At 29.1% G+C, this 72,089-nt stretch overlaps 5 protein-coding genes across 6 annotated transcripts in view; 2 read left to right on the top strand and 3 right to left on the bottom strand.

The window, feature by feature from the left end:
* LOC114176963 (probable 1-deoxy-D-xylulose-5-phosphate synthase 2, chloroplastic) overlaps positions 1-2,257 on the top strand; it is a 3,757-nt gene extending 1,500 nt beyond the window's left edge. The window contains exons 5-10 of the mRNA XM_028062165.1: positions 1-179; positions 310-580; positions 707-1,014; positions 1,153-1,434; positions 1,530-1,814; positions 1,903-2,257. The exon at positions 1-179 is cut by the window's left edge and continues 93 nt beyond it. Coding sequence (XP_027917966.1) covers positions 1-179; positions 310-580; positions 707-1,014; positions 1,153-1,434; positions 1,530-1,814; positions 1,903-2,061 — 1,484 coding nt within the window. The 3' untranslated portion in view covers positions 2,062-2,257. The remainder of the gene's footprint in view (positions 180-309; positions 581-706; positions 1,015-1,152; positions 1,435-1,529; positions 1,815-1,902) is intronic.
* Positions 2,258-25,926: 23,669 nt separating this feature from the next.
* On the top strand, positions 25,927-27,676 carry LOC114178807 (zinc finger protein CONSTANS-LIKE 5). Its single transcript, XM_028064907.1, has 2 exons — positions 25,927-26,799; positions 26,890-27,676. Exons 1-2 carry the CDS (start codon positions 26,062-26,064, stop codon positions 27,265-27,267), a joined length of 1,116 nt encoding a protein of 371 aa, XP_027920708.1. The 5' UTR covers positions 25,927-26,061; the 3' UTR covers positions 27,268-27,676.
* A 12,056-nt stretch (positions 27,677-39,732) lies between these two features.
* Positions 39,733-42,973, bottom strand: LOC114176975 (probable receptor-like serine/threonine-protein kinase At5g57670). 2 transcript variants are annotated; one of them, XM_028062178.1, is made up of 10 exons: positions 42,668-42,973; positions 42,326-42,444; positions 42,069-42,187; positions 41,843-41,970; positions 41,357-41,752; positions 40,928-41,182; positions 40,672-40,829; positions 40,343-40,558; positions 40,091-40,240; positions 39,733-39,995 (listed from the first exon to the last, which is right to left on the bottom strand). In XM_028062178.1, the coding sequence occupies exons 1-10, from the start codon at positions 42,798-42,800 to the stop codon at positions 39,849-39,851; spliced, it is 1,821 nt and encodes a 606-aa protein (XP_027917979.1). In that variant the 5' UTR covers positions 42,801-42,973; the 3' UTR covers positions 39,733-39,848. The 2 variants fall into 2 exon arrangements, with proteins under 2 accessions (XP_027917979.1, XP_027917980.1); XM_028062179.1 differs by having other exon boundaries at positions 41,357-41,749.
* Positions 42,974-47,593: 4,620 nt separating this feature from the next.
* Positions 47,594-49,062, bottom strand: LOC114175550 (PTI1-like tyrosine-protein kinase At3g15890). Its single transcript, XM_028060303.1, has 4 exons — positions 49,016-49,062; positions 48,720-48,870; positions 48,384-48,646; positions 47,594-48,299 (listed from the first exon to the last, which is right to left on the bottom strand). The coding sequence occupies exons 1-4, from the start codon at positions 49,060-49,062 to the stop codon at positions 47,621-47,623; spliced, it is 1,140 nt and encodes a 379-aa protein (XP_027916104.1). The 3' UTR covers positions 47,594-47,620.
* An 11,078-nt stretch (positions 49,063-60,140) lies between these two features.
* LOC114175908 (protein GLUTAMINE DUMPER 2) lies at positions 60,141-60,958 on the bottom strand. The gene has a single exon (XM_028060753.1). The coding sequence runs from the start codon at positions 60,870-60,872 to the stop codon at positions 60,378-60,380; it is 495 nt and encodes a 164-aa protein (XP_027916554.1). The 5' UTR covers positions 60,873-60,958; the 3' UTR covers positions 60,141-60,377.
* Between the last annotated feature and the right edge of the window lie 11,131 nt (positions 60,959-72,089).

Below are 72,089 nucleotides of genomic sequence, written 5' to 3'. Positions count from 1 at the left end.
CAATGAACAATGCTGGCTTTCTTGATACCAATCTTATTATAATCTTAAATGAAAACGAACAAGTTTCCCTTCCCACTGCCACCGTTGATGGCCCAGCTCCACCAGTTGGAGCTCTTAGTAAGGCTCTCGCGAGGCTACACACCAGTTCTAAGTTCCATCAACTACGTGAAGTCGCAAAGGTATTGAACTATCAAGCATGTTTTAACCACGGACGATAATAATTATGTTAAAAAATTATTGTAAGCAAGATAAAAATCAGGCATAAAATTATACTTGTACTGGGACTGATATTTAGTGAGAATTGAACAGAGCACGAAGCAAATTGAAAGCGAAGCACGTGAATTTGCATCTCAATTGGATACCTACGTTAGAGGGATGGTAGGTGGAGCTAGTGCTTGTTTATTTGAAGAGCTTGGGCTCTTCTACATTGGTCCAGTAGATGGGCATGACATGGAAGACCTTGTACACATCCTTAAAAGTGTGAAGGGCATGCCAACACTTGGACCTGTTCTCATTCATGTAATCACCGAGAAAGGGAAAGGTTATCATCCAGCTGAAGTTGCTGCTGACAAGATGCACGGTAATTAAGTGACTAAATATCTATATTCTATACTTTCGTAATTATGAACTAAATGTACTTCATTGCGTCCTCTATAGCTTTTACACGGTGTAATGGCGTGATGTGTTTTATTATTTATTTGTGTAGGTGTTGTGAAATTTGATCCTAAGTCAGGGAAGCAGTTGAAATCCAAAACTAGCACCCTGTCTTACACACAGTATTTTGCTGAGTCTTTAATAGCAGAAGCTGAAGTTGATGAGAAAATTGTTGCCATCCATGCTGCAATGGGAGGGGGTACCGGCCTTAACCTGTTTCAAAAGCGCTTTCCAGAGAGATGTTTCGATGTTGGGATCGCAGAACAACACGCTGTAACCTTTGCTGCTGGCCTAGCCGCTGAGGGCTGTAAACCCTTCTGCGCAATTTACTCTTCCTTCCTGCAAAGAGGTTATGATCAGGTCAGGACTCATGAAACTTTGTACAACTGATCCGAGCTATCTTTTTTTCTTTCTTTAAATTGTTTGCATGGTTGAAATTATTAGTGGAATCAACCCTTTGACAGTTTGGCCTTGTGGTGTTCGATGTGGTCCATGCAGGTAGCACATGATGTGGACCTACAAAAGCTTCCTGTTAGATTTGCGTTGGACAGAGCTGGGTTAGTTGGTGCTGATGGTCCAACTCATTGTGGAGCATTTGACACAACATTCATGGCTTGTTTGCCAAACATGGTGGTCATGGCTCCGTCAGACGAGACTGAACTCATGCACATGATAGCCACTGCTGCGGCCATAGATGATAGACCCAGTTGCTTTAGGTACCCAAGAGGGAATGGTGTAGGTTCCATTCTTCCCCCAAACAATAAGGGCACACCACTGGAGGTGCTTATTTCAACTAGTTCTTTTAAATCTCATAAATTTTCTTGTTTTTTCTCCCTAGATTGCTTGGTTTTTTCTAATTGAGAAATGAAATGTAGGTGGGTAAAGGAAGGGTGTTAAAGGAGGGAAGTAGAGTGGCTCTTGTTGGTTATGGAACAATGGTACAGAGTTGCATGGAAGCGGCTAAGGTTCTTGAAGCTCATGGCATCTCAACAACTGTGGTTGATGCACGATTTTGTAAGCCTCTGGATGGAGATTTGATGAGGCAACTGGGTAGAGAGCATGAGATTCTTATCACAGTGGAAGAGGGATCTGTGGGAGGATTTGGTTCTCATGTTTCTCATTTTCTGGGATTAAATGGTCTTCTTGATGGTAATCTCAAGGTGAGGCTTTTTTTCTGTCCTTCTTTTGTATGTAAATTAGATTGTGTATGGTGTATTAATTAAGCAATGGGTTTTTGATATGATACAGTGGCGAGCGATGACGTTGCCTGATATGTATATAAACCATGGATCTCAGAAAGATCAAATTGCAATGGCAGGGCTGAGTTCAAACCACATTGCAGCAACTGCTTTGTCATTAACCAATGTGAATTGGGATAGTCGTTTGCTTCTCAGCCTACAGATATGAATCTTAACACAAGTTGTGGGCTGAGTCCCCTAAATACATGTACATTAGTAGCTATCGTATTGCCAACAGTATCACAATAAAGTGATAATAATGGTTGGTGTAAACAAACAAGAGATACAGGATATATTTTGTACAATTGTGAAAGTATCAAAGTAATTATGAGATGATTTCTAATTGAGATTTCTAAATTTTAAAAGTTTAACGCGTACATAAAATTAATTTCAATTTTCAGATATAATAATTTAATAGGTAAAATTTAATATATGTACATAATTTCATACTTAGATAAATAAAATGGTATATATATATATATATATATATATATATATATATATATATATATATATATATATATATATATATATATATATATATATAATCTAACCGTGTTAGTTAGATCCTTACCATGCAATAGTAATTTAATACTATCTAGTTTTAAAAGTCTTGTCTCAATTTTAGAGTTACTAACTCCAGCTGCACTTACTGTTGTCACGGATAATCCTAGATCATCGCATAAAAAAGAAAACAAACAACACACCAATAATAAATAACAGGGTAAGTTAATGCATTTAAAGAAAAGTAATGAAAAGTTAATTCACAAATGAAGAATGTATATAAATTTGTAGGGGCGTCATTTATGAAATCAACCATTCTTTTATATATTTTCATATATTTACTTGTCAATTACTCATTCAGTGGACATTATCTTTAGTCTAACATAAAAATTCACAAAGTTCACATTCAGTAAACATATACTATCCAACGTTAAACCACACTACTTTATTCAAACATCTTAAAAAAATTAACCTCAAACAATTCACATTCATCAAATCATATACTAGGTGTTAGTACACGTGACTCAACCTAATGAGTGAAACAACTATTAGCCCAATACTACTCAAACAACAAAAATAATTTTAGATTATGTTCTCGAAAGACTAGTGCATTGAATGGACTTGTGAAACTTTGCACGCACCTCTGAAGGAGTCCAGATTCTCTACTGATTTTTTTGATGCTGTCCTCTGCTGAGCATTCAAAATACACTGTACTGATATTTTAAATATCTTTTTAATATATTTTAAAACGTCAAAATGAGTGGTAATCAGTATATTATGAAGGCACAGTAGAGGAACAACACAAAAAAACCAGCAGAGAATCCAAATTGCCTTTGAAGCTTGCTACCAAATCCTCCAATTAATGTTGCATCACTCATGACCAATGTTCCTAAACCAAGTCATGACAGAGTTAACTCCACTAACTTCTTAAGTATGATCATTTTTCGTATCATATTACCTATCCTGTGTAACCTCCTTCGACTCACACCACCTAGATATTACACCTTATGTGAGTGTGATACTAGTTAAGTTAGGATAGTCTCACCCTAAATATCCCCTTTCAATACACTTTGACATATTAAACAATAATATTTTTCCTTAATAATAGTCACTGAACACCAAACCTTTCATTCTAAGCTAAACAAAACATAATCAATTTAAACAAACAAAAATTAAAGTTTTTTTTTTTACCAGAATATCATACTCAACTTATCAACTATATTCCTTACAAGAATATCAATCTCTCAAATTTACTCATTTCGACCATTTCAACATCACCTTTCTATAACAATTGATCATAACTAAACACAATAACCCATAATAGCTCAACATTTGAGTTTGTATTATCTCAATATCTCTCATTCTATAACAAACAAATAAAAAAATTCATACATTTATTCCTTTTACTAACAATAATTTTCTTCAAGATATATAGCCCCAGATTTTTGTTAAAATTGCAGTCCACCAACATTATAACCACTATATACAGTAACACAAATTCAGTAATCATCAAATAAATTCCTAATCATTATTAATATATAATTTATTATTAATAAAATACACACCCATCTCTAAACATAACACATATCACCAAAAACTTCACAATTTTACTCAATCAAACTTCACCAAATTATTTATAATTTTGTAGTTATCAATTATAATTCTAAAATAATTTTAAATTTTCATCTTCAATTAACTCAATGCAGATTCTTAAAACAGGCTACTCCCTACACACTACACAACTTTTCCTTTTTGAATCTCTCTATTTCAAACAACGATTAGAACGTGATTCTAAAATTGCAAATAGATAGAATATCATCTTGAAGACAAAAAACATAATCTAAGTGAAATAATACTATATAAAAAAAGGGAAAACATATTGTTTAAAAAAAAAAGTGTAAATTGAACTTACTTTATTTCAAAATTCAACTAACTGGTTCAATCTAATCCTTAACCCTTTAACTGTTCAGTGATGCTATCAACTTTTGAAATGGATGAACATAAAGAGAAAATTGAGGGCAGTAAATTGAGGAAGGAGAATTTGATTGAGAATATGACTTCAAAGGAAAAAAAAAAAAGGAGGTGCAACTCCTTTTGTTCACTTTCTCTTCGTCTCTCTTTTAAAAATTATAAAGCTATTTTTTTTATCATATTTTTTTTTCATTGTATTTTCTCTCTTATTTATTAGCCATGTTAGATATATTATAACTATTATTTTTAAACCGTATGTTGATCCAATTTAAAACTATTTGAATTAAAAGTTGAACTGATACATAAAAATCCACCAACTTCAGGTGTAGCTTAATCTATTTTATTAACAAAATAACTAATCATATATTAGGGTACCATGCATTTCTTTACACCAATTTTACTATGTGATTTTTCCCCACTCTGATTCTTTTTTATATTTTGCCAGTAGTTGTTAATCTGCACTAGGCATATGGCAACGGATAAGTGTGGGTAGTAATTGTCCATTACCCCTCATTGGAGATGGCAATGGCAACAGATATATTCATTTAAAAAAAATGATTAATATTCCTTAAATTTCATTTCATATCTCGTTGTTCTTTATAATTTTTTAAGTATAATTAATATGCAGATGCAAGATATATGAGATAGATCTCACAAGTCCACCTTGTAATTGGCTAATAAAATAACTTATAATTAATAGGTATATATAAGCCTTCAAAACTATTATTTACACTAATCTTTTTGCTCATTGCATTTTAATTTTTTTAACAACAACTCTCAATTATTTTCAGTTTATTATCATTAAAAGAAAAAAAAATAAAAAACTAATTTGTGCGAAAGGTATTTTCTTAAATAAATAAATAAATAAAACACTGGTAAGCGGAGTGAAGGGGAAAAAATGAGGTGAAATAGCAGCCCGTGACTTTAATATCGAATCTACGATCAAGGGCCAAAAAATTGAAAACCTGGATTTCTCTTAAAGTACTCTGGGATTTCTTTCACTGGGCCTGCCATCAGTTGTGCCATAACATAAAGGTTATTGTTTTCTGTTACCCCACCATTAATAACTACACCATCACAACATTAGAAAAAAAAAAAAACCTCAAACATTCTCCATTACTGCATCACTCCAACACTGCCGTTGTCACTGTTGCACCACTGCTTGAGAGAAAGAAAAAGAAAGGGATAACGTTGTAGAAGAAGAAAAAAAGGAGACAATGCAGAGAAAAAAAAAACTCATTCCAAAAAGTTTTTTAGACCATATTTCTTATGCTCTGTAAAGCTTTTTCCAGAATATATTTCATGTATGGATATTCCAGAGCACTCATTCTGAAAGGCATTGTCTTTCGGAAAATTTATTTCAGAAATCTCATTCTTAAAAACCTTATTCTGGAATATATTTCATGTTGTCCAAAAATTTTGTTTCAGAAATCTCATTTTGATAATTTTGTTTCGGAAATTTCAGAAAGCTTGTTTCTGAAAGTTTTTAAAATATGTAATTTGAAAATTATTTTATGAAGAGTTAAATGATCATTTTGAAAATTGGAAAGGGTGTGTAAAGAGGTTGTGGAGGTGCAGCAAGTAAAATCCTAAAATAAAACTAAAAGAGGCACAATGAGTGAAAGATTTAGATGGTTAAAACTCAACTACTAATACTAAGTGACCAACTCCAGTCGATAATCAAATTTAATATTAAAAATAATTACTAATTATGTGTGTGTTTTGAAAAGTTATACTTATTTTTCTTAACAGTGTAATATTAACAACACCTGGAAATATACAAAACCCTACCTTTTTTACTATATATTGTCTAAATTTAACTATATATAAATATAATATATGTAATATCTTTAAACCGTGTTATGTGTTACAAATAAACCTTTCTATGGTTAGAGTTAGATTTATTTCCATGGGGTTTATGCAGTCCCAAGAGAGCCTTTATCAGGGACGATATCAAGTATTTTAGTTATTTGGATAGATTCTTCCTTACTGCAAATTAATACAAATATATATATATATATATATATATATATATATATATATTGATATAATGTTTGAAATATAAATATCCAAAATTGATTATTGTCTTAATCGGTTTTTAATGGCACCGACATGTCTAACTCTTGATCTTTCACTGAAGTTTATGATGATATGATTTGATTTGCTATGGGTGTGTGGTCCTAGTTAACTTGTTATTTATTTATTTTTAAAAATTTAATTAAGTTTTAAATTTAAACATTTTTAACTGAGTTTCTACAAATTTTATATTGAATATTTCAATTTTGCATATTTTGAATTGGGTATTTATCGTTTGAAGTTACTATTATGCGGAATAATGTGACTATATTTATTTATATAGTTACTTGTGATGTGTTTTATATGAAAAATTAAAAAAATAACAGTTAAAATTGAAACTTTTGAACCTTAATATATTTATAAAAAATGACATTGTTTCATTTTAAAAATTAAATATAAAATTAAAAAACAAATCAACCATGTAGGAGAAGATACCAAACATTAGTCCTTGCTAAAAATAATTAAGATGGTATATCTTTAATTTTTTTTTTTCAATTGTTCAAGTTCGTCATATTTTTGTTTGATATTTAAAATCAAATGGCTACGAAACTCTCATTCACACTAAAGACTTCATTATAAAGTATATTGATAATGATTATGGACATTCATTAATAAATTTTTTAATATGAATTTAATTGGAGATACTCAAAATTATATGAAATTAAGACGACACATAAGTAATAAGACGACACATAAGTAATGACGGTATAAAATAACAAGCAAACTTATTATAAATTTATTTTTTATTCACTTTAATTGATGGCAAAATCAACGAAACTTATCTTTTAAAGAAATCTAGTTAAAAATACTCAAACTTATTATGAACTTAAAATTTTACTTAACCTTTTCTTAATTTTAAGAGATTCTTTATAGGCTGCCACAGGACTTTTGTAAAATGTTATTTGGAATAGAACATGCTCCGTTACTCACTAGAAATATTTTTTATTCAATAAAATGATAAAAAATTGTTTTCCAAAATTTATGTAAATTTATTTTTCATGTGTTTTGAATTTAAAAGTTTGATAGTTAATAATTAAAAAATATTCCATAAAAAATTTCTTTAGATTAGAAGGTAAATAAAGTCTATGGACCAAATTAAGAAAGTCTTTTAAATAATTTGCATTTGTTTCCAACTCACTTTTCAATATAGGTGCACCATATGTTTTGTTAACGTACGATAACAAATTACACTTTTAGATATATTTAGATTTTAATACTTGATTGTTAAGTTTTGGGGAATTATACTTTTTAATATTAAAAGCACTACTTTTCGATTTACCTTTTTAATTTTTTAAATAGATTTAATTTGCATAAACTTTGAAGTTTTAGAAGATTTCTATTATCACTTTCTTATACGTTAGAAGCATTTATTATCACCAATGCATCTTAATTTATTTGCGGTATAAAAATTGCCAAACACATATAAATAATGGAGTATTGTGTGAAAAAAGAAAGCAACATAAGGTTTCACAATGAAACAAAAATATCGACAAAGACGTGGATATAGGTTTATTAGGATGTTATTTAATAAACTATAACCTCGTATTTGATAAAGGATTTCAACGATTCGAAAAATTGAAACACCTACTAATTATTGATTTTTTTTATTTCTTAAATAATTTGTTTGAGTAAATTAATTAAAATATTTTAATTTTTAATTTTTTTATTTAGATAAAATAATTTAATTTTTATTTTATGATGAATTCAGTTCTATTTTTAACTATAATTAATTTATCTTAACCTTCAATTCGATACGACTTGTCTTAATTTTATATTCAAGTCGACTTTTGGTCCAACCTGTCTTGACCTGATCTGATTCGACCTTTGGCCTAGTTTAACCTTCAGCCAAGGGTGGTCCAACTTGACTTTTGGTTCAGTCTGGCTCAACCTTCGACCTGACTCGACTCAATCTTTGACCCGACTTGACCTTTGACCTGGTTTAGCTCGGTTTGACTTTCAACTTAGCTCAGTCTTTAATCCAATCCGACCTAATTTGACCTTTGATCTGATCCAACTCGACCTTCGACCAATTCAACCTTCAAACCAAGTCAACTCAGTTCGACCTTTGATCCGATTCCGTTCAACCTTTGGTCCGAACCAACTTATTAATTACGCATATACTTATTATTTCACATATAAATTATGACAATCATACCATAAAAAAAATGATGTCTAAACTCAATAGAGGAAGAAAATTTAATCAAAATAAATAAAAATACATGTTGATTTGTTGGAAGACTCTCTTACAAAAGCGGGTAGTGTTGAGAAAAATCTTTTGGGAATCTTGAAAACACATTGATGGTCAAATCTTGAAACGTTATTCAGAGATTGGTCATTAATTATTGGAAGTAATGCCGAAAGGGTAATGTGTTTGCCCTTTGGGGCAGGGAAGAGCAAAGCTTGAGGGAATGATGAAGAAAGGTAAAATAGAACATAAATTTACACACAAACATAATAGATTAGTAGAGTCAGAAGAAGACGAAGGTAGCCTTTTATTTAGAAGTATGGGAAGACAATAATTAATGTTATGTTATGTTGGTGGCTTTACCCAAGTTTCTTCTGTCTCTGTCGTAGTGTACGCCATGCCACCGCCCAAGAAAGTGACCTAAAAAAAAAAAAGCTTTGGTGTGCCACCATTATTGCTCTCTCTACTTTCTTTCTTTATAATCCTTAACTTAGAAGTGAGTACAGTAGATTAAGATAGCATAGCATCGCACAACCGACTTTCCATTTAACTAGTTTATCTATTTCTGGACCATTCTTTTTCATCACCTATTTTCTATTACTCTTCCTTAAAATAAGAGTTGACTCCCACTATTTCTAGCAAGTGTTTTGCTTTATCTTTCAAATATTATTAAGTTTTTTTTTTTCTTTAAGGAAAATGTTTTCATTACATCCTTGCACCATTTTTAAAAGTATTTTTATTATTAAAAAAGTAATTTTTATATTTATGAAGAGAGATATTAAAAGATAAAATAATGTAACGTTTTTTCAAAATGAAGATATATTAAACGATTTAAACAAGCTATTCGAAAGTTAGAGACTAACATTTTTTTTTTTAAGTTTAGTTAAGTTTTTTCAAATTTTAGAAGTAGAAGATTACGTAATATTTTAAGCGTTATAAATGTTGTTGACTAATCATAGTTTAATTTTTATCTTTGCAATATTTACTTTATTTATATTACATATAGTCAAAATAAAATTTTATATATTTTTATTTTATAATATTGAATATGCCTCTTCTTCTTTTAAAACACTTACAGTTTGTTCATTAGGTCAAATTCTTTACCCACCACATGGAGGCCATTTTCCCCGCCCCAAACCGATTGTCTTTCTAAATTGAGAAAATATTCATCGTTTGTGGCCCGATTTAAAACGGAAACATATATAATCAAAGAGAGTAAAAGATAAGGCCTAAATACTTTTTTGGTCCTCAATTTCGTAGTGTTTGTTGCGGATGATCCTCATTTTGACAAAATGTTTAAAATGGTCATCATTTTCACAATTCGTGTTTTATTTGATCTTTTACTGGTGGCACGGTTTGTATTAGAGTGTGTTATGTGTACTGTACATACAAACCGTGCCACCTGTACAATGCTCTGTTAATGATTTAAACGGCGTTACAGAAAAGAACCAAATAAAACACAAATTGCGAAAATGGGGGCCATTTTAAACATTTGGTAAAGATGTCAAGACCATTTTAAACATTCTGTTAAAATGAGGATCATCAGCAACAAACACTACGAAAATGAGGACTAAAAAGATATTTAAACTAAAAGATAATATATATATATATATATATATATATATATATATATATATATATATATATATATATATATATATATATATATATATATATATATATATATATATATATATATATATATATATATATATATATATATATATATATATATATATATATATATCTTTTTAATTTAGGAGTGAAACTCGTTTGTGCATTTTAACTTTTTACATAGAGCTTTTAAATTAGAGATATTATTTTTATTCCATAGATTTGTTGTTTGAAGACTAAAATCAAATTCAAAAAATTATTTTAATCTTTTAGTGTTTAGGAATAAAAAGTACAATTTTAAAATTTGAGAGATTAATACAATTTTAAAATTTAAGAGATTAAAGTAAACATATAATTAAATATATATATATATATATATATATATATATATATGATAATATATTATTGAGAAATTAAGTATGACTTTCATTCTCCTCATATTTTAACTAATTGATGCTTTCATACCATTTAGTTAAGAAACTCTCTCAAACATCTTAAATTAATTTTCCAAATATTGTGATAACTAAAAGTTATGACTCCGAATCGATCATCCCCTTTTGAATTTGATTAATATTTGCATTAATAACCCAGTTCGGCAAAGGGTGTTTTGTGCCCATACGTTCCATTTATAGCTCTGACCTGAGCAGACAAGCCCCATCATTCGTTGAAAAAAATATTTTTTAGTTAATATTTATTACCTAAACACTTTAAATGTTTTATTTAATTTTCAAATTATCAATATAGTAAGTAAATAATTTTTTTTTTTGCACGAGACATGTTAATAGTATTATAGCGTAAATACAAAATTAAAACTTACGAAAGAGCATAATAAACTCATTTTACTTTAGTATAAATATATAATAAAACTTCGTATTATAATGTAAAATATAAACACACAAAATTTAATCTGGTAAGTCAATTTTTACATCTCTCTAAAGAGCAGTATAAAATAAAAAACGACACAAATAGCATAAGAAACTCATTGGTGAATATAGAAGGAAGATTAACATTAAATAGTCATTATGATTAGGTTCGTTTTTCTCCTTGACATTGTGTATTAATTAAGATTCATTTGTTCTGATCTTTATTGGTCACACCGTGTCCTTCTCTCCACTCGTGTTTCTCCTCGCTCAATGTTTCGGTCATTATTTTCTCTTCTCACAACAATTCTCTGGATTAATAGCTCTGTTATGCTCGTAGTGTTTTCCTATTCTGTTAATGACTCTAACAATTTATTTTCCAACTATACAAAAACTAATAATTATATAATATAATATTAAGTTATAATTGAAAATTGAAAGGACAGGTCAAAGTCAATTAAGTTTGTAGAAAATTAGATTTTAATTTTTATAAAATGATTAATGGTAAAATAAAATTTATTTATTTTATTAATGTTAATTTTGAATTATATTAAAATTAAGAATTTAATCCATAACAATATATAAAAAGGATTTCCTCTTTTTGTTCACATTTCATAATACCAATTCTACCCTTTACAATATAATTATTTATTAATTTTTTTAAAATTAATGGTTATTTTTACCTATTTTATATAAAACTGTTTATTTATTTTTTATTTATCAACAATTAATTTATCTATTCATTTCACTTTATTTTTAATAAATATAAATTTATTTTATATATTAACTTAATAACATTACAATATTATCATCTATTAATATATTATCATTCATATTAAAATTGTGTGTACACATGCGTGATAGTGCTGTGTGTATGCTAGTAATAATAATACTGACAATAATATAATATAATATAATATAATATAATATTTAATCAAATATTTTACTTTTGTTATATTTATGAAAATATCAATTTTTGTAATGATATTTATTATTATTATTATTATTATTATTAATTTGATTTATATTTAGGTTCATACAATAATAAAATTAAATTCATTAATTAATTATAATACAAAATATATTTTAAGTTATATTACACAAAATGATTAATTTCTCAAAATTTTGTATTTAAACAATGTTATCCTTATATTTTAACAATTTCATACCAAAGTTAATAAGTTTAGTGGTGAATTAAATATTTTACATTTATTAACTTTATGTAAACATATTTTCTTTTATAATAACTACATTTCATTCAATTTGTTTTCAAGTTTTTTAAATTATATATATATATATATATATATATATATATATATAAATTAATATTAAAAACATATTTCATCATATAAAATATTTTTTAAACTTTCAGTTAATTAATTAATTTTTTAATTAGATAAATTAAAATAATTATTACATTTACATGTTATATTACTCTATTATAACTAATAATTGATACTTGATTTGTGAGTCTTAAGGATTTAAATTACAATACCATTGTATATTTACATATTTTTTAAAAACATAATATAAAAAATGAATCCTTTTTACAAAAAAAAAAATTGTAAAAATGAATCCTTTGGATGTATAAAATAAAAATCAGCCAAGCATAAAACTAAAGAGTAATATCTAGACTCGGCCTTCCGAAAGAAAGGCTAGTGTATTGAATGGACTCATGTGACTTTGCATATGTCATATTGTACTTATCTCTTCCTTCTTTACAACTTTTTATCATGAATAACTTTACTAGTTCCATAAGTATGATTCTCTTTCATATCATATCATCTATCAAGTGAAGCCTCATTTGACTCTCACCACCTAGTTATCTTCCTATGTGTGAGTTAGATACTAATAGAGATAGAATAATCTCACATAACAAATCTCTTTCAATACACTTGGACTCACCTTATACTAGCATTTTCCTTTAAAAATAACTAATTTGACAACCCAAACACACTAAATCTTCACAATTACTCATACAATATCAACCATAATTCAACATAATCATAAACATAATTGATGGCATACAAAGAAACTATTTAGTAAAATGTAAAATAAAAATAATTTCAGAGCATTATAACAATCACATAAATTTACTACTTTCTTTAATATATATATATATATATATATATATATATATATATATATATATATATATATATATATATATATATATATATATATATATATATATATAAACAGCATGTCACCATAATTCAATGCATTCTACCATCTCTACTTTTTACACACCATAAAGATTATCAGTTTAATCATATATCTAATTAATTCATTAATTTTATAAGAATCACTATACCACATAAAATACATTTAATCTTTCAAATACCAACAATATTGTCACTATAACATCATCAAGGTTACACTCATTCATCACTTCTCTTATAGGTTAGTTCTTCTTTAACTCATTCATCTTTTTGCTTGCAAGGGGAAAAAAGGTTGCTCTCAGAGAATTGGTAGAATTTTCAAACTTACCATTAGGAGAGATTGATTGAGGATTTTGATATAGTTCTTCACATAAATAAATAGATTACTCCGGTGTTGAATCTTCAAAAGAGATGAAAGTTGATTAAAAATTTTAGAAGAGAAAAGAAGTTTTTTTCTTTTTTAGAACTATGTTTACAGATAAGTAAATGATTTTCTGATGAAGGAATTTTTGGATTGTCACACTAACATATAACAAAATTCTATTATATGTTATAATATATAGAGTCATTCTCATCTTATATAATAATAAAAAATAGAGTTAAATATGTTTTTGTTCTCTCAAGTTTCAGGGAATTTCGGAATTAGTTCCTCTTTGAAACTGTATACCAATTTAGTCATTCATCTTTAGAAATGCATGGATTTAGTCATTCTCATCCAATTTTGTTAAGTTTATTTGACATTTTGAACGTATTTTATGATAAAATTTGAGTTAACATTGAAGCAAAAATGTGTCAAACTGCGTAAACAATTCAAATATTATCATGAAATACGCTTGAAATGTCAGATAAACTTAACAAAATTTGATTATAATGACTAAATTCGCACATTTTTAAAGACGAAGGACTAAATTGGTCAAAATTTTTAAAGAGGGACTAATTCAAAATTTCACTGAAACTTGAGGAAAAAAACATATTTAATCCTAATATATATATATATATATATATATAGTAATAATATATAATATAACAATTATTATAATTATTTATAATTGTAATTATAATACTTAAAATTATAATATATAAATTATTACTTAACACAATTTATCTCAATTTTATTTCTATCGATATAATTTTATTTTAGCATAATTTTATCAATTTTAAATAATTCACATTTTATTTTAACATAATTTACACTAATTACATTTTTATTTTAATTATTCTTATGAGCAAGAATAAAATGCTAATCATCTTATTTTATTTTTTAATTTATCAAACATATCACATAAACTCGCTAATTTTGATAATTTTTTATCTTTAATTCTTTTATTTATCATAAGTTTTTTCTATTTAAACGATCCCATCTCTTTCTCAAATTCAGTCAAATGGATCTTCTGAAATAAACACACCCTTATCTGTAACTGTTTCTCTTAGCCAACTACAACCCAGGGATAGGGATAGATCAGGTAGGGTAAACCTTGTCCTCTTATATTTTCAGCTTAAAAGAGTTTCAAAAATGGTCCATTTAGGTAACTTCTTTTTCTTTTACCGATAACTTCAAGAGCAAAAGAATGTTTTTGTATAGTATAGAAAATATTGGCACCTTATCCCATTATCCTTTCTATCATTGCTTAAGGCTAACACTGTTTATTCTTTCATTTTCCCCTCTCCAAACAAAAATATAAAGCGTCCCCACCAGATGATAATTTCTAACATCCTCGCATTGTTTGACTTTGCTCATAATGTCTTTGATGCAATGATTCTGACTCCCACTATACCATATTCGCTTTCTACCTCTTCCAAATTATATCTTATACCTTCCACTCTATAAAACACGCATATATATATATATATATATATATATACACACACACACACGTTTATCTCTTAATTTTGCGGTATGCAGATTTGTTTTTTAAAATGATAAAAAGACAGTTTCAAATAAAACATAAACTAATAACCAAATGTCATAAAAATAAGAATTGCTTTTTTTTGGTGCCCAGCAGTATGACACAACAAAAGAGACAAAGATATGTTTATTAAGATTTTTATTTGTGAATGCTGGGTGGATTACCTATTCAGGTAGTCTACATGGAGCACTATTTAGAAACTTTAGAGTAATATAAAGTATATGATATTATTTTATATTTTTTCATATAAAATATTTTCTCTCGTTGTCTATGGCCATGCTCACCATCTTCGGTGACATCCACATGCATTGTGTGCCCACATAGCACCACACCAGATTTAGACACCATTAAATAATATGAACAACCACCCTCCAATGCTACAATTTTACTATTTATCACTAGACTAAAAATTATATTTGATTGTGACCGATCTCAAAAGATAATTGATACCACATGCAACAATTATTCACTTATCAATTGTTAGAATCAAACATTTACTACCAGGGCAAAAATTATATGTTGAAAAAAACACATCATCAATTAAGAACATTACTGTCTTTATCCCCCAGAATTACCCTATTAATAGAGAAATAAGATTAACCTAGAGAACACATGAATATAACGTAGAAACTGCAAATACGAAGAAAAACCACGACCACAAAGAATAATTACTATGTGCAAATTTGTATAACACAGAGAGAACACTCTCAACCCTTTAACCCCAAGTACACCAACACCCTTCAGAGCAAGAATTTAGTTGCACCTTACAACACTCTATTACAAGAGAATATAAGAAAAGTCAAACACTAGTTCAAAGTGTCTTTGACTTGGGGCAAGGAACATCATGAATTTAGAGTTCTATAGTCACTAACACACACCTCCTTGGTTATCCTATGCGACTTGGAACTTTTCAAGACATATTATTTTCATCAACACAACATATAATTCATTGGATTTGAATTATTTTAGCATGTCAAATGAATATAAAAAGGCTTTCGTCACATTGTTGTTTGAACAATATCCCTACATATGAATGACATGAATGAGTTTGAGATTATAATGTTATGTTGATGTACAGTTTTAAGTAGTTAAATATGAGTTATATTATTAAAAACTAATAATGTGAAAATCTCGTGACTGCAGCTTGTTATGATTTTGCTATAAGACTCAATATTATTATAGTATTAATTAAACTATAAATGCATCAAAAACGCTTGTATAAAGATTACATCAAAATAAAATATAACTTAAATTCATATAAAAAGTATATAAATATGAATATTTATAAAAGATAATTTAAAACATTTTTTTTATTATTTCCCAAACGTTTATTTTCACCTATTGTACATATATCTATTTGTGTATACAGTACTCTCACATCACATCATATCAATACATATAGGTTTAATTAATCGGATGACACTCACTTTAATAATAAGGGTGTGTTAATTTAGTAATCGATCTTAAAAAAATGTCAATTATGTCCCAACTTTTGGAAAGTACCTATTAGGTCCCTTTTAGAAAAAAAATTATTAACGCCATTAATAGCACGTCATATGTTAACCTCTATTTTTTTTTGTAATTTTTTTTTGTTGCCATGTGTCAAGTCTTTTGTGTGTGACATTCCATTTAAATAGCATAATTCTACTAAACAAAAAGTCGCATAGTTATAGTATTTTAGAGCATGAGACAAACAATATATACAGAATCCACTAATCATAGTCACCCATAAATATACTTAGAAATGAAGACAAAGGCACACAACGATGCCATGAATTAAAACAAAAAAAAATTAGAGTTTGACAGTTGTCCAAAAGGCTTGCTCATAGAGCACTGAAATTCAAAGGCAACGGTGTCCCTAAAGATGCTTCATAGAGCAAGATCCAACCCGTGCATACTACACTGCAGCATTTCCATCATCACTACGATCACCAGGGGCTCCCATATCTGTTCACACCAAGAACTTGGTGATCATTACAAAAAGGAATGTCAAATAGAGAACATGCAACAAACAAAAATGGTAAACTAGAGTAAAAAAATAATTTTCAACATGGCAATGAGCAAGCAATATTAAACATTTTTCAAAACAGGCAACATTGTAGGCATTTAAACATGTGATGATAAACAATGCAAGACTCTATGACTCAATTATCCGGATACATATAAAGAGATCAGATTCACTGGATGCTTGCACTTGTGGTGGCCTCTACTGCTCTACAGAACCATTGCCAATGGGTTTCACCATACCACGCACAAGGTTAGCCTTCAATCATCTAGGGCCATTATCCTGTCAAAGACTAAGACCTCCTGCTACTCTCACCACTTAAATCAATCTGCTTTACGTGAGATTAATTGGTTCTTTAGAGTTTCAAGATGCAACCTTACTTGAATCCTTATCTAATTATATACATTACAACACCACCATGAAATCTCACCAAGAGATTCATGGAATTACGTCTATCTCATACCACATTCATGTTTCTCACACCAGAACCACAATTTTATCTCAAGCATTATAATTTCATGTCAATGCTCAACCAACCAATCAATTTGTGATTCATTCCATATCTAGTACAGCAAAGTCTCAGCCTTATTTAATCTCATAAACCATACATGACATCATACTTCATGCCCTTAAGGTAAATCACTCAATCATGCAATCAAACAACCAAAACATAAAAGAGAACAATGCTAGAGCATGTTCCTGCACCAGTCTCGCTCAAGCTATGAGCCCTCGCTAAAGCGAAACGGGCCCTTCGCTCAAGCTAAAGGCTCTCGCCTAGGTGAGATTGCAACATAAAGCACTGCAAGATTTCGCGAGTTCTCGCTTAGGTGAGATCTCCTCACCTGAGCGAGATTGCTCTCGCTCAAAGCGGGAGCTCGTCGCTTGAGCGAGGGTTCGAGCAAAACCAGGGACGAGCTTCTACTATCCTCGTTTAGGCGAGAGCTTCTAGTTTGGCCGACTAACCACTCGCCTAGGCGAGCTTAGCGGATCTCACATGCTCTCACGCATGCAAAACCAGAAATTTATCTAAAAAGAACACACAATTCATATTCACACAATCAAAGACATCAACACAACCTTTTAAGCACGATTCAGAACCAGAAATACCAACATGCAAGACTTTTCTTAAAAACTGCAAAACTCTAGCTTCCATTACCTGAACAGATGCTAGCAAAACAAAACAGGGACCCAACAGATGAGCACCACAGCTCCAAGACGAACTAAAGAGCTGTAAAGCATGAACATAAGGACGAGAGTAAATTTCTAGGGGAAAACCCAAGACAGAACCAAAGCAACAAAGTTTTGAAAGAGTAAAGGAAAAAGCTCAACTAACTAGGAGAAGGATGTGGCTCAAGCCCTAATAGAGCTTCTATTTTCAAAAAGGGTGAAAGGTGAGTGAATGTTGCAAAGTGAGAAGACAAAAAGCTTAGTGGAAAAGTTATAGAGTTTTTCTGAAATAGCTAAAAGATAATGGGTTGACTTGGGCCCCTTACTTACTAAAGTTGGGCCCATCAGTTTAAGACAAAAAAGGGAGCTTACATAGTGTGACACATGACAATGTCAGTGTCATGTGGCAAGATAATTGTCTTGATTTTAATTTAGTCCTCATGTATGTCTCTCTAATTTAATATAGTCATCACTTTTGTGTCTTTGATTCAATTTTTTCCAATATTTTTTAATAATTGAAATATATTTTTATAATATTTTTTATAAGATTAAAACTAATTAAAATAAATATTTTTATAAAATTAAGAGCGAATATCTAAAACATAACAAAAATTGAGTATATGATCAAACAAGCTGAGATTATTACTTTTCTAAAATTAATGATACAAACATAAAGAAAAAGAACAAAAATCTTTAAATCAAATACAAAATTACTTTGTTTCAAAATCTAACCGGATGGAAATGTTCCTTAAATCCTGAACTACGAAAAAATGTGATCAAATTTTGTAAAAGATAAATTATATAAGAAGCAAATTAGAGAGAAAAAAGTAAAATGTTTGAGAGAAACAAAAAATGGAAAACCAGAAAAAGGAAACAATGGCATTACATTTGAAACAATAATGACGTTGAATAGAGATGTAACAATATCTTAAAATAGTTAATTAAAGTGATTTAGAAAAGCACGAGGTAAACATGATATTAGGGGTATTTGGTAAAATAAATTTTCACATTTAACAATCACAACTTTTTAATTAGTATCATATAATTTATGGAAATCATAATTACTATAATGGTTTTACTTGAGTATAAATGGTTGGGAATCGTTGTTTTTTTTATAAAAAATTAAAGATATATTAAGATATATAATATTGTTGTTTTGAAAAATTATTATTTTAAATAAATTGTTTTATTATGTACAATCCATAAAAATATTATTTAAAGTTTTAAATACGTTTTAGTCATCATATAAAAAAATAGTTGTTTTAAATTAAATTGCATTAATTTTAAATAAATATAATTTATAAGATTAAGTTTTTAACTTGAGAACGTGATTTTTCTAAATAAAATTACATAACTTAAATATCATTTTAGTGAGACTACGTAAGCTTAAATGGCTATCATAAATTAATATGTGCTATTTTAAACAATCCAAAAATTCAAAAGAAATTTGAGTAATTATTAACTATAATATGTCTTTGTAGCAAGGTATTTCAAAATAAATTTACATTTATAGTTTTTTTATTAAAAAAATAACTCATGATTACTTTAAAATATAAACAAGTAACAAAATACAGTTTTTTCTTAAACTACAATTTAATGTCCCTATAATATTTTTATCTTAATTAGGAATGGCAAAAATAATCGCATCCGCAGGTATTTACAGATAAAATCTGCGACAGATAATTAATATTCGTGGGTAATTATTACCAGCGGATAGTGGATAATACTCGCTTATAAATGGATCGGGTACAGATATCATACTACTCGTATCTGCACGTATCCATTACCCACAAAAAAAATTAAAATTAAAATTATATTTTGTTAAGTTAAATTTAATTAAAATTAAAAATAAATTTTATTAGGTTAAATTTAATTGAAAATTAAAATTTTATTTATATTATGTTATAATTTTATTTAAAAAATCTATAAAATATACATCTTTTTTAAATATTTGTGGGTATGTAGGTATCCACAGAGACCCACAAGTTTTAAAAGTGAGTATCGTGTGGATTTTTTTTTGCAGGTAGACATTATCCGTGTCCGACCCGACTTGTTATCATCCCTAATCCTAATCATTCATTTCTCCATCACAACTAGTGTCACTTTAACCATCAACTCTTATATATGTTCACGTATATATAAACAATATATATACAAAATATACAATCATCGCAAAAGAAAGGAAAACAAGGGAACAAACAAAATACAAGGGTAAGCTAATTTTTACAAGAATAAATATCAATATAAATATATTATATCTTTTTAAAAATGTTGTATAATTAATTATTTGAAATATACAAAATATCAAATAAGATACTAAAGATCAAACTTAGAACTACCATAATACATTTAAACTCTTGCTTCAGGAAGACTAGTGTATTGAATAGACTCTGCACTTGTCATATTGTCCCTCTTCTCCTCTTTCTCAACAATAATAACTCAAGTGGAACAACCATATAAGTCATCAAGTACTGACAGGGTTAACTTCGTTAACTCACTGAGTATGATCCTCTTTTATATCATATTACTGCTATGTGAAACCTCCTTTGACTCTCGCCACCTAGTTATCATCCTGAGTCAGATACTAATAGAGTTAGGATTGTCTCACATCACAAGTGCCTTCAATACACTTGGACTCATCTTAGATTAGCATTTCCCATCGGAAATAACTAATTTGACAACCCAACACTAAAACCCTTTACACATTATACATGCATTATCAAACATATGGTAATACATTCATAATCACACAGAAAGCACACAAGAAAAACCATTTAGAAAGATATAACCCATTCCTTCACACAAGATAAATGTCATAAGTAAAATCACCTTACTGCATCAAAGTCATTCAAGCAAACAGACCCACAAGAACAATTGAATCATACAATTCATAAAAGTCATAGTCATTTCCCAAAATTTCTACTATAACAACTTTTCCAACATTAGTTTTTCAAATTTCATAACACCAATAGTAGCAACCATAAATTAATTTATCTCATCCAGCAATGTCACTCACACTTAATAATTACAAATCACAAACCAAATTCTATTCTTCTTACAATAGTCTTAACTTTCTCTACACAAAAGAAAATCATCACTATTGCGAACATCATTCATTATAACTTTGTTTCTCTTGGAAAATTGTTTAAGCTTTATCAACATTCACACACTAAAATCAAACCATATTTTATACTTCAACAATAAAGCATTAATTTTGCAAAGAAAATAGTTTCCCTTACCATAAAGTCTTGACCTAGCATTGTTCTTTTCTCCCTAAATAGCTTCACATATCAAAGCACTCTATCTACACAGCAAAAGACCCAAATGACGATCAAAACACAACATTAGGATCTCAACCAAAGAAGAAAATTTCATTAAAGACGAATGGAAGTAACATGCAAAGCAAAAAGGAACTTGAGAAACCATATTGTTACATGTAAAGAATGGACAAAATTTTGAACTCACCGTTAAAAGAAATTGAATGGGGTTTGGTAGAACTCTTTGTATGGATTACTCTAAGGATAGTAAATCTTCAAAAAAATTAAAATTGAATTAGAATTTTATTGTAGAAAAAGAAGAATTTTTGAGAGAAAATAAGGCTAGAGAGAAGAAAGGGGCTTTCTAAGAGAGAATAAGATACAAATTTATAAAAAGGTATAATTACTGATTTGGTACCCCAATTTTTATGTTAAGTTCAATTTGGTCCCATACTTTTGGTTTGTTCAATTTAGTACTCAAATTATCTAAAAAGATTCAATTTGGTCCTCTCCGATAAGTTGGAGTTAGCACCGTGTACAAGACATGTGTCAAGCCCTGATATTTTTAATTTTTTAAAAAATTTTAATTTTTTTTCAAAAAAATTTAAAAATTGTCACGTGTCAGTTTACCATTGTGCCACGTGGTAGCTTACAATCATGACACGTGGCAGTGATAATAGTTATTTTCAATTTAGTCATCTATTTAAATTTTTTGTCAATTTAGTATCCCAATTTTTTAAAATGATCCAATTTCATCCTCTCTAATTTGAGACCAAATTAGTAACTAAGTTTAATTATAACTTATATATACATGTTAAAATAATTGTTTTGAATTTATACATCAAATCACTACATCTCAATATTTAAATTGTTTTATTTTTACAAGTGTAAAAAATTTCATGTGTAAAAAGTTACAAAAATAAAAAATGTAAAAAATAAAATAATTTAAGTATTTAGGTGAAATGATTTTATGTATATATTAGAAAACGTTATTGTAACATGTATATATAAATTGTAATTAAGCTTATTTATAATTTGGTCTCAAATTGGAGAGGACAAAATTGAATCATTTTAAAAAATTGGGTACTAAATTGAACCAAAAATTTAAATAGAGGACTAAATTGAAAATAACTATTACCACTGTCACGTGTCATGATTGTAAGCTGCCACGTGACACGATGGTAAATTAACACGTGGCAGTTTTTAAATTTTTTGAAAAAAAATTAGAAAATTGAAAAAAAATTAAAAGTTTCACGGCTTGATACATGTTCTGTACGGACACGGACCAAATTGAATCTTTTTAGATAATTAGGGTACTAAATGGAACAAACGAAAAGTATGAGGATCAAATTGAACTTAACCAAAAAATTGGGGTATCAAATCAGTTATTATACCTTTATAAAACAAAGGATTAATCAACAGGCATAATTAAATATTTTTAAAAAACATAAAGTTTTAACTATATGGTTGGATAAGAATTAAATTTAAAAATGTTGTTAGTAATCACTAATTTATAAGAAAACAATATTTTAATAAGATAATAACTAAACTATTATATATAAATTAAATTAAAAGGTTATAAAAACTATACAAGTTCATTCTTATGTAATTTTTTGTGTAAATAATTTAATATTACTATATCATTCTAAGCAGTCTTTAGGAAAAAATATATATACAAAAAATATGGAAATAATGTTGGAGATTCTCCTATTAATAAGATTAATTCACCATATATTATGGAAATAAAAAGACCCAAATGATGATTAAGACACAACATTAGGATCTAAACTAAAAGAAATTTCATTAAGGACGAATGGAAGTAACTTGCGCAGCAAAAAGAAACTTGCATGTAGAAGAAAACATATTGTTATATATAAAGAATGGACAAAATTTTGAACTCACCGTTAAAAGAAATTGAATGGGTTTTGGTAGAACTCTTCGTATGGATTACTCTAACGGTAGTGACTATTCAAATGGATTAGAATTGAATCAGAATTTTATGGTAGGAAAAGAAGATTTTTTGAGAGAAAATAGGACTAGAGAGAAGAAGTGGCTTTCTGAAAGTGAATGAGATACAAATTTATAAAACAAAGGATTAATCAACCAGCATAATTAAATATTTTAAAAAATATCAAGTTTTAACTATATGGCTGGATAAGAATTAAATTTAAAATTGTTAGTAATTACTAATTTATAAGAAAAAAACATTTTAATAAGACAATAACTAAACTATTATATATAAATTAAATTAAAAGGTTATAAAAACTATACAAGTTCATTATTATGTAAATTTTTTTTTGTGTGTAAATAATTTAATATTACTATATCATTCTAAGTACTCTTTAGGAAAATATATATACAAAAATCATGGAAATAATGTTGGAGATTCTCCTATTAATAAGATTAATTTACCATATTTATATATAATTTTATTTTTTTTATCGTCATTTATTTTATAGATCATTCAAACTTTTCTTCCAAATTTTAACTGTAAATGTTAACATTTTTTCTCTGCTAAGCGAAATACTTAAATTTGTTAGGTAAACTTTATCTTCACTTATTTTTATCCCATGTAATAAGTTATTCATATAGCACAAGATGTGGAGTATGATTGACTAAAGGGATTGTGTTGGAAAAAATAGTTGTAGGACAAGAAATATATGTCCTCACTTTAGGTTAGAAGAAGTTGAACTAGAATAACTAAATGCGTGTTAACTTTCTTATTGATGATCATTTCAAGAAAATCTATATGATATTTGAAGATCAATTAGAGGGAGCAAGAAGTTATGTCATCGTTCCACGATATTAGCATATTATCACAAGGACATGCTGGCATGATAAAAAACATGCTTATGTTGGTATGATGTTGTCTTTATATGAACATCTTGATCGACTTGTAGGGTACATAACCCTCCAGATTTAAACTCTAAGGACACATAGACTTTAATAATGTCACACAATTCATTATTACTTAATAATATCAACATTTGAGCAAGTGATTAGTCTTTTTTTTTCTTTATATTTTATTTTCACTTTCTAAATTAATATTTTAAAGGCATCGGTTAACAACTCCACCAATACACATAATTTATATCCGATGTTTGCGAACAATTTCAGTTAAAATAAGTGCTTAATTATGTAGAACATTCGATTCCTATTTCTATATAAAAGTAAAGGCCGCATCTTACGTTAATGTTTGACTACTACATTTGTTTCTCTATTCTTTACGGTTTAGAAAGCAAGTTCCATAATTCACATAAGATGAATACATCTATTATGGGCTATTGTCTGTTTCCAAAGCTCAAAGTATTTTATTTCTATAATAGAGTCTAAAAGTGTCAGCTCAAAATTCTGTCAATAATCGTATGAAGGTATAAGACACAAATTAAAATCTACTTAAAGTAATTAGCATCTGCTTAAATATCTGTAGGAGATGACCGGAAGTTTACAACTCGACGAAATATTTTTCATTTGGTATAATGTGAGCCACCAATTAATTTCTATTAGTAGTTAATTAGCATCAGTTTAGAAGAAAATTGATATATAACATCCTAAACAAAATACCAATTAAGTCAACAATACCTTAAAATTGTTCCATTTTCTTTTCTCTCTCATATATCCTGTTTTACCCACGTGGGTTTGCTGTTGGCTATTCGTGCCAACTTTAACATGTCTCCCCTTCCCAATTGTGTCTCCTGATATTTCGATTGTTGGATATGAGGCTCTCATTAACTATAGAAGGAGAAACATAATATATGTTTAAAGATTTTACTTTCCATACATTTATCATGAAATAAATATGAATATTTTATATCATTAAAATAATTATGATGAAATAAAAAATAAATTATATTTTGATGATGTAAAATAATTTCACACAATTATTTAATCATTACCATACATGGCAAATCTTTATTATCTCAAAAACTATATTGTTAACATTTTCTGTTAATCGATGATGTAAAAGTAGTCAAAATTATGCAATAGAAAATAGTTTTATCTTTTTTCCGTTTTCTCGAGAGATAACAGGGGTTGCTTGAAAAAGAAAATGATCCTCTTGACTCCTCTGCGTTGTTTTAGTAAGTAATAAAAATGTTAAAAAAGCATAGTGATTGCATCTAATGTCCGTGACGGGCCCACGTCGGCACAGACACAACACGATGACAACTACTACTCCGCAATACATATCTATTCTAATATTGTTGGTCTGAGCGAACCATTTATGTGGCCAAGAGAGAACCACGTGTCCCGCATTGATTCGTCATCACCTAGATTTCCTCTCTGCGACCAGTGACTAATATAGATAATAGAAAAACCGCACCCAAAGAAATCAACTTACTCACTCGTCTCCGCGTGTAGGTGGCTCTAACTCTATTCCATTCCACTCCTCTTTGGGAACAAGAGAGAGTAGTACCGTTAGATTAGCCGCGTTTTTCAAAAGTACTTTTTTCTGTTCAGACCATGGGAATTGAAAGAGGAGGCTTGAAGGGGTTCAGGAGCGGCTGGACCGTGCCGCCAAAGCCATGTGACTCCTGCAAACTGGCTTCGGCGGCGCTTTTCTGCCGCCCCGATTCCGCTTTTCTCTGCATCGCTTGCGACTCCAAGATTCACTGCGCCAACAAGCTGGCGTCGCGCCACGAGCGCGTCTGGATGTGCGAGGTCTGCGAGCAGGCCCCCGCGGCTGTCACGTGCAAGGCTGACGCCGCCGCTCTCTGTATCACGTGCGACTCAGACATCCACTCTGCCAACCCCCTCGCGCGCCGCCACGACCGCGTCCCCGTTGAGCCTTTCTTCGACTCCGCCGACTCCATCGTCAAGGCCTCCGCCGCTGCCTCCTTCGGCTTCATCGTCCCCTCCGACGACGCCACCGCTGCCTCCGATGCCTTCGCCCCCGACGACACTGACGCAGCCGCCTGGCTCATCCCTAACCCCAATTTCGGGTCGAAACTCATGGACGCCCCTGACATCAAGTCCAAGGAGATCTTCTACTCAGAAATGGACCCCTTCCTCGACTTCGATTACTCAAACTCCTTCCACAACAGCGCCGGAAACGACAGCGTCGTTCCGGTTCAAACCAAACCTTCCCTCGCTCCTTCCCTCATCAATAACCACCACCAATCAGAAAGCTGCTTCGACATCGATTTTTGCCGCACCAAGCTCTCCTCCTTTAACTACCCATCCCAGTCTCTCAGCCAAAGCGTGAGTACTACCACCTAGTAACAAATTTTAAATCATATATAAATTTTTGGTCTTCCAGTGAGTTGACTTGAGAATTAAATTATGTAACAGGTTTCGTCGTCATCGCTTGATGTTGGAGTGGTGCCGGACGGGAACACCGTGTCGGAGATGTCGTACTCGTTCGGGCGGAACAGTTCGGAATCGAGTGGGATTGGTTTGTCCGGAGTAAGTGGAGGGCAAGGGGCGACGCAGTTGTGTGGGATGGACCGTGAAGCGAGGGTGCTGCGATACAGAGAGAAGAGGAAGAACCGAAAGTTCGAGAAAACCATTCGATACGCTTCGCGGAAGGCTTATGCGGAAACCCGGCCCAGGATAAAAGGGCGGTTCGCGAAGCGAGCCGAAATTGACTCGGATGTGGAGCGTCTGTACAGCCCTGGCGCTGCGTCGCTGATGCTGGACAGTCCATACGGCGTCGTACCGTCGTTTTAGTCTGTATAAAAGAGGGAACGATGGCGGGATGGTGCATGAATCTAGTGTCGGGAAATCTTAGAATAATGATTAGTGATTCTGTGGGATTGATTATTAGGGAAAAAGGTGAAGAATCGGTACGAACGTGATTCTTACCTGGAACGCGATGGGGAAGGTTGTTTCATTAGGATGGAGGAGAAAAGCCCGTTTACTTTTTTTTAAAGAACTTTAAAGGGGCTGCATCTTCATCTTCAGCTCGTGTAGAATTAGAATCTGTACTGTAAACTCTTTTCACTGCCTTACCTTCCCTGCTGTCTTTTTTAGTATAAAAGTCTGTTTTTTCTATCACCCCGATCACGGATCTCTTTCCCCCTTCTTATTGGCTGCCATTTCCAACTCTATATATATAAATCACTTCTTCTTTATTTTATTTCATTGTCATCAAACCCTTTCTTCTTTTAACGCCTCATACGCCCTCAGCTTTTGATTCCCTAATATTCCTTTCCCAACTACTCCTGCTTTAATCTCTTACGTAAATATTGTTTCACCATTTTCATTTCAAGACTATCATATCTTCTTTTGCTTTCTTCATTATCTTTTACTTTATATATTACCAAATCATAAATTTAACAATAATACATTTTTAAATCATAGATCAACAATCAAAACATACGATTAACAATACATTATTTTTAAATGAAAATTATAATCAAATAAATAAAAAATATATATAAACTTATAGGTACTGGTTGTGGCTAACCTAGTGATGGGTGTTTAAGTGGTTGATACAATTATCAACGATATTTACGTTAATACAAGTTAAATGTTGTTGTTATCGTTGTATAAATAAAATCAGGGGAGGACTCAGTGATATCAGATCCTTAATTTTTTTAACATAAAAGGTTTTTCTTTACTCTCCCACTCGAACCAAAAAAACAGTTTTGGTCCCCTGTTGTCTAACTCCACCTCTATCAGTGAATATAATTTATCTTATCAACAAGAAATCAAAACAAATTTATCTAATCAACGAGAAATGAAAATAAATTATGTGATCAAAACAAAGGAGATGAAGGAGGAATAATCATAAGAGAAGAAAAATATTATTTATATTTGATTTTTTTTTTAACACGAAAAAAGATGTCAATGATATTACGAATTCAATATTTTTAAACTTTTTTTATAGAGTAATTATATTATTTTCATAATTGTAGTGCTATTTAAAAAAATTGTTTAAGAAATTACCTTTTCTTTTAATTTAAAATATTTAATTACATGTTTTCATTTGCGATGATAATACTTTTAATGTTTTTTTTTTTCTAACTTATACCTAAGTTGATTGTGATCAAAGTTTTGTTGTGTAAATTGAAATAGTAAAATAAAATAAAATACATTAATTAATAAGGAATTTGAAGTAATCATTCACGGAAGCTAATTAAAGTTTTATAATTTATATGATTTGTAATGTATTATGATTATAACTTTTATTTTGATAAAATGGATATTTTCTTTATTTATTTGGAACTAGTTGTCTATTTTATTATGCATATAGTTTACCTATTCATCATCATTTGGGTGAAAATGCAAAATACATGCAAAAGATAATATTTAACAAATATTTTATGATATGTACTACCTCAACAACTATAAATAAACAAATATATATATATATATATATATATATATATATATATATATATATATATATAATGAAATTCTAGGTAATTTTCTAAAAGTTAATATTTCTTTCACCAATAATTTTTTTTAATCACTTTTTTAAATATTTACTTCAAATTCAATAAGAATAATAAGTGGTTAATGTGTATTTAAGAGTTGAATAATTAAAATATCATACTAAGCTCATTAATCATCATATCTAATTAGGGATGACAAAACAGGTTGGATCCCAAGGGCTAACCCATCAGTCCGTGTTAGAAGAGACGAGTTATAGGTGAAGATTTCAACTCATTAGCCCATTCTGATTTGACTTGTCCAGCCTGTCAATTTAACATACCAAAATACGGGTTAGTCCGGTCCGGCTCGACCAGTTGGCCCGCTTTAAAAAAATAAAGAATAATTAAAAATATATTTTTTAATATTATATTTTTTAAAGATGTAAGTATATAATAGTATTGTAACACTTACAAATTAAGTTTCAATTATTAGTTATAATAAAGTAATTTAAAATTTTAATATAATAATCATTTTAATTAATCTAATTAAAAACATTGACTAATCAATTAAATTTTAGAAAATATTTTATATGATTAAATATATTTTTAATATTCATGTATATATAAAAAATTAGAAAATAAAAAATTTGAAAAATAATTAAAATAATTAAAAAAATGACAGGCCAGCTCGACCCATTAGCCCGTCCTATACGGGCCGAGCTATCATTATTGGTTTATTTCTGTTTAACAGGCTAGTCTAATTCGACCCGTTTTTTATGGGCCATTGACGAGTCTGGCCAAAATGGACCAGACTGATCCATTTTGTCACCCATATATTCAATAAAATAATTTGTATAATATTTATTACATATCTTATACTCAAATATCTATCTGCATGCATTTTTTTATCACTAAACACAAGAGATCAACAAATCACACCATAATGTACTTATTAAATTGATTCGTCTTTAAATATATACCAACATCAAGAGTAATATGTTGGTCTATCTAGTTTTCAATCATGTTAATTGTTTTGACATAGGGATTATTGCATAACTTACCTCAATAATCCTCATTCATACAAATTTCTTGTGCATATAATATTTTTTTCGCCTTATTCAAAATTTTCTCTTTGATCAAATATATTTGTGTCATCTTTGGCAACATCATACCCATTATGTAATGTGGTGTTATTCATGGAATGTTTTTAGCCCACACTTCCCGCATAAAAGAGTAATGATATAACTGGTAGGGAGAAAAAATAAAAACAACAACAATGATCAACTGAGTCAACTTTGAAGGGAATTTCAAATCATTACACTAAGTATTCCACCATCATGTGAGTTTTACCATGAAATTCATTAGTAAACATTCGTCGGTAATTACTAATAGGTTTTGGTTGTCAATAAAATTTATCGATAAATGTTGTGATTTAGTCTTTTTATTCCTTCTTCTTTTCCTCTTAATTTTCTTTCTTGTCTTTCTTCTTCTTCCTCTTTCTCTTTTTCCTTCCCCTCCACCCTCATCGTCGTCCCATTGTTGTTGTCAACTGAATCTACCAATGAAGTCATTATCAACGAAAATATCTATCAATAATATAAATTTTAAAATTCATCAAGAAATTTGGATTTATCTACATATTTATTTTCAATAGTAAAATTTTATTAGTACATACAGAATTTTTGTAGTGTAAATGCGTTCATAAATCAACAAATTAAGATTTTCACTCTTATATTAGACAAAATTTCTTTAGAAACTAGTTTGAGACTCCGGATACAAGTTTTCTATCATAAGTTTTACTTTGTCTTTTGTTTGTATTTGTTTTTATTTTTATTCTTTTTTCTTTAATAATATCATTCTCTTTAAGAATAGATGATTTTTTAGCCATCGAAAGATAATCTAAAATGTCTTAATTTAATACAAATCTATAGAAGAAAATAATATTTCGCTAAAGAGAATTAAGTATAAATTAAACAATTTCATTAAAAGATGTATATTAACGACGTTGTTACACAACGTCTTTTGCATATTATATGAAGAAGAATATTAACAATGTCTTTTATATATAAAAATTAAATTGAGTTAAGTATATTTTTAGTCTCTAAATTTTGATGTGAATTTGAAATTTGTCCATGTCTAAAACCTTGATACACTTTAATTTTTAAACTTAAAAATTGAATATATATATATATATATATATATAGTCTTTTTTTAACTCAATTATGTTTGTTTACGTGTAAAAACATGCTTTCCAACAAATATTGAAGCGGAAACATATTAAATGGTGTAAACAACTCGAATATTAACATGAAACGTGTTTGACACGCCAAAATAATTTAATGTACTTTGATTAAAATGACTATATTCACTAATTTTAAGTTTGAGGACAAAAATGTATCAAAGTTTTGAATAGAGACAAAGTTCAAATTCGTTAAGTATGTTTCTAGTTATTGAACTTTGACACAAAATAATGTGACATCTAACATAAAAAATAAATAATTACAAAAGATAATCCTAAAGACCAACAATTATCTATAACAATATATAAAGAAGATTTCTTCTTTTGTGTCTACTTTTTGTTTTCCAATTATACCCTTAATTATTATTTTAAAAATTAATTATTTTATAATTAGTTTATCTTTAACCATTTTTTTAAATCTCTTTTATTTTGAGTATTATTCTAAAAAACTTTTCTAAGAATTATTTTATTTAACAACTATTTTAAAATTTATTATATATATTTTAAAAATAAATATTATTAATTTTGTCAAAATTAAAAAATCAAACACACGTGACAACTCCTGTCTTTTCGCTAATATCTAATAATTGTCATTATTTTTTGAATTGTGATAATGTAATGAAAGCCGAATCTTACACATATTTACTACCTAATGTAGTAATTAGCCATTAACGAAAATATATGCACTATGTGGTCGAGCGTTCACTTTTTTTTTTATGATAACAAAAGATAAAAATAATTAAGGTTAAGCAATCAAATGGAAAGAAATTATTAAATTTAAAAAATAATCACTAAAATAATAAAATATTTGAATCCTATGTATTAACTTCTCTTTTATAGGAGATGGTTTGATCCGCAAAAGATTAAAATTCTCGATAGAGAAATTGATCGATTGACAGGTCAAATATTTTTAAAAGGCGATGCAAATAAAATTAAACATATTTTGTAGAATCGATAGTAAATTCAAATTCAAATTAAATATTTCGAATCAAAAAATAATATGTGAATATTTGAATTAGTAGAACTAAATAAAATAAAAATTTGGATGAATTAGGAAGTCAATCATCCCTTACCCATGTTCAACCCATTTTTAAGCGGGCTAATAAATTTTAAAATTAAAAATAAACTTAACAAAGATCAAAATTCACTCGTGACATGTAATCAATCATCCCTAAAGAAATAGTCTACGTATCAATTGATCTAACATTTACATAAATGATTACTTGTAATAACTCATAACATGTAATAATTCAACTGTTCTCACTACTATTTCTCAAACATAACATAATTTATATATATATATATATATATATATATATATATATATATATATAAAATTTATTTATTTATATAATTCAGTACTTAGACTTATTTTTTGTATTGTGTATACCACTGAGAGTATATTCAAATATTATGTGTAAGCTTTATCCTAAATATAAGTTTAATGAGTTTTAATAAGTATGTATTGACTTATAAACTATTCTAAAATGAAATTTTGATTCAGAAAATAAAATGATGTTTTTTTGAAGAAATACTCAAAGCACATTTAACAGCCTACCAAAAACACTGTTGAAACATATTTGCACATAAAAAACGTGATTCTTGTGCGTTAGCAGAGGAGACAGTTAAATTATAAATATGTAATGTGTAAGTAACAGGTCAGACGAAGGTCGGTGTTGTTACCTTCCACCTTGACAAAGTTTGGAAAGGTGCATAGAACCAATACTTATTCTTCTCTTCATTATTTATCTTTACAAACAATCATTTCCTACTCAAACTAAAGATATGAGAATGGAATAATAACATATCTTCAAACCACATTAAATATTTAGCATTATTCAATATGTCAATTTGGAGTTCTAGATCAAAATATGAAATTTTAAAAGTTGCATTGCTAACATTAGAATAAAAAGTTTTTAATTATTTTTTACTGATATTTATTTAATGTAAGACTAATAAAAATGATAAAAATATACTTAATTGTATAGGTTAATGCGATTCCAGTTAGTAACCAAACTAAATTAATAATTCTAAGTCGCGTTTTGAAGACTTTTCAAGTCAACTATCGAAGCTCCCGATCTTTTTACTTAAATAGTTGGTATTGCTACTTTCTTTTGTAGGTTGATAGTTGAAGATTAGGTTCAGAATATTAACAAAACTAATTGAAGAAAAAAAATGTTAAAATTGAGTATGAGTATTTATTTCTTAATTATAAATTGGGGGAAATGTGGTGTTTTGTATATTATGCTCAAAGTTGATTTTAATTGATTTATTTAGTATTAAAAATTGGAAAATTGGTGAGCTTTATTATTGTCCCTTGGTAGAGTTAGCACGGGAAACAGACTACAAGTTGCAAAGATTTAAAATGCACTTTTTCTAGTGGTGTACTTACCACTTGTGCGTCTTATCCCCGACTTGAAATGAAGGGGAAAAAAAAAAGGTGAAAAAATAAAAAGGGAGAAAAAAAGGAATATGCAACAGGAAAAGAAGTTGGAAATGAGGTCAGTGTGTAATATATCACCAATCAAACAAACACATACTTCAATTAATGACTCGCTGTGGAGAAAAGTGTTGATCCAAATCGCATTCAATTAAATCGTTTCCAATTATTTAAATTTCAAAAAACAAACCTTTACTTGAATATAATATAGCGATAAAATAATATTTCATTGATCCATATTTTTTTCAAAAATTTCAAATAGATCTTAAGATTTTTTTTTTTAGTTTTAATTAGGTTTATATTTTTTAAAATACGTAATAATTAGGTCTATTTTGTTAATATGACATCAACGGTGTTAAAGATATACAACATGTTAGCTCCTATTTTTTAAATTTTTTTTATGTTTTTGAATTTTATTAAGTTTGTTTTTGAAAATTATTCATGTCACTTGTCACGTTAATATTGTATCAAGTCAATAAGGTGAAACGTGACACATCCTTAACACCGTTAACACAATAGTAACTGGATGAACCTAATTATTATAATTTTTTAAAATATGAATTTAATTAAGACTAAAAAAATCTTAAGACCTCTTTAAGATTTAAAAAAAAAACATGGACCAATAAAAAATTTTAACTACAAAATAATAGAATGCGTGTGGTGTAACCTGTAATTTCAATATAAACACATATTTTATGAAGTTTCACAAATATTAAGAAAACATTTTAAAAATCACTACAAAAAATATACCTCTACTAACGAATTAAAGTCTACTACAAAAAATATCACTTAATAATTTTAAAGATTATTAAACAAAAAAGTACACTGATCATATCTTATCTTGTTTATATAAAAACATTAAATGTGCACAGTATAATATAAATATAAAGATAAATAGGTTGAAAGATTTATATAAAAAATATCCTTGATTAAATAGAGTCCCCACAAACTCTTGGTCTGGATTCATGCCTGTAGTTGGGCGTTGATTGATCAATCTAACTGCCACTGTTTCCTTATTTTGATTTTTTGGATTTGACTCTTAATACGAAAGCAACAGTGACCACATCACCTTCACACTACGGTCAATGTTATTATTTGTTACTCTAAGAACAAATGCAACACGGTTTTCAATTAAAATATACGACTTTAAATTTTATTTTAATTACAAACCAATTGTGTACATAATTAACCTCAATCTAAATATTTATTACTTTTCACAACCTAATCTGGTAACTTTACCGTTGGGCTTGATTCTTCTTAACACGGTTTAACAGGATAATTAAACACTTTTATGTAGTAGATTTGTTGAAAATTTAAATATAAATCTAAGTCTCTTTAATACAAATAAAAAAGTTGAACAAATATATAAAAATAAATATTTACGGAATCTATTGTCATAATATTTTTAGTGGTGTTGTATATTTCCGATGATTTCTCTTCCGTAGAAACTCACCAAAATTCAATAACAATTTGACATGTCTTAAACTTGTGGGAAATTCATTTTTATTCGTTAGATTTAACTTCGTATGTTTTGAATATTATGAATGGATCTTGGCTATGATTTTAAGGAACTTTTGAAGTAAATGATTAAATTACTTTTTAAAGTAGTTTTAAAGAAAATGACCATTGTTTTTTCCAAAGTGTGAGATATTGACTGTTAGTCTCTAAAAATAGAAATTTGTATAAGGTTCTTTATATTCCATGACATAATTTTTTTTTTAGTTTTTATTATTTATTTATTTACTTTGTTTAGTTTCGTTATTATTAAAATTTTTAATTAAGATTCTTAACTTTTAAAGGTGTAATGTAACTATAGTTACTTCTCATTTAACAAATGGTAACATTATATAATAAACAATGAAATTTAAAGTTACGTACAATATAATTTAAGCGCAGAATTGATTAGTTTTACATTTTTTAAAACTGAATTATTTAACTAAACTTTTTAATGATAGAAATATTAAAATGAAAAAAAAATAATCAAAACATTTATTAATCCTAATTTTAATTAATAGCTATTTTAAAGGATAACAATACCAGGTTGGATATCTGTGTCACTCTCACATACTCTTTAATCAAATTAAAATGAGATTTTTGTCTCTTTATAGTTCCTCCAATTTAAATTTGATATTTATATCATATGGAAACTAAATTGAAACTCTTAAGAGTATAGTTTTTTTTGTCCTTTTATAGTTATTCCAATTTAAATTTGATATTTATCCATATAGCAGTCTATAGAAACTAAATTGAAACTATAAAAGAATATATTTGTTTTTGTCTCTTTATCCCAATACTCTTGAAAGCTCAAGTATATTATTTCTTAGAGAAGTTATATCATTTTTTATTCTCTACTTTTAGTTACAACCATTTGTTCACAAATTAATTAATTCAGTGAAAAGCGACGACGAATTTCAGCATTTTTAAGAGTAGTTTTAGAATGAAATGTCGTTTTCCGTTATTAATTAACATATTTAAAAACATTATTGGTTTAATTTGAGACAAATTTACTTGAGAACAACATTGTTGACGTGGAATTGAAGACGAAAATGTGATTCTTGGAGAACTGGTTACAACGGGGATCCATTCAAATTATTAGCATCAAAACATTTTTATTTTTATTTTTATTCAATTTGATGTTGGAAAAACTGAGAAGTGATACGGACAGTGGGAGGCTGCGTTTTATATGAATAAATAATAATATAGGGATGGAACAATGAAGACGAAAAGGTGTCGGTTACTTGTTTCACGTGGGGTCACTGTCAAATGGGCTAAAGAGTGGGCCCGGCCCATACCCCCTTCACGTGCGCCACTCGTCCAAACCACCCCCTTGTGGGCTCACTTGTCTGGTTGCAGCACCACTGTCCCGTGTGGTCCATTCAACTCATGTTCATCATCACCCCCACTAAACTCCTCTGCAGAGGACCCCACAGTGCTACCGTATGTATGCATAGTCAACACGACACAGCACAACACAACACTTATCGTATCATTCACCAACACTACTGCAATGAAGCACGCAAAAACATGTAAAGCAAATTGGTATGCATAGTAAGTAATTAATTTCCGACAGCAACATGTAACATATGCAGATGTTGATTTGGGGTTAGGACTCCACAAATCTAGTAAGAGATGGCATGTTAGGGTTTGGTCTCTAACTGTTTCTTCTCCTTTTAGAATCGTTATTTTGCCATCACATAGAAAGTTACCACCAACCAGAAAAATGAGATTGGATAAACCCGTTCCTTCATTTTCAACCTTTTATAATTATTTTACTATTCAGCATTAGTTGATAGTGCTCTCAATTCGGTTCCCGATGGAAGAAGAAATGGTAGGCTAGAATCCAACCTAGGCTACATCTTATGTTCGATGTGGTCCTGTCCTTTCTTTGTTTTATGCACTCTTCCATTTTTTTTTTATTTGCAGGATTGGCCTTAAGTTGGCACCAGTTATTTTCATTTACAAGTACACTGACAAATATCTCGTACGCGGACAGAAAAAAAAATCTTATTTATTTTTAGATTGAAATTATATACGGAATATATATTTGCATATTTTAGATTCTAAGTTAATTATTCCAATAAAATTTTAGTTATGGTTGAAGATATCCGTAACAGTGTAAAGTGGATCAATTTTAATTGGAAAATGAATTAAAGGGTAAAAACTAAGGTTTAAATATATATATTTTTTTAAATACTCTAATTTGATATAAAGTGGATTATATCAAACTAATATTTCATTTTTTTAAATAATTATTTAATGTTATTACGCCGAAGCATTAATTGAATTGAAATAATTATGTGTCAATTCATCGTACCTCTCGTTTGAATAGTATTTTTTATTAGAACTCGGAATCAACAATAAGAAGTTCTTAAAATATAGTTAAATTAAGGTGTTTGAAAAAGAAATGTATGATTAAATATAATAAACTTAGTTAAGACTTATTGCACTTCTATTTGAATATAGGTTTTAGATTTTGGGAAACACATTCGACAATTTTAAGTACGTTAACAAAATGTTAAGAACCTCCACAATTTCGTACATAGGTAAAAATATTAAACATGATAGAGATGATTGAATAACAATTTGTTTTTTGAATTTGATAAGTGTGCTCTCCTTACTTCTTAAATTTAACAGCACAAATAAAGTTATTAACTTTGTAATTTATTAATCTATTTAGTCCTTTGTTAGATCATCAATGTTAACATTAACGAAGCATAAGTGCGAACATCCTACATACATTACACGTTTGTAAGATTTAGTGTACATATTTAAGCTATAATGTGATTGGTACCTATATTTAATATGTCCCATTAGTTAGTCCTTTGTGGTTGTAAGAAGAGACACGAGGAATATGGAAATGTACGACGTCAATTTTGCTGAAATTTGTATGCATTTTTGTGAAATTGAGTCCAATAAAGTATAAGATTTATATGCATTTGCATCAAAATAGTTTAACTAGACGACCATTTAACATTTAATTAAAAAAATAAATTATAACAATAATTTTTACAACAAAGTTTAACTAGACAATCATTTAACATTTCACTTTTACTTTATTTCTCACTTACTCTCACTTTTCACCAATTTTTATTCTCTACATAACAGAATATTAGAAAATAAAAATAACAATCAAACCCATATATGAAAATGGAACGTTTTACTCGGCCGAAACTTGAAAGAACCCAAATAAATTACTTGCCTATTTTCATTTTGTGATGGGCTTTCAACTTCCACACCGTTACCTAAAATGAATGACTTTCAAAGCCCAAAGATGCAAAACTTAAAGTTGTTTACTGGATGGTTCTTTCTGCACCTCCTTAATTTCATTACACCCCATAATACATGAAAATTTCAATTTTATCCTCTAATTTAGGATTTTCATCTTGAGTTCAATAAAGCACAATATAAAGACCAAAATGTATCATCCAGAATATAAAATTAATATTTTAAATTATATATATTCCAAAATAAAAATATTGTATTGTGGAATACAAAATAAAAATATATTCCATATTACAAAGTGGGGGATGGGGAAGAAGAAGAAGAGGAGTGGGGAAGGAAAAAAATGGAGAGAAGAAAATAAAGATAAATGGATTATTTCATAAATGAGTTAGAGGTTGAAATGTAGAGGTATGGGAAGAAGCTGTCTCGTTTATTTATTTTACGTTCAGATTCTGCTTTTGGGCCATCCCTTGATTGAGCCCAAGTAATGATCGCATGACTGGACGCAAACAAGAAATCTATCCAAAAGAAATAAGTAACTTTCTCTCAAATGAGAGAAACAAGTAATGATTTCAAATTCATGAATTTAAATTATATACCGACTGTGAGAGTGTGAAAATATTTTTATATTGTCGTCTAATAATTGAATGTTTTGTATGTTGCTTTTATTAAATTTTATTTAAATCTTAAATTTAAAAACATGTAAAATTTCTTTTGTAGGAAAAAAATATAAAAAAAACATTTTCAATATAGAATAAGTCATAAAAAATATTTCATTCTAATTTATATATACCAGTAGAGATTATCTTAAAAAACCACTTCTAATATTTAATTAAATAGCAGTACGCTTGAGAGTTAAACTGTTATAGACTTTAAAATTATATGTATAAATTATAGACTTTTAAAGTGTAGCAACAATCATTGACATATTGTCAAAGACAATTCGTATTTGATAACATATTCGCTTTTCTTGTTCTGAAAAACCATATATTTCAAAAACATCACATTCACCTGTTTGATCGATCGTATAAACAGGATCTAAGATTGAAGTGATCCTGTTTTTATCATAAATAAATAGGATGACAGCTGCATATTTATCGAAATGCTAGATATTAGGAAAATTATGTGATCCCGTTTCATTTGCCTATCTATTCGAATCGAACCTTCTCTGAATGTTTTTCTCTGGCAAATACCTTATATCAAAACAAAGACAAACTACACTTTTATATACCAAAACTGGGCACAGACGAGAATGTCTCTGGTATTATCAGTATTTCCCTAAAATCTTCTGAAATAATAATATTCTTACCCTCTATTCAATCAATCCCCTATTCAATCCCAAAAAAAAAAAAACGTATTTTCTCAACCAATTCAAACTGGACTAAGGGGTACAAAAAAACAAACTAAAGAAAATAATCGTATGATAAATTACACAAATAAAAAACCAACCTTTACTTGACCCCTACAACCAGAAACCTAAAATATAGTGTATGATGGAAAGAAAATAGAAACTGAAGCGTGCATTTCATCCTCACAAAAAATCCTCCAAAGATAGGTCTGAGGGTACATCGTAGCCGAAAACCATAGAGTAATCGTCCAATTCATCAGAGGTGAACTTTGGGATCCTCCAGCTTTTTCCAACCTCACTGTCTTCTCCACTGGTTAGCAGCTCCAACACCTGTGTAAAACCAAAAACAAGGAAAAAAACATAAAATAAGTGTGATCATGTTGAGACCTCGACAAACTCAAACATGGCCTTTATTCTTCCCTCACCTCGCTCATTGGAGGACGCCACGTGGCAGTTTGTCTCACACAGTATGAAGCCGCCAGCACTACCCTGTACAGTTGCTCTCCATCATATTTACCTTCCATTCTTGGATCAGCAAGCTCGGTAATGTTCCCTGATTCCATTAAAGGCTTTGCCTATATGTAGTTATAAAACTTTATAAATTTCTTGCTTAACCAAATTTATAGATGCATGCATGTCTGGTGATAAATTCCTTATAACTTTACCATGGAACATACCCATAAGAGAAGGTTTTGTTTTGACGAATCAACAGGTCTCCGTCCAGTTACAATCTCCAAAAGTAGAATTCCAAATGCGAAAACATCTGTTTTCTCATCCACGATTCCGTGCATAAAGTACTCTGGCGCTAGGTATCCAAATGTGCCCTCTACGGGGATCACAGCATGGTGAGTCCACTTGTTAGGAAGCCACTTTGCAAGCCCGAAATCAGCAATCTAAATTGAGGTTGAAAATTTTAAAATGTAAGTTGATTGACTTGAACCACGACAAAACAATGCTGTTTTTCCAGTTCCAAAATGTTTGTATTTGATTATAATTCTATTTCTACCTGTGGTTCATAGTCAGGACCAAGAAGAACATTAGAGGCTTTAATGTCACGGTGAATTATTCGGTGTTTGCAACATTTATGAAGATAATGGAGACCCCTTGCAACACCAATGGCAATTTTGTACCTGATTGGCCAGTCAAGTGAATCTCCTCCTTTGCCTGATAATGATTCCAATGCATTTAATCTCAAATGACATAACAACCAATTCTTGCTGAAAAAATAAAATAAAACTTTGGAATACGAGGTTGTTTTTTACCATGCAATGAAGTTGCCAGATTTCCATTTTGAGAGTAATTGAAAATCAGATATAGCCCATTTTCAATGCAGCAGCCCACTAAAGTTGCAGTATTTGGATGACAGACATGTCCAATAACACCCAATTCCATAAGGAACTCTTTTTCCTTGTTAGGATCCTTGTTGTCCTTGGCCAACCTCTTCACAGCAATGGTTCGTCCATCTGAAAGATCACCTTTGTATACTTCCGAATAACCACCTCGTCCAACCAAATTATCTGTTGTTTTCATAAAAGAAAAAGGAAAAAAATTCCCATCAACACCTATTATTTTATATTATCTATCCTACCTTCATTTTTCTCTATTTTTTCTTTATTTAACTAGGCTCCCAGAAGCATATAAGATTGTCCAAAAATCATTTTGAAAGAAATCAAGAGTCCACAATAACATACCTTGGTGGAAGTCGTTGGTAGCATTGGATATCTGTTCGTAGCTGAAGCACTTTAACAAAGGCTGACGCTTTTCACTTCTGTAAATGTTCAAGTTTTTCCTTCTAAATGGTGAAGCAAGGAATGAGACTATGAACCTAAAGGAGAACTGTGGTTTTATCTTGGATCGGCTCTTGATCTTAGAATCCATCGATGGGGTATAAGTGGTGCTTGAGACCCTAGTGCTAAAGGTATCATCTTCTGTGCTGTTTGATTGTCCCTCTAGACCATTCAGTACTGTTCTTGGTGAACGGTTCTGAGCCTTGATTCCTGAGATATAATCCTCCAGAACAGGGGAGACACCCTTTTCACATTGTTTTCCCTTCTTAAACCATCTTGAATTTTGTTGTCTGTTATCTACTAGTGAAAAGATACAAGTTACCATATTTAAGGGACTTGTCCACCATTGTAATTTCTATTTTGTTAAATTATTTCTGAGAACTGAATTACCTTGAAAAGGAGCTGAATTTGGTTTGACACTTTGATCTGTCTTATCACGTCTTCGGACTGAGACCATTGTGCACCCTTCATGTGCATGCTCAAAGCAATACCTGGTAATTCCTTTAGAAGTTCCATTTCTAAGAAATAACAAAAAAAAAAAAACATGAATTTGGTCTGTCTTGCATGATTTTCATACAGAAAATTGACAACTGTTACTATATCATTCAGTTCATACTTATTAGTTTGGTTTCTTGAGCCACGAATAAGAAGAAAGTCAGCGTTGATGGACTTGGTTTCCTCCACTAAACCTTCACCAACTGTGGAATTGAGTGCCACCCTTGCCTCCAAATTAACCTGATAATGATGTTTTCATGATAATTCATTTGATTCTAGACTTAACAAGCATGGTGTACTCTAATGGCTATATAAGATTATTAAAAGATTGACCGATTTTAAAGATTATAATCGTATATTTGATCCTGGCGAATTTACCTGCTTAGACCAACAGGTCTGTGCAAATTCTCCAAGCACAGATATAACATATGCTTTTGCTTGTCTAAGTTGTGATTGTCTTTTTCTGACGGAGACTCGCTTCTTCTTGTCAACAGTAACTGAAATTTAACAGATTCGCTGGCTATTACAACACTAAACATTCACAATATGAACAAATGTATCAAAAAATCGTCAATCATTCATGCTAGAATCTTAAGTTTAGTGAACTTCATCAAAACACCATTGAATACGTGATAACTTGATAATGCAGGAATTAGTAATAAGTAATACAAGGTTAAATGGTTCAAACTTTTCAATTGGGGTGGAAAAATAGTGACTAACCAAGCACATGAACAGCCACAATGGTGTCATTTGGATTGGCCAGAACTGTTATTGCCCATGAGAGAAGGTCCTTGCTGTCCTCCGGGTTTAAGGAGAGGCCAATGAGTATTTTGGCAGGGGAGGGAAGTACCATTTTGAAATGAAAATTGAACAACAGGTTCAGTCACTGTTGTGAATGTGTGCAGAGAAATGAAATTATTTTCTCTGCTAGTTCTTGTCACACACAGATGAATGCACTGTGAGCTTAAGAATAAGTAGCGTAAGGAAGAGCATGATTAAATTCAGTTAGGGGTGTGAGGCCAACGGCCAACCTCATGTCCAATTCTTGTTGGAGAAGCATGAAAAGAAAAGCCTTTAATAGTGGCAATAGGAAAACTGATTAAACTCTATTTCTCTCTCTGGTGACAATTAAGTGTTGTAGTAGTTGGGTGCTTTGGGGTATAAGCAAAGGTGGTGGGCACATATTTGATTTATCTTGCTATGTAAGCCACAAATGAAGCTCCCCTTCAATTTTAGTAAGCAAAGTACCTTTTTCTTCTTTTATTTTATTCTTCTTTCTTTTTTACTTCCATTTGGTGTGAAACACTGTGTGGCTATTTGCCACTCTCTTAAAAAAGAACTTCACTCATCACTTCAACATCAATGAAACTTCGAGAGGACACTAACTATCTTCTCTTTTCTGATGGATGAAGTGGCAACATTTCTGATAGAATTTTAGCAATAAAAGTTTGAGCCAAAATCTATTACAAATATACTAGTTGGTTCTCATAACATGGAAATTCTCAGAACCGATGGCCCTTCCAGTGTGCTCTGAAAGAGTGGATTCCTTTATAATTTTCTCCCTTCCAAGGAACACAAGGTCATTCTACATCCCAATTATTGCTTTTTTCTGAACAAGAATTTTCCCCTTCTGAATAAGCATGTGCGACTTTCACTTCAAGATTCGTTAAATAATAATGCCGATGTTACACAACTCAGAAGTATAAAAAACTGGAACATGTGATGCTCTTCTAGCTCTCATTTGGATTGCTACAAAAACAAAAAAGAAAACTGGACTTTACATGGTACAAGTAACATTATTTTATACATGAATCAATTAATACGTTCACACAATATACACAACCTTAAAGTAAATGTGGCATATAAAATTGCATTATTTGGTGCTGAATTATTTGATGCGACACTAGAATGTGCTAATGCAGGTTTGGATCACAGACTCAAAATGAAAGTGGTAATGTTTTGATGAATTGACAAAACTTTAAATTCTAAGCTAAAATGACAGAAATTTTGCAATTGTGCTAGCATCCAAAAATGGTGCATAAGACTTGACAACGGATTGCCATACCTAACGTTGGAGTTGTGAAGGCAAGGGATTGGGATTATGGAACTGTCGAGACATGGATAAGCCATCTTTCAAACCCCACACCTCGAAAGTTTAACGACAGTTTCACCTTACTCTTAAGCTCTATGCGCTTCACTTTTTCGGAAAAAACAAAATTAAATTGGAAACATATGAAGAATGCCTTAATTTAAAGCAAAAGAATATACGGTTCAAGTTCGTTAATATATCTTCGTTTCAAAAATCCATCAACAATTCAACGGTTAACATTGTTATTCTGATTTAACATTATCAGGACATTAGTTACAATTCTGGTTGAGTTTATGGTTTCAAAGTACTGCAAAGAAAAACTTAATTGAAAGAGTAAGTTGTTGGTATAAACAAAGAACAAACCATAATACAAGTTTGAACTAAATTTAAAGCATTTTAAGATTGTTTTGTCACTATTTGTGTTTGCCACAATTTACTGATTTACGGTCGTTGTTTTTTGTATTAAATAAAATTCAATAAAGTTTACCTTATCTCAACTTAAAAAAAGATAGTTTCTTTTATGTTTAATTATTATTTTGCTTGCTTTTGATATTATTTTATAATAATAATTTTCTTAATTTAGTCCAAATTTTATTTAAAAGATTTTAATAAATTTTTTCATTAAATTGATATTAACAATTTGGAAGGTCATTTCTGTTTTTTTTTTCTCTCTCTTTACCTTTCATCTATGAATAGCAACATAAATCATTATTCAATATCATAAAATTGTTCTTTTCAATTTTACAAACTATATATATCTTTTTATTCTACAATGGGTGTCTTGTAATTTATGATATTTCACGATTACTTGTGTAAGACCCCTTTTTGTTTTAAAAAAGTTTGAGCTGATTTTATTAAAGGATTCAGGGTCAGCCCACTTGTTATCTCCAAAATTTCTCTTCTAGCCACTTACTTTCATATGTCTCATTTTCAAAAATAGTTCCCCTTCTCCCTCACAGTTCTCAAGCAGAAAGCTCTGCTACGACATAAGCTTTTTCCTCCTCCGAACTTATTAAACGTTCTTCCTCCACGTAAGTCAATCCCTACTTCTGTTCCACTTCCGGTTTTTTTTGTTCCAAAGCTTTGGTCCCATTTTGTCTTTGTCTTAGTCTTATTTTCGCCAGTTTTCCAGCTCTGTAAGTTGTAGTCGTGCCGTGGTGCTCTTCTTTCGGGGTCTGTTGTTGGGTTAGCATCTTTCAAGGTAAGGGAAGCTAGAACTCTTTCTTTTTCTTTGAAATAGATTGTACTTATTTTCGTTATGGAGTGTACTGAGTATGTTCGATTGATAATTGCATTGAATGAGGATGAATTTCATGTTTGGGTATCTATGGGTTAGAGAATTTTAGGTAGTTTAGAATGCAATTGGAATGATAGATATCGATTGTTGCAATTGTTTAGTTTGTTATCATTTATAAACCACTTTCAAATGAGTTTGAGAAGATAAAAGTGCAAGATACAAAAGTGTGCAGTGGAACAAGTCAAAATCTCACAACCAAGAAGCATAGGGTGTGGCACTACTCATTTTCCTACACTGCACACCTTTCGTAAAATGAAGGATCACACTTCGCTAACCGTTAGATCAAGCTGAAATTTTAACAGCTGATCCTAGACACATAGTTCTTGACTTTGACCAGTCAAATTTTGAATCGGTAGTCTGTAGTGAGAGCAGATTTTATCGAAAGGTCCCTGTAGTTTTGGTTGTTGACAACATTGACCTTTGGTGTTTGTTTGATGCATTAATTTCTCTATAGTTATTCAATTAAGTTGGTTCTTTTTGCATTTGGTTCTTGATTCAACCATCTTTAATTTGAATATAAATACAAAATTTTTAGATCTTTACACAAGCTGCAGTTTTATTTCTAAAATCCCAAATTGTTTGCATAATGTGTTGTTAAGTTGGAATGGATAAAAGTTATAAGAATTAGTTATTTTCTAAGAGAGACATATGTTGTATGGTTTTTAATATGTGTTTTAAAATTCTTGTGTGAGAATATAGGAGATTCAATAGGGGAAATCCTATTTGATTTAAGGCTTAATTATCATTTTGGTCCCCTAATTTGTTGGGTTAGTTCATTTTGGTCCCCTTATTATTTTTTGGTTCAATTTAGTCCTCTAATTCTTTAAAAGGTTCAATTTGGTCTCTGCCGTTAAGTATACGTTAACACCGTCCCCGTACATGCCACATGTCATTTTGTGGAATTTTCATTTTTTTTTAATTTTTTTTTAGTTTTTTATTTAAAAAATAAACTGCCACGTGTCACCTTATGGTTGTGATCATTGATGTAAGGAGTTAGTACTGGAGGTTTATCTTAATACTCGAATGTTCATTCAAGACTCATGTAGAGTGGAATGAGTAATGTGGTGAGAGGGTAGGAGGTCCTGTCTTTAATAACAGTCTCAGAGTTCTTATGACGGTTAAAGGAACCAACCTTGTGTGGTAGGGTAAAACTCATTGACGGTGATTCTATAAGTAGTAGATGTCACCACAAGTGCAAACCACCAAAAATCATATATCAATGTCTAGATCCGGATAATTGAATCTAGAGTGTCATGTGTGTGTAATTCACTTGAATATCTCTAATTTTTTTTAAACTAATTGTAATTACATGATAATATCTAGTTATTGAAAAAGAGGAAAGAGGACTTATTTTTTCACAAAACCTTTGGTTGTAAGGATGAGTGATAATGGAAGCAAGATCAAGTGTTTTGGTGGGTAAAAATGATAAAAATAATTAAAAAAAATGAGAGTGATTATGAACTAACTCTCTGCGTGAGTAGATTATGATCTTGAATCTGTTAATATTTATGAATTATGCATGTATTTAATTATTGTTCTTGGAGAATAATTGAGTCATTGATTTGAGTTTATTCGATTCCTGAGATCATATATGAATATAAGAATTTGAGGGAAAAGTTAATTTATAACTAATACGTCATTATATATATTTTGTAAATTCAATGTTTTGGGTATATATTTTAAGTTTAAAATTGTAAATATATTAACATTTTTTATATGTTTGTTAAGTGAGATATTTTCGATCTTAACTTTAATTAATATTTAGTTGATGGTGCACATAATAAATATTTATTATTATAAAATTATACTATAATTGAAAGAATAAGAATGGATGAATGATGTAATTGATAAAATAATTATTTAGTATCTTAACTATTTTAATCAAAGTATAAATTATTTAAAAAAAATACTAAATATTTTAAGATATTTAAAAATTCGATATTAATTTTCGTTGACACTTAGTTATTTAATAACTCTCGATAATAAAATATCTAGGTATTAGAATTTAGGATATTAAGTGAAGTTAATTTATCGTAAAGTAGTATTAAAAATTCAAAAGACTCTCTCAATGAATCACTTCTCCCGTGTATCATAACTAAGGATTGGGGAAAATCATATTGATGCAAAGTTGTATAAAAGGAAGATCTGTCTTAAAAGAATAGGATGAAATGATTATATTGGTCATTACTAAAATTTTATACTTAGAAGTTGGAAATTGATCAAATTAGCGATAGATAAAAAAGGCTTAAAAGAAAAACAAGTTCATTACACACACATATATAAGGGTTTAACCGATTTTCTTGTAGTCCCCACGCTTATATGGATCCTTCATGTTTTGTACTTCAATGGCACTGAAAACACCATAACTAGCAGTTGCATCATCAAGTTCTTCATCACTAGGCTCATCAAGTGCCAATAGTTCTTCACTGTACTTGATACTGTCTATCCTCGTCACACTCACTTTCTTCTCTTCAGATTCTTGCCCTTTAAGAAGCTTAACCACTTGCTTCATGTTCGGTCGTTTTTCAGGCTCACTCTGCACGCAAAGAGCAGCCACATTTATCGCTCGTTTCACTTCGTTTTCATCAAAATTCCCTCTCAGTTTTGGATCAACCACCTCTCTGAACTTTCCTTTGCTTATCAGAGGCTCGGCCCACTCAGTTATCGTTCTCTTAAGCCCACCAGGGAGCTTCTCAATGGGCTTTCTTCCACTCACAAGTTCCAACAGCAGAATTCCAAAACTATACACATCACAACTTTCCGAGACCTTGCCCCACATCGCATATTCAGGTGCCAAATATCCCAACGTACCCTTCACACGGGTAGTCATATGGCTAACCCCTTCTGGGATTAGTTTTGCAAACCCAAAATCCGCAACCAGAGGCTCAAACTCTGAATTCAAAAGCACGTTACTCGCTTTCACATCCCTGTGTATGATGTGTGGTGTCACCTCACTGTGCAAGTACCTACCATCAACATCCAATTTTACAATTTCAAACATTATTATAACTTTTCAGATAGTTCATTGAATGGGTGTGGGTGAAACTTACAGAAGGCCTTCTGCAGAACCAATTGCAATGTTGATTCTCCTTTGCCAGTTGAGTTGCACTTCAACAGCAAACTGGCCATGGAGATGAGAAATGAGGCTGAGATTTGGCATGTAATCGTACACTATGAGGCGTTGATCGTCCCCAACACAATAGCCTCTGAGACCCAGCAAGTTTTTGTGCCTAACCCTTCCGAGAACTTCAACTTCTACAGCAAATTCCATCTCTGCCTTTGAGTTCATTGCTTTCAGTTTCTTCACCGCTATCTGCCATCATCATTAACGCATTAATTCAAACTCTAATTTTCACTATATGCCTGCTATATATTTCTATTTTTACCTGAAGACCGTCACTGGTTCTTCCCCAGTACACGCTTCCAAAACCACCTTCCCCAAGCTTGTTATCATCACTGAATCCGTTGGTAGCCGCATGCAGCTCCTTGTACGTGAATATTCTCCATGAATTGTTCACCACGCCAAATGATGTTGGCCTATGCAAAATCACACGGCTAATTAGTAAGATTGGTGGTCATGCCAATAACCACTATCAGACCTAATCATTAATTCACATAATTAAGAATGAAAATCAGAAAACAGTAATGGAAGAAACGTAATGTTGTTAGTGTTGTTACATACACTTCTTCGACCCTCTCTGAGACACAGCAACTGAATGAGGATCCCATAATCGGAACAATGTGATGGGACGAAATTGAGAACAAGTTAAGGAGCTTGTGTCCAATGAAAAATTTGCGTTTTAAAGTATAGAACAGTGGTTTTGGTCCACTGAAATCGCACGTGCATTTGTTGCCGGCCGAACGACTTTGGCCGGCTAACCCAAGTTTTGACTTTAAGTTTGCTTGAAAAACTATGACAACTTAAAATGAATAGATAAATAAATATATGTGTATTTGACTAATTGTAACATCACATAATATGCCCTTTAGATTCCTCGAATTGGTCAAGCCTCAAGACTATTATTGTCTACAAGGAGTTAACTCCACCAAGCTGTTCTTTTTCTTTTTTTTCCCTTTTCAGGAAAGAATTGAAGGTTAATTATTCATGCATCCAATTTTTTGGTACGGATTTATGTATAAGTTTTTCATTACATATATGTGAGTAAAGTCAATTGAAGGACGCATGATCTATATTTTAGTTTCGTTTCTAATATTTATTTGAGGCAGGATCATCGATTCAATTTGCTTGAGATATGTAATTGTAAAAATGTGTGCTCTTGTTAATTTTATCATTTTAAGATTGCGTCATTTTTTTCAATTTACTAAAACGACACCCTAATAATCCGAAACTGTGATGCCTCAACCTGTCACGCTCAATTCTGATCTCAATCACCAAAATCTCATCCTTCCCCTTCACAAGTTTCTTCCGTTACCATCTCAAACCATTAATACAGAACATTAAATTCATGCTACAAAATATTCTCGGTCAGGACTACCTGTAACTTATCTCTGAGATTACCACCATTGTAACATTTCACACACTACCTAAATTTGTACCTTGGTATAACCTCTTAAATCGACGCTACAGCCTTACCTGATGGAGGTTGAATTGAAGAACAATAACAATCTATTGGCTTACTTTATCATGTATCCCTACGAAAGCAAAATATCGATGGGAAATGAGTCTACAAAATCAGAATAGGTTGTTTAGGATTACACTTGTCTATAACAAAGTGAGTTATTTTGATGCATTTTAACTTCTTCAAAGTTAACTGATACTAGATTATTAAAGGTTAGGTTCTTCTGACTTCATGAAGAAGTTTATAGGTTCATGGACATATTTGGACAATTTTTTTTATAAATAAATACTAATAAAAAAAATAACAAATCAGTTTATTGATAAGCTAAATAAACTTATGCCTAAGCAAATATTTAAAAACTCTCTTGTTTTCTTTAAATTTTTTTTTAGTTTGTAATTAGCTTATGTTTCACATATTTTTTAATTTATTTTTTATTTAAGATATTTACAGGAAATTAATATACATAAAGAAAATAAATTAATTAAAACAAAAAAAATAATATTTTTCTCTCTCCTCAAATTATTTCGATTTCTCTTCTGAAATATCATTTACTCATGTTTATTTAAAAACAACACAAAAGCATTCAAAATAAGATAAACTAATGTTTTAAAAATCTAACATAAATGAATATATCAAAATTATATATTCTTTCATAGTTCATAAATCTATTCATATCTCATTCATACACATTTAATTCTTTCACTATATATAAAATTCAACTGCCTAAATTTGATTCCATTTGATATATATCTCATGTCATAAATCATCATTAACATCAATATCATATACACCTACTCTACCTTATATATATATATATATATATATATATATATATATATATATATATATATATATATATATATATATATATATATATATACCAGAGCATATTGTGTTGGGTCTCTCGAGATAGGATCACTGTGAATATACAACATCAAAATTAGATATAAGTCCAACCTACACATAAGGGATTGATATCACTCTTAACCCAAAACCTTAAGTCGGTGAGTTTATAACTCTTCATGATGCTCAAATTTCTCATTTTTACTCAATCTAAGATTTAGACTCACACTTGGATTCCTAACAATCTCCGCCTTAAGTGTGAGTCACTTCATATTGGTACTTCTCCCTCGAGTAGAAACATTTCAAGTCACGAGTCCCCTTTACTTGTAGAGTCGTTCATCTTAACAGGACACACTTATTTGATTCACTATCAAGAAGACTTACGATACAGGGACTCATCTGAACCTGTCACCACATGAACCAAGCTTTGATACTACTGTTGGGTCTTTCAAGAGAGGATCATTGGAGATATTCACCACTAATAAGACATGAGTCTAACCACACATGAAGGATTAACATTATTTTTAACCCAAAACTTTAAGGTGATGAGTTTATGAGTTTTCATACTTATATGGTGCTCAACTCTCTTATGTTTACTCAATATAAAATTTAAACTCACACTTAAATTTTCAACATATTATTTGTTGAAGATGATATTTTACGGTATTTTTATAAAATAAAGGGACAAATAAATCTAGTTTAAGACATATTTAATCTTTCTAAAAATTTAGAGGGAAGATAGATAAAAAAATATTTTGAAGATATGATAGATTTTTAATGAATGAAGTTTAAATAATTAAATAATTCTATTCATAAGTTTTTTAATTTAAATAATAAAATAGTAATCTTTATCTCATTTTTAGTGTAGAATGTGCTTTTCATCACAATTTTAGTATGATTTTAGAGTCATAATCATAAATAAAAAATGTAATGATAAATTTATTAATAAATGCAGTTTTTTAACAATATAACTGTAATTAATAATTAAATAACTTTTTTACAAAATTGCATTTTATCATTGTTTCTTTATATTGAGTTAATGAAAAAATGACTAAAAATTAAAATGCCATGTAGTGTTTTTTTTTCTTTCAATGGAGCAAACTTCATAAGATATTTCGACTTTAGGTTTTACAGATACAATATTGAACTTTAAAGATAGGAATGACAAAAAATCTTCCATATTTTTCGAATGAGTTCATCTTCAAAATTTTAACTGAATTAATCTTTTAAAATATGTGTAAATTTAATCATTTTAACATAATTATATTATCTTAGTCACATTATACCAAATTCGTTTTATTCTTCAATTTTTTTTGTGAAATTAAAGAAAATTAGTGATATGTAGGCAATTATACAACATTATACGATATATTGATCGGACAAGAAAATTAAAAGAATTGTTAAAATTAATGTCAAAGAATTTAAATATATAAGATTAATTTTTTTGGGATTGTTAAAATTTGTTGTACAAACATGATGCTAGTTTTATTTTAATCTAGGAAAAGTTATTACTAAATACGAATACCAATTTTCCATGTCTTACTTTTCGTTTACTTATTTATTTCACTTCGTTTTGTTAAAAGAAAAAAAAAAAAAAAAAACTGGTTGTCATAGAAGGTTTAAGCTCTGATATTTGGTTTGAAGTTTGTTCTTAAAGTGGCGAAGAGAAGCAGAGTCGTATTAAGATGCCAATTGTAAGTTGTGAGTGATCTTGAATATTAGTCAACTTCTCTGATGCATCTCAATTACTAAATGACAATCAAATTCATATGCTTGCATTTGTATGTTTGTGCATTTAATTGCCTCTGTCCTTTCGTTTCAAAATTTACAATTCCATATTCCAAATCTTCAACTATTAATCTCAATTTTTTTTCTTAACTGACTTTAAGTTCATATTTCTGATGCTTACTTTTTTTATTTATGATATAATCTCTTTACATTCTACTCTAAGGACAAAATATCAAAACTAGATATGAATCAGAGATGACAATTGTTGCATTTGTTTGCCAATTATCAAAACCCATTTTGTCTTATCTGGACCATTCTAAAGACAAAAGAAAAGCCTTTCGCTTTCTGCAGCCCAAAAATTTCTAACTGCACTCAAATATTTTAAAATGACCATTTCAACCTTTTCAGATCACCTGTTTAAGAAATCTCCAGAACAAATTTTCCATAATTTCGTTTTCTGGAACAAATGTTCTAAAACATGAAATATTTTTTGGAATGAGTTCTCTAGAAGAACATTTTTAGAACTAGATTTTCTGAACAAAATTTCCATACATATGACATGCATTGTGAAACATTCCACTAAACCCAATGTTTTACTCTTTATCTTCTTCTCGAAGCGCGTAGCAGAGAATATAAGTGCAGCATGAAAATATTTTAATTTTTTTTAATACTATGGCGGTGCAAGTAGCAATCATGGTGTACGTGAAGCAAAAGTCGAAAATGCTTACTTTTTAATAATAGTCACATTTTGGTTCAGCCCATCAGAATGGGTTGAAAAACTAAAATAAGATTTCTAGTTTCAGCCAACCATTTTTAACACATGTCCAAGGTATTAATGTTTTTCTTACGTAATATCGATTTCTAAAACTGAAATTTGGTTTCAAATACAATTTAGGAGCTTTTCCCAAAGCTCTTCAATGAATAAACTTAGTCACAACTCTACATTTTCAACCGTATTTGAAAGCTATATTATGCGTTTGATTAACTTTTAACAACTTTTTTAAATTAACCATTTTATTGAAGCAACGTCATTTCATTAAAAATAATTCAAATTCCGTTAAAAATGGAACAATAACGATAACAACAATAATAATAATAAATAATAATAATAATAATTAAATATGTTTTTCAATAATGAAATTTGTTTATGAACTAACTTCAATACTTTTTTGTTCTTAAATTTTTAAAATAGATAAATATAATCTAAGTTACTTTTTATAGTAATTGATTTGAAATGACTATATTCATTTATTTATAAAATTTGAAGGTTAAAATGTATCAAAATTTTAAATATGAATGAATTCATATTTTATGTCAAAGTACAAGAATTAAAATCATATTTAACCTTAATAATAATAATAATAATAATAATAATAATAATAAAACGATAAAAATCTAAATAAGTTTAGGATAAAAAGTTGCCTTAACATTAGGCCATTTATATCACTTTAATTGTTACCTCTTCCAGAAGCGTCTTCATTGTCATTTTGAAGAGCGTGTTTAGCTAATACGTTCCTTAAAGACATGCGTTCTAACATTTTGTCAGAACATACATCTTTTAAGGTGAATGCTAACAAGTGACATAAAAGTACTGTTTAATGTGTAATTAATTAACGCTAAACTTTGCAAAAGTTTATAAGTAACGGTAATATTAAATAAATTATAATTTTAGTAATTATTAGTAGAACAATGATATTTTGACTCTCACAATTTGACTCCCATTTTATACTACCAGATGGTGTTTAGTATTGGACATCGATTCCTTCAAAGTAAAAAAAAATAGTAATACATTAATCAATGCTCCACAATAAACCAAATCAAGGAGTATAAGATAGGAGTTAAATTGTGGGAGTCAAAATATGATTTTCCTTATTAGTATATTTTTACTTTATTTAGAGGCTACAAATTCCATAAATATTATATATTTGTAATTACAAATTTATTTGATAAAAAAATAATAAAATAACTATAGTTTAATATTGTTAAAAATTAAAATATAATTAAACATAAAAAAATAAATTAACAGAAAATAAAATATTGTTTGTTTTTTTATATAGAGAATATAATGTTACATATACTTTCATTTAAAAAAATAAACAATATTTTTTCTATTGATTTAAAAAAACATTACGTTTAATTATATTTTAATTTTTGACAATATTAAAATGTAGTTATTTTATTATTTAATTATTTTTTAACTTATTTTTTTTAGCAATTATAGATGTATAATAATTATAAGTATTTTTGTCTTTTAAATAAGGTAAAAATGCATTAATAATTATTGAGGTCAAAATTTATTTAATATTTAAGTTATCTGTGAATTTTTATAAAATTCAATACTCATTAATTATATTTTAAATCGTGCTTTTAGGGCACTGATTAGCATCATTCATCCTTTATTTAAAAAATAATTTAACTTTTAATTGCAACTTATTGTAAAAGAAAAAAAAAATGAAAGATTGATCACCAATATTAATTAAGAGTATAATTGTCAAAATGGGTTAGAATCTGCTTGCCAAACCAAGCTCACCACGGGTTCGAACCGGGTTGGATTGAAATTTTTTTACAAATCTCAATATTGGTTGATTTTTTACCCAACCTACTTAGAATCCGGCTCATCCGGGTTGAATCCTTGGTGAGCTGAGGTTGGCTCACCAACCCGCAAATAAAGGGTCGCACAAATATTTTTTGTTAGGTTGAACTTTGCATTTGGATCAGATTAGGTTGTTTTTTTAGCCAACACATAGATAATTTGTATTTTTGGTCTGTATTTGGATTATATTAAAATTTATTTAGATTTTAATTAGAATTATAATTTAGTTTTGACTATAAAAAATTAAAAAAATATATTTATTTTAATTAAGTGAGCCTGTGAGTCAACCCGTTTAACCCATCAACCCGTGGTGAGCCGGACCAAGTTCAAAATTTTTTGACTCGCTAATAAGTGAACCGAGTTGGGTTGGCTTATTAAATGATAAACACATGGTGGGTCGAGCCGGACCGGATCAGATAACTCTAATTAAGAGTGAGGTAAATGAAAAGAAGGAAAATTAATAAAATAAAATATAAAATTTGACAAGTTAAAATAAGAAAAAAATATATATATATGAGTGAAATGCGATTTAGATTGAAAAAAAAAAAATGCAGCAATAAATTAAAAAGATAATTAAAGATGAAATTTTGGACAAAGAAAATGACACGCAATAATTATAGTAGAGGATTTTTCTAAGTATGTGACCGTTAGTTTCCTTTGGAATGGACGGGGCTTAAGAAAAGGAAACAAAAAGAAAAGTATAAAACAATGAGGTTATTTGTATTAAGAGGAAAATAATAAATAAAAAAAACTATAACAGATTTAATTGATATGATTAAAAATGAATAAATAATATAATGAATTATAAAAATATCTTTAATTTTATTTTGACAAGAATAAGAATGAATTTTAATTAAATTGAAAGATGATTAATTATGAAATAATTAATTTATAAATTTGGAAATAATATAAAAAAAATTATGCAAAATTTAAAGTTAAATACATTTAGATAACTAATTAGAAATCATGTAAAAAGGACTCACCTACAATATTTTTAAAGGAAACTAAAGTGTAATAAAAAAAATTACAATTGGAGATTAAATTAAAAAGCATAATTTACTGATATCTAATAAAGTCAAAAAGTATTTGATCAATAAATTGGCATAACTTCTTAATGTTATCTATATTTGAACATCAATATAAGTTATAGAAGGTAACATATAAAATCAGGGTATAATTGTTAATAGATTATGTTGGGTTGATTATTTGTGATCATAATCATAGTTTATAGTTGGGAATGTTTTGATTTGACGTAAGTAGCGAATGAATGGGCGAGTCACAATTATTGGTACCTTCATCCTCCTTCAATCCACAACTTTCTCTTTACAACACAATCGTCACCCACAGAAAAATCTCCACACACATCATAACCAAGCGATTTTCTTTCATTATAATATATTTGAACCTTGATGTAATCACTTCAATTATTCACCATCATCGTCAAAGATTAATCAAATTGAGAGACATTAATTAATTAACTAATTTGACGTAGGGTACCCCATGAGGATGAGACACACCATGATTAATAGCAACAAATAGGTGGGTGCTGCTCACCCTATTGGACTTTACTGTTATGCCATTTTGCTTTGTGCTGTTCAGGCGTATGCAAATATAGTTTCTCTAGTCACATTTTGCTATTGTGGGAAGAACTTGGTGCCACCATCATAAATATACATTGACCAATCATATATTCACCAACATTGGTGAATGATCATAATTAATCATCACGCTCAATTACATGTAAGACTATGAATATATATGGATAATGGAATCACGAGTGAATGAAATAAATAGTTACATGACGACACCATTATAGATAAGGAAAAACCTGAAAAAGGTTGCTTCTGCATATGATAATCGTATCAACATAGCTGTCTTACTAAATTTTACCCTCTATGACCTTCACGCTCTATTCATAGCAACAAGTTATTGTTGAATTTTCGTTTTCTTTCTTTTTTATATGCAATTTTGTTTTGTTTTGATTCATACCATATATATATATATATATATATATATATATATATGTGCATGTACATAAACCTTCCTCTAACAAAGCAAAGATTTGTTAACAGACAATTTCGTCGTATCAGTGTCATCGATGAAGCCTTAACAACAACACAAGCTAAGACCAGCTAGCCGCATAGGACCATCCTTAACTTGCCCTTGTCGTTATCACTAAATATAGCAGTTACTTCCTCTTGTAAAGTTTTGCTTCTTTCATCCCAATTCTTAAAATGGCAACTTTATATATACAGATAAAAGATAATTAACTTACTTTTTCGCCTAAATTTAGTTTTTTGGAACAAAAACTCACTCTCTATCTCTCAACCAAAGTTCAACGACCGAAATCATTAAAAACTTTTATGAATATATATAATATATATTTATATTCTTTGTACATAAGGCAAACAGAGGCAGCCAAAATTAATCCAATGATGTAGTGTGGCACGTATTTGAAGGTAAAAGTGGAGCCCATGAAATAATAATTTGATCATATCCTGTGAATACGGAGAAAGGGGCAATATGTAACATCATGGTTTTGAATTGAAGGTGAATTTCCTTAATTTCGTAAAAGTTGTAAAGGGGGGAAAATGTGACAGTGAAGGTTTTTTCTTGGATTCGGGTATAATTGTTAATTTTTTCTCACCCCTCAATCAAGCCTAATGATATTGATTTCAAGATTGGGTTTCTCTTTTATTTTATTTTTTAAAAGAGACACCATCACTTTAAATTAGCATTTTACTTTTCCTAAATCCTATTTTTAGAGCAAAACAGTTACCAGAATATGGCAACAGCATTCATACTACACGATATAAAGCATTTTGTTTTATGTGTGCTTGTTCGTTTTCTTATTGTGGAACCTATTTTAATACTACACGGAACCAGTTTTTCGCTATCTTTTTGCTTCATATTCGTATTGGTTTAAATTTCGATTTCGTAGAGTTATTTTGAACTTATTGCGCCAGTGTAAACAATGAGAGAAGTTTAACGTGGGTTTAGTTTTGTTACGCTTTCATTAGTTATGCCTATAAGTTTTAGAAATAATTAACCGGAGCATGATTTAGACCTTGAAGATTATTGGTGAACAATATTTTTGGTGAAGGAGTACATCAAGGTCTACCCTATAAAAGGTATATGGTGCGCTACACTATGCAATTGGAGGACGCATTTTCCATGTAAAAAAAGTTATAGGAGCTCAAGTCAAACAACAATGGAAGCGTTGTCATCATCTTTTTATCTATTTTCTTTTTGAGGGACTTGCAACAGATATTGCTATCTAATAATATAATTAACACAAATAAATCGTTAAAAAAATATTATCTTTATGCATGGTGTTACTTTAACGAAAGCAAGGCCAGAAAATTTCCCACGTACAGTTGGCAAGTATTATATTTGCTTAAGAAGGGAAAGAATAGGAAACAGTGAACTCAACCTCACCTATTCCGCATTATTGTACAAAGATTCCTCTATTTTTCTTTTTGTTTTGGTCGAAAAACTACAAGAATTAAAGGATTATGTCTCTATTTTATATTTCTCTCCACACTTTACCATTAACTTTTTTGAGGGAATATATAAGTACCAGGCAATTGTTGTCGTAGTTTAGTCCCCCATATCAATATCACTACTAATATACACAAACACCATTAATATTACCGCCGGGTAATTTCTTTTATTGAAAAATGATTGTTTGAGGTAAAAGGAGTGAATATGTAGTAAAATTGTTATGAACGTGAATGAATTATATATATAATTCTTCGTTATTTTGGCATGTTGTCATTGTTACGAACCAAATATTCCTCTACAATACAAGTGTTTCTTCTAATGCCCTTAAATTAATTTCTTCTGTCGGTGTATAAAGACCCCATGATTAAATGTTTTCGTGCCCCGATCAAATTATTTAAGCACCGGTTTAGTCCATACATAATCAAATGCACGTACGCCTCTATATATAATCTAACATATAGCAGAAATTATTTTTAATTTCATTTAAAGAGACTAAAATTATATTAAGGGATGTAAATGCGAAGGGTAAAAAAAAATCATTGCCAAAGGCATTATTTCTGTTATACTATCTGTACTGCTGTCTATACATAGGAAAAGGCTAAAATGTATACATCTAAATTTTTAGGTAAAGAGAGGAAAGGAAACAATAAAGGAAAACAGTATTGTACAACTAAATGTGAAAAATAATAAGAAAGAAAAAAAAAACAAAAAACTGGTGTACGATAATATCACTTGATATACTTTGCAAGTACCAATACCAACTATTGTGTTTAGTGTTTATCGTGATTTTTGGAGACACGGCATCGACATGCATTAAACCCACACTACCGTCGCCCTTGCCCCACTGCTTCAATTCAATGCCTGGAAAGAATATCAATCAATAAAAGGAGCCCAATAAAAAGGTTATTCCACACCTCACGACAACCAAAAAAGTCTGTATAATTAATAAGAAAATATTATAAAAAATTTAAAACAGAAGTTGTGAATTCAGAACCTGTAGAAGTTGTGAATTCTAGAATGTAATAGAACCGATTCAGATGCAGCGCAAGGGGTAAGTTATGAATTAATGTTTTGAAACAACAAAACCATTATTCAACAGACCACAGAATAATAGTGTAAGAGTTCAAAACAGCTGCGGTTTGAGCATTTCCCGGGACCGTTTCATCCCTAACTTCTGAGTAATGCATGCCGCGAACAGAATAACCCAAAAAGAAGAATAATAAATGAAAGAAAAGAAACCGAAGTGAAAGTTAGTTCCTCGAGGAACAGTGCCGCCACTGCATTTCACAACTTCTTCTCGCCGCATCAGACACATCACACTTTCCTTCTTCACAATACAGGAAGAAGACATTTCGCACCTCTTCACGTGTAACAATCAATCAAATAACAAAAACAACACATCTGTTAAACTCTCTAAAATTCTCTCTGCCTCGTCTCTTTCTTTTTGTTGGTTTTGTCCCCTTCTGTTTTGTTCCAGAGGCTAACAGGTGATCAGAATTTAGTGATATAATAATCTGAGTGGGAGAAAACGAAATCGAAATCGAAATCGAAAAACAGAATTTGTGAAACAGCAAGAGAATCCATTCTAGTTCCACCTCAAAGAATTTACATTCCCGAAATAATGTACAGAGGAGAAAGAAAAAAAAGAGAATCGGAATCCCTATATGGTTCACTGCCAATTGTTGAACATGCAACCTAACTACCTAGAGAGACACCCAAAATTCAGAGGTGTCACGACCTTTGCTTTTAGCACGAAAGAAACAAAACCCCCCAACATGTCCACACGTTTGGCTAGATCAAGGGTTCTGATCCGACGAGGTGTCGGTGGTCCCGCTCTCTGCACTTCCCTCTTTAAGGGTCTGTGCCATCTCCAGCGATTTTCGCGTCTCTTCGCAGGTGCAGGTGCTTGTGTTGTCGCCGAAGGAAGAGGACCTGCTAGTGCTGCAGCTTGAAGAAGAAGAGACGCTGGGAGTGGCCAGGAATGTCGGTTTCTCTTGGCCGGCCATGATCACCAGGATCTTCTCCTCGTACGGTCTCTGAGGTTTCTGGTCCTGTTCCGTTTTTCCCTCGCCAGCTTCCACGTCCCGTTCTGTTTCCCCGTTCCCTTCAAGGTAGCCGGAGAGCTTCCAATAGGAACATGCAAGGATCAAAAGAGCGAAGGCTATGAGACCCAGCATCGCCGCTAGCCCCCCAAATAGGTAGGGAACCGGAGAATGCCAGGGCGAGTGTGGTTGCTGAGGAGAAACCGGAGCTCTGGCACCGACGTTCATGGGTTCTCTGTTTGCAGCCATGATCGTAGAAAACAGAGTAGAGTGAGAAGAAGGAGAAGAGGAAAAGATGAGAAAGATTGGGTTGGGAGGTGGATGGTGGGATGGAAAGTATTTATAGAGAGGCGAGAAAGGTTTTTGATTGCAGAGAGATGGAGGTGATTAGTGTCGTCATTTTTTGATGAGTAGGAAGGAGCAGTGGGACCCAGGTGAGGTGTGGGGTCACGTTTTCTGAGTTTCCCTCTTTTATTTATTTTATATTATTTATGGGTTGTAGAGATAGGATTATGAGTTATTTATGATCGCAAGGAATGCGCACTCTTGGTGAACTGGTCGTGTCAATTTCTGAAGAGGAGGGGAATATGATCCCTTCCATGCTTCGCAACAAACAAACACTCAAATAAAGGAAAATAATAATCAAACCAAATTCAATTCCCCTCTGCATATTCATATTATTCTATCATTACAAATAAAGTAGCTGAAAAAGCTGCAAAGATAACAGTGGTTTTAATTCTTTAAAGCGGTTCCCGATAAGATCGAGGGCTACACTCACAATTTTCCCCTTCCCTTCCACAACTTCTACCTGCCTCACCTCGTTTTACTTCTTAATAACGTACAAATGCTTGCATGATTCACGATATTGCTTATTGGAATATGCTAAACTTTATGTATATAATCTTTAGATATGAACATAAAGAAAAATGCCTCCATCTTACTTTAGTTAAGTCGTATATCGGAATTGTAATTCGAACCGGATATGGAGATTCCGACTTCGGAACCTTCTCATTAGCTCTTTCACAATTAAGAATTTAACGTCGAATTATAATAATAATATCAAAAAGGGATTCCATCATTTCCATACTTAATTGCTTGGGATTAGATGTTTGTTTCTCTAAGTATTTTTATTTTTATTTTTATTATATTTTTAAATGGGATGCCAAGGGTGGGTACGATACCCAAGAACTTGTATTATTTATACAGATATAATGTTATTTTCTGAAAATATTAATGTAATGTAATGCAACATAGGACCATGTGACATCATACGGATTAAGATCCGGCCCCAATACGGTAGGGTTGCTGTGCATAGCACCTGATGAGTTTGAGACAAATCATATGTGCTCGACTCTACCGTACTCTGACGAGTAATGTTTTCTAAACCGTTTGATTATATAATAACATAGATGAGGAGGAGATTCGCCGTACTTCTCTCAAATTATGATTTACTAACCAATCAATGGTTTGGATTGGTCTGTTGATTGGCTGTACAAAAAAGGTGGTGCAGAGGATCTGAATGAGTGTGAGCATATGGCATTTCTGAAATAAAAGATTGAAGTGGGTAGAAAGAAGGTGGAAACGGTTTCATTTTTTCAAAAAGCTGCTGACTAACGAACAAAAACAAATTAAAGAAAGGGTCCTGTCATCAATACTCCAATATGGTTATTCAATATTTCTTAAAACAAATTAATGATGCTTACATATTCTTCACTGTCTTTAACCTTTAAAAAACTAAAATGATAAATATTTTTGTCATTATCTGAAAATTAGAATAGTCATTTTTCAAACTTTTTTGTCTGATTTACTATTTTAATTTATAGATTTAATATTTTTAAATTTTAATTAAATTTTATTAAATTTATTTGATATTTTAAGTATGTCTCATAATAATATTTGAGTTATTTAAATTATTAATGACAGTTTTGTTTTATATGTTAATTCAAATAAAATACAATTAAAATGTAAAGTTAAAAGTAATAAATCTACTACATATAAGTATATTTTTAAAGTTAGGATTAAATTTAAACAATTTTAAAATTAAGCACTACATTAAATTAAAACTTCAAAAATAAACTAATTTCAAATTTTATAAAAATTAAAGATAAAAAACATATTTAATCCAAAACTAAATATCTTATTGTATTAAAATTACTTTCTCAAATTTATATATTTTATTTTTATTTGATTCGGTACAATATTTACAATTTTTCTTTTTAATGTGTCTTCCTCGTTGTTTTAAAAAATTAAAAAAATTGCATTTAATTTTCACTATTTAAAAAAATAATAATTCACTGTTTTTTAAAATTTACTTGTTTCTACTCCCTTCCTACCACCTCAATTTTTTGAAATAATCATTGAAATATTTTATAATATTTTTCCTATTTTATTACAATAATATATATATATATATATATATATATATATGAGAAGATAGAGTTAAATATGTTTTATTCTTTATTTAATTTAAGTAAAAATTAGAATTAATTTTTTTTTAATTTAATCTAATCTAATTTCTTAGTTATAGAATTGTCACAATTTAATTTTTTCAATCAAATTTTAAAAATTATTATTAAAAATACATTGAAAGAAAAATATATCAAAATAAACAATTTAAATATTATCATTATAATTGATAATATTATATATATATATATATATATATAATTATATATGTAAATATTATATATATATATATAATTATATATGTAGATATTATATATATATATATATATATATATATATATATATATATATTATACATACATTATACAGTAACAAAGCTTAACGACTTTTTGTCTTGAAATCACCAAATCCAACTGGTTTGATTCCTTAGCTACTTATTTTTAATAAATTATATAAATATAAATTAAAATAGAAAACGTACACGTTTTTATTAGACTTGATGGACCATATGTCGAATTCAAAATATGGAACTAAAAAAATATTAAACTAATGTATTTTAAAACTTTTTAATTCGTTAAAGTGAATTAAATCGGCTGACAGAATTTAGCAACTCCAATAAATTCAAAAATATAATTATTTTTAGGTCCTGCCAACCGTGCTCTTAAACACAGGTCAAAGATAATTAATAAAGATTTAATTATATAAAATTTTATAGTTAACCATCATATTAAATAAATTTTAACTTTAATAATTATTAATATAATTTTAGTTTATTTAGTGGACAAAAACATCAATAAATGTTACACAATTTATTTAATACACACAAGCATAAAAATAATTAAATAATTAAATAATTTGAATATTGTTTTATCATTTCTATTTTATTTTATTGTTGGTAAAAAATAAAATATAATTAAATAAAATAAGTTAAATTAACATAGAAAGTAAGAAACGAAAATAATAAAAAATAAGTAACCTGGTATATAATTATCATAAAATAAAATGTTAAACATATAAAATTATTTTATTGTTTAATTGTTTTTTAACCTTTCTTGTGTGTATACCAAATAAACAATCAAAGGATAAAATATTTAAGAACATTTTTGTACTTTAAAGAAAGTAAAATTTATAGATATTTTTGTTCATTAAATAAAATAAAATTTAATTAATAATTATTGAGGTTATAATTTATTTATCAAAAATCAATTACAATTATATAACACTTATGAATTCACATTATTTTAATAGAGAATGTTAATCGGTGCCCTTAAGACATTGTTCATTGTTTAAGGTATAATTAATTATCTTTGATTTTATCAATTTTACATTGATATATGAAATAATTAACTTCATTGATTCAAATGATATAAATTGGCTTAAATATCTTTTTGGTGGTCCTCATTTTCGTAGTGTTTGTTGTTGCGGATGGTCCTCAATTTGACAGAATGTTTAAAATGGTCTTCATTTTTTACCGAATGTTTAAAATGGTCATCATTTTCGTAATTCATGTTTTATTTGATCATTTTTTGTGACGTCATTTAAATCATTAACGGAGCATTGTACACGTGGCATGGTTTGTATTAGGGTATGTTACGTGTACCGTACATATGGCTAATTAGATATTTGAGGATAAATAAGTGAGCTAGGGTTTAGGTAAAGAATGTTTGGACAGTTGGTGAGTTTTGGCAATCTTGTTCCTCCATTTTCAATTGGTGTTGCTGCAATCTTCTTCTTCTTGCAATCCCATTATATAGGTATGTTACGGTCCCAATCTTCTTCCTTTACCTCTAGTTGTAATAGTTGGAGACAACCGTGTTGTATCACTTCGTGCACTATTGGGTGGTTCAACGAGAAATGGATTAACCCCGATTTGTAGCTGCGAAGAGATGACAACTTTGAGGATGACAAGAACTCCAAAGAATATTGGTAGAAAATTTTGGGTACAATCTGTTTTTATTTTTGTGTTAATAATAAATTGATTTTAATTTTTTGTTTATTGATTTACAGAGTGGTGGTTCCAATAACGTGGGCTGCAACTTTTTCAAATGGTGGTGTTAATGAAAAGGATGTCATCATCATGACACAAATGAGGCAGATTAATGATTTGGAGAAATCATTGAAGTGACAAGTATTAGCTGCTTCATTTGCAAATCCGAGCTCAAGAAAGACGAAGATAAAAAAATTTCCCTAATTGCAAAATCTTCCCTAAATTTAAAAATTAACATTAATTGGACATATGTACAGTACACGTAACACATCCTAATACAAACTGTGTCACCTGTACAATGTTTCGTTCATAATTGAAACGGCGTCACAAAAAAGGACCAAATAAAACACAAATTGCGAAAATGAGGACCATTTTAAACATTCGAAAAAAATGAGGACCATTTAAAATATTTTTTCAAAATGAGGACCATCCGCAACAAACACTACAAAAATGAGGACCAAAAAAATATTTAAGCCATATAAATTCATATAACATATTTTATAAAGACAAAAATATCTTTTGAAATTTCTAAGTAATATCTTTGTGACACAAAATAGAAACTTTAGAATTTTTATGATCTCTACAAGAAAGTCAGAAAAATATTTTAATTGTTTTTTAAAAAATAAGTTAGATGTTTAAGACTTTTTTTTTGTTTGTTTTTCTATTGATTTAATTTTTATTTTTACATTTCATTATATTTTAATTTTAGTAATATTAAAATATAGTTATATTTTTTATTTTTCATTGGTATGCATTAAATAAGATATCAAACACAATTGTAAAAAATTTATAGGCATTTTTGTACTTTAAATAAAATAAAACAACATTAATGATTTTTATGTCAAAATTCATTTAATCTCATAGTTAACTATGAATTGTTGTAAAATTCGATGCATATTATTTATTCTTAACCAGTATCCACCCGAGCACGGGTTAGAATGACCATATTTTAGTTGGTGAGAATAAAATGTAGTAGAATAAATGACTCTTAATTAAGGGTTCTGCTCAATGGTGTTTGGACACTAGTTAAGAATAAGGGTCTTGCTAACCAGTGCCCTAACCAGTGTCCTAAGAGCACTGGTTAAGGTAATTAATATGCATTGAATTCTATAAGAAATACATAAGTAGGTGTAATATTAAATTAAATCTGACCTAATCATCATTAATGTAATTTTATTTTATTTAAAAGACAGAAATTTCCATAATTCTTATACATGTGTGTTTCTCATATTTTATTGAACGTTCATCAATAAAAATTAAAAATAATTAAATAATAAAATAACTATGTTTTAATATTGTCAAAAATTAAATATAATTAGATATGAAGAAGTTTAAATTAACAGTACAACCAAAAAAATAGTGTTAAATATCTACAAAATTTATAAAAAAGAAACAAAAATAAAATGTTTTAGTAGAGACCTTAAAAATTTTAAAATCATTCTTCTATATCAGTAGATTATTGTCTACAACTTTAAAATGATATTTTTGTCTTTATAAAATTTGTTATATGCATTTATACTATCTTAATTAATATATTTCATTATTTTAACTTTCAATGTAAAAATGAAGGAACCAATACAAATTAATTATCCTTAACCAGTGTCCTTAGGGCACCAGTTGCATTCTTCTAAGAATAATTAATACGCATTGAATTTTACAAAAATTCATAACTAGATATAACATTAAATGAATTTTAACTTCAATGATCATTAATGTAATTTTATTTTATTTAAAGGATAAAAATACTCATAACTATTATTCAACTTTCATTTATAATTTTCTTGATACACACAAAAAAAGTTGAAAAATAATAAAATAATTTTAATGTATTTTTATTATTAAAATAATTATATAATAAAATTTAATGTCATAAAAAATTTAACTTTCAATTTTGTTTTTGAATACATAATAAAATTATTTATTAATTTTAATATTATTTAATATGATATTACATTAGTCATTTTCATTAAAAAAAATATTGCACAGAGTTCTAAATTTAATTTAGATATTATTATCCTATATTCCTTTAAACTAAAACAGTATTATAATATTCATATTTTTAATATAATTTTATTTAACTACATTACAATTATATGTTAACATATTTTATTATTTTAACGGTTACTTTTATGGATGAAACAAATTATCAATTACTAAAATATTTATTTGATTTGTATTCTCTACGTAATAAAACTACATTAATAATTACTCGAGTCATAATTCCTCTAATAGCACACTTAATTATAAATTTTATATTTATTAATTATATCTTAATCGGTGTCCATCTGTATTCTTAATGTATTGGTTAGCATTTGACATTATATCTCAAAGAGATTAGCGTTCTCCTTATTTTTTAATTAAACTTGATTTTTTTTTCCAACTGTTACCGTTATTAACTGGATTTTAAAATCATAATGTTACTATCAATATATCCATTTAGTAACCTTAGTACAAGTATTTGTATAAAGTAAACAAAAAAAAAGACATTGATTTAGTGCAATTCTATGCTTACTTCAAGAATGTATCAAAATTAAAACTCGATGACACAAAACAAAAATGTGACTTTGTAATTGTTTATTCTGTGCCATATAAAATTATATATATATATATATATATATATATATATATATATATATATATATATATATATATATATATATTAATGATGTTAAATTTTTATAAAGAGACATTGGATCAAATATAAACATTCACAAAGTAATGATATTAATAACAAAATACTTCAACTCAAAAGTTTATGATGTTTATACAAAATATCAATGTGATCGAAATATTAAATCATATTGGACTTTAGAGTTTTTAAAATTAAATGTGAACCGGCTTGAGATTAGTTGATGAATGAGATAAGTAACACATAAACATCACTCATATCCGTTGCGAATCTAGGGGCAGATTTATATTGTTTTAGTTTTTAGTATTTATGAATTAAATAATTTTTAAGATCATGAGAGGCGTGTTTTTTATTACATAAATTATTTTGTTACAAGAATCACGAAGCACTAAATACTTGATACCTTATAAAATGTAATGCATCATTCTCTCTTTTTTCTTTTTTTTTTGGTAGAAGTATATATTCGACATAGGGGAGTGGTATTACATCAGATTGTAGATTTTTTTTTTTTTTATAGATATGGACTACAAGGTTAGCTGTCTATTCTAATAAAAATCCAGCCATATCAACTTATCGTGCATTTGGATATATGTTATAAATCTAAAAATTACGTAAAATTAACGAGTAATGTGGAATTTTAAACATTAGAACAATTGGTTGTTCAATATTTGAATTAACAGCTGATCCATTATTGAAATAGTTTTTTAGCGAGTAATTTTTTTTAGTAAATGTTAATCAATTATCATATAATATTAATGAATTTCTTAGGAGGTAAGAGACAGGTAAGTATCATATCAGACACCGATGTGTGTAGTTTCTTTCCATCGTGTCTTAATTAATGAATACTTGTTGCACACGCATGGTTGGTCATGACGTTGTTGGTTATTTTGTATAAGGTGATACAGTTTAGTAATAATTAGTTTAAAATTAAAATGTGAAAATAGAATTGAATGGAAAAAAGTAATGAGCGCGTGATGGTGAAGGGTCGTTGAGAAGGAGTGCCACACGCCCTAAAATGGTTGGAGACAGACATGGGGTTCTTGATTTGGAAGGAAATGGTGATAAGAAAAAACAGAAGAATATTGAATTGCTCTCTACCCGGTTTCTCCACTGTATATGATTTGCCTGCCACACATTTTGCATTATTAGGTTTCCCATTCGTTACGCACACCTTTAAACTAATGTTTCTCTTCTCATTTGTGGATCATGTATACCTAGTTTCAACCATTTTCAAACCGATACTTGCCATTTTAATCATCATGTACCCATTATTTTCCAAAACCTAGTGCCTAAAGGATATGCCATAAACAAACTGTTTCAAAGCTGGAGAAAGCAAATTTCAAACCTTATCATTTGTCTTAACAGCAAAGCCAGTAAAAATAGAAGAAGAAAAACTAAGAAAAGAGATAATTGAGACCTTGTTCCAAGTTTGGGTCCCATATCGTGAATCGTCACCTTCCACCACTCAACGTACACGCCAAGGACAACATTCATAACAGGGATACTACTACCACATCCTTTTCACACACTTCCTCTCTTGTATATTATTTTATTCATAAATTCTATATTCCCCTTTATTTCTGTTTAATCTTCACTTACTCACCTCCCACTACCATTATTCTAGCTAAACTCACTACCAATAACATACCAACAAGCCAAACAAACGAATGGATTTCATCCATAAATCCAAACCAAATCCCACTAATTACATTTTTTAAATCATCATCAAGTGAACTACACGTATGTCACTTTCCTTCAACGCTTCCTCTTGTCTTTTTATACTCTCTTAATTACAATACACTTTTCATCTAACATCTTTTACATTACCTTTTATAATACTACGGTTTATTTTTTTTTAACTCTATCACATTAATTGTTATTTGCCACGTTTTTCTTCTTTAAATCTCCTTGTTTTTTTATGTGTTTTTAATTTCTTTTATGATCATTATTATCTGAAACGGACCAGTTCTATTCTACCTATCTAACGTGTATTAGCAGTCATAATTATTCTCATTCTCGGTGTAAATAAAAATTCCACTATTTGGACTAAGCGTTGAAGTTCAAATTCTACTACGACAAAAGAAATGAAATTTTATCTCACAATCGATTGACTTGGAAACAGTCGGAAGATCTTCCCTTCCCACTTTTGTGATTAGTCACGATAAACACTGTGGATGGATGAAATTTGAGATTGTTTTATATTTTTTAGAAAAATATCAATTATCCCCATAGTATAAACTTCACATCTTTTATAAGTTAAAAACTTTATTTTACCTTTTTCCCTATAAATGAATTTTTGTTAGAGAGAGAGGTAGCGTTGCGATGCAGGTTGTTTTTCTTAATTTTAGTATTTTGTTTATATATTTTTAAATTACTCAAATAAAATTATTCTTTTACGTCTTTCATTTATTCACTGTGATTTTTGAAATAAATTTACATTAATCAAAACAAAATCTCATTTTAGAAACGATAGTTTATACAAATTATTGATCACACTTTAAAAGCAAAGGAAGGTAAAACTGAAGCGTCAACCATGCCACACTAACCTATCAAGACGGATAAATTAAGTTGAATGATTCTTCTATTTTTGAATGTATATAATTAATCTAACATTTTTTGAACCCAACGAATCCAGAGTCAAAAGGTAAGTTGAGTTGAACTTACCCGACTTGGGTTTTGTTAAATTAGTTAATGTTATTATATTGAATATGAAGTTTTATGGAGATGTCTGGATTTCAAAATTTTCCTTTTCTTTCTTTATTCTACATTTCCTGAAAAAAAGAATTTGGACTCAGACAAATTAATAAAATAATATTCTTTTAAAATGTTTATTTTGAAATATTTTTTCTAGTGAATAATTTTTTTAAATTACTCATTTATACTCAATCCATTGAATTAAATAAAAAAAAAAGATTAAACTTGATCAAATGTAATCTACTTATATTCCCAGAAGTAGTTACCGATTCAATTATGAAAGATTGATTTTATTAAATAAAAGTTATCATTTAAGTTTTAATATGTTGAAACTTTCAACATATTAAAAGTATTCCTGTCGTGAATTTTATATATAAGAGAAATGTTAACAAATTAACAGCAATAACAGTTGATGAAAAGTATAGTTAATAATCATCGACTCCATTTCATTTATATTAAAATATAAAATAATTAACTCCATTAATTAACTTTCCTTTAAAGAATTTTTAATTTTTTTTTCAAAATTTTAATGTTTAATACTTTATTAATTGATAGTTTATATATTGGATTATTTATTTATTTTTTTACTTTCTATGTTAATTTAAGTAAATTTACTTAAATATTTTCATATTATTTTTAAATATTTTTTTACTTTCTATATTAATTGATACTTTATTAGTTTTTATGTTTAATTATATTTTAATGAATTTCAACAACAGTAAATTTATTACATTTTTTTAATTTTTTGGTGCATCAAATAAATTATGAATTACAATTATATAATATGTATGGACATTTTTTTCTTTAAATAAAAATAGAATATTAATTCGTATCCTAAGGACACTAATTAAAGTATAATTAATGATATTTAATTTATTATTTTTATATGAAAAACTGGAATAATTAGCTTCATTAATCAAAAGAATATAAATTTATATAACATATTTTATAAAAGACAAAAATGTCTTTTGAAATTTCTAAACAATATCTTTAATACAAAATAAGTAGGGATGATAATAGGTCGAGTCGAGCAAGGATAGTCCCTATCCACAACCCGACTAGTAAAAATAAAAGATTCACCCGCTACTCGTCGGATACCCGTTTAAAAAATACTCGAAGATTTTTTTAAAATATGTGAGTACCCGTGGATACCCGTGTATCGTGAATATTTAAAAAATATTTATATTTTATAATTTATTTAAATAAAATTTAAATAAATTTATAAAAATAATTAAATTTAAATAAATTTATAAAAATAATTAAATTAAAATATAATTTTAATTGAATTTAACCATATATAATATAAATATAATTTTAATTTTAATTAAAATTTACTTAATAAAATGTAATTTTATTTTTATTTTTTTGCGAGTAACGGGTACCCAGAGATACAATATAATACCCACATCCGACCCGTTTATTAGCAGGTATTAAAATATCAACTATCTTGTACCAGGGCCAGTTCAAGGGTGAAACAAATAAAGCACTCGCTTTAGGCATCCAGCAAAAAGCCTCAAAACATTTTCTTTTACAACTAATAGTTCTGTATTAAATTAATTATAAAATTATTTTAAAAAAAACCTCAAAAATTATTTTTTTAGTACTAATATACCTCTATTAAATTAATTATTAAATTATGTTTAATAAAAAAATGCCTAAAAAATATTTTATTACTAATATAGCTCTATTAAATTAATTATAAGTTTATTTTGAAAATAAAATTTTATTAAATTATTATTGTCTGATAATT

The sequence above is a fragment of the Vigna unguiculata genome, chromosome 3, assembly GCF_004118075.2.
Source record: "Vigna unguiculata cultivar IT97K-499-35 chromosome 3, ASM411807v1, whole genome shotgun sequence".
Lineage (NCBI taxonomy): Eukaryota > Viridiplantae > Streptophyta > Magnoliopsida > Fabales > Fabaceae > Vigna > Vigna unguiculata.
This window is presented reverse-complemented; position numbering and strand designations above follow the sequence as displayed.

Coding starts and splice junctions, on each gene's coding strand:
- LOC114178807 (XM_028064907.1), top strand. CDS start 26,062: ATGGGAATTGAAAGAGGAGGCTTGAAGGGGTTCAGGAGCGGCTGGACC. Junction 26,800..26,889: donor CCCAGTCTCTCAGCCAAAGC/GTGAGTACTACC, acceptor ATTATGTAACAG/GTTTCGTCGTCATCGCTTGA.
- LOC114176975 (XM_028062178.1), bottom strand. CDS start 42,800: ATGGTACTTCCCTCCCCTGCCAAAATACTCATTGGCCTCTCCTTAAAC. Junction 42,188..42,325: donor AGACCTGTTGGTCTAAGCAG/GTAAATTCGCCA, acceptor CATCATTATCAG/GTTAATTTGGAGGCAAGGGT. Junction 39,996..40,090: donor GGCGTCCTCCAATGAGCGAG/GTGAGGGAAGAA, acceptor GGTTTTACACAG/GTGTTGGAGCTGCTAACCAG.
- LOC114175550 (XM_028060303.1), bottom strand. CDS start 49,062: ATGGGATCCTCATTCAGTTGCTGTGTCTCAGAGAGGGTCGAAGAAGT. Junction 48,871..49,015: donor TCAGAGAGGGTCGAAGAAGT/GTATGTAACAAC, acceptor GATTTTGCATAG/GCCAACATCATTTGGCGTGG. Junction 48,647..48,719: donor GAACCAGTGACGGTCTTCAG/GTAAAAATAGAA, acceptor TGATGATGGCAG/ATAGCGGTGAAGAAACTGAA.
- LOC114175908 (XM_028060753.1), bottom strand. CDS start 60,872: ATGGCTGCAAACAGAGAACCCATGAACGTCGGTGCCAGAGCTCCGGTT.